The sequence below is a fragment of the Patagioenas fasciata genome, chromosome 6 (genome assembly GCF_037038585.1).
Source record: "Patagioenas fasciata isolate bPatFas1 chromosome 6, bPatFas1.hap1, whole genome shotgun sequence".
Classification (NCBI taxonomy): Eukaryota; Metazoa; Chordata; class Aves; order Columbiformes; family Columbidae; genus Patagioenas; species Patagioenas fasciata.
Window position 1 is genome coordinate 9,971,678 of NC_092525.1, and position 69,818 is coordinate 10,041,495.

Genomic DNA, 69,818 nt, shown 5'->3' on the forward strand with positions numbered 1-69,818 from the left:
GGTATCTTTGTAAGACATTGCATGCACTTAGGATCCGTGTTGAGCCTAAGAGCTGGTGACAATAACGCTGTTGCTGTGGGGAGAGAAGGTGGCTGTGAGACTTACAGCCGCTAGAGGGGAGGTTTGTTCTGAGCTACTAGCACACACAGCTTGTCCGAGCCTGTCTGCCCAGCTTTGTGAGCCTGGGCTGACTTTTGTGCTTAAAAACATCCATCTAGATGCCTAGGCTGCTCCTATGTGGTTAATATTGCAGTGAGCTGCACTGATTTAGACCGACAGTTCCCCTGGCCTGGTGTCCTAGATCCAAGATGAGCTGCCTGGGGAAGGCTAAACATCCCACAATAGTTTTCCAGGTCACTTTGCTGATTTTCAGTTGTTTATGGGCCAGGGTCTTCCTGAGCTGGATGTGTTGCTGTGTCTTTAGTAGCTCTCAAGTGGGCTCACTCATGGAGGAGAAGCCCAAGTCCCTCCATGTAGGCTTGAGCCCCTCCAGCATCCTGCGGCAAGGACTCCATGGCTGAACCAGGAGCCACCTCCTTCCCTCTGTCCTGCCTGTGGCTGGGAGAGCCCCGGGCCAGGGATGTGGCAGCAGTTCCTGCTGGGAGTGGTGGAGCAAGTTTTGCAGCCAGAGGCTCTTCATTACCAGCGTCTCCAACCCCGGGCTTGCCCACCCACCCCTGTACCCCGACATCAGCAGGAAACGCAGAGCCCATCCTGCTCCCTGGGGAGACACCCTGTGTGAAAGGCGGCTGTCGTAGCAATCAAGGAAGTGCAGATTGAAGGATGATGTTCTTATCCTCACTTAAAATGCTGACCCCCGTGCTTTTTATTTTATTTATTTATTTTATTTCCTTGTGCCTTAGAAAACAGCAAGAGTCCAGTCCCCTCTGATCCACAGCTGAGAGAGCTCCCACTCCCTGTCCCTGAGCTTGCACAGAGCTCGGTGGAGCAAGGAGGGCGAGCTGGCTTGTCCTGGCGCTGCATGGCCAAGGCAAACTCCGTTGGGCACGTCCTTTGCCTCTCTGGGAACAACTGGAGTGAACCCTCCGCTCCCTTTGGCTGGGTCTTGTGGTCTGCATGGGCACGCAGAGCCTTTGAGCCCTGCCTGGGAACAAGCATCTCCCTGGCTGCTGGGGTGCAGTGCTGATGGGGTGCATGCTGTGCAGGGCATTGTATGACCAGGGAGAGCCTGGCCTAGCATCACAGCTGTTGGGGGGCTCATGGCACCCCCTCCCCACCCCCTCCAAGCGCGTCTGTGTCCTGCTGAGCTGTGCGAAGCCACTTTGCTCTCGAGCCTCTCTCTATGAGTGCCTGTGAGGACTAATGGAGCCACCCAGCACTCCAGGCTTGTTTCCTTCCCTGCTTCCTTCCCCCTGGATAAATTCAGCTGTGCACCTGCCTGTGGGAGCAGGGCCAACCTCCCTCTTCCTTCCTCTGGGCAGACAATGCCCTCTTCACAATAACACATCCCTCCTGCCCCAAACCTGCCCCTTCGACCTTTTCCTCTCTCCTGCCTTCCCTCCCCACAGCTGGGACCCTGAGAGGCTCCGGAACCCCAGGGTCTCTGCTCTGCAGGGTTTCCAAAACTCAAAGCGTTGTGTGAGGGGGTAACTCCCTGGCCAGGAGCTGCTCCTCAGCCCTGTGCACTTGCAGGATGCAATTTCAGCCCTGGCGTTGTTTTCCTGACCCCTCCACTGAGGGTGGGAGGACCCCATCTCGCCTCTAAGTATTTTGGCTCCATCTTGCCTGGATGTAAATCCTGACTGTGAGTTCCCTCCAGGACCTTTGCTATACAGTCAAGCCTCCCCAATTTTGGATTTGTGCCTATTTTTTGCTGAGGTTTCAGCTGAAAGTTTCCTCCTGGCTTGGCATTAGCTGTCAGGGGTTACATCTGTTCTGCAGACCTCTGCTTCTCACCCACAAGGTCCGAGGCTGTTTCTTTGTTTCCTGCATCCCTCAGGGATGAGCGTGGACACTGGTGCTGGCCGTGTCCCTGAGGTGGGGGACAGCTGCCTGTGAACCTTGCAGTGACATCGTACAGCTCCTTCAGTATTTGTGGGTGCTCCTCCGTGGATCTGTATGTCCAATTTATTTTTGCCAGTGGCCAGGAGGAGCCTGTGGTTCTCCCTGGGCCAGATCCTGGTTTTAGGGGTGTTACTTCAGCCTGAGATGATCTGCAATGATGGTGAGAGATTTGCTCAGGAGTGGGGCCAGGCTGATGTGGAAAAGGCTTGGCCTCCATAAACCATCCTGTGGGTGCTGGGGAGGAGGATGCACACACATAGCTGAGCTTTTGGGGTTATGGCTGTTGGATGGAATTAGCTGACGATCATGGTGGGAAGAAGCTGGACAGACAAATCCATCAGCTTGTGCTTCACCCCTGCCCCAGGAGCTGAGCGTGCAGGCTGCTTTGCCTCCAGGTTTTACCTTTTCTGCAGAAATGTGCTGCAGGTGCGAGGCATCTCAGCCATCTCACATTGCAATGGGCGCCAAGCCCATGTGAATCCTGCGTGTCCTCAGTGCATCCTTCTCCCATCACCTGGCCCACCACCTGCCCTTCAGCCGTGTCCCAAAAGGGGACAGTAGGAACGCAAGGGGGCTGCTGGGCTGTGCAAGACCCTGTCCGCGAAAATTCAGTGCTGCCAGAGTCCTGATTCCCTCTGGCTCTGTCCAAAAGCAATCTGCTAGCGGCTGCTGCCAGGTGCTGTGGTTCTCCAAGCTCTTATTTGCTCTTAATAAGATGCTGCTGCAGGTGACAAATCATTTGTGTTGCATCTACACCAGCACAAGGAGAGCAGACACCTTGTGTGGCCCAGGCTGAGCTCCCTCGTGGCCACCTGCTCCGGGATGCTGCTGCATAATCGAGGATGTTTCGCATCACTGGGCAGGTAACTTTATTTTTAAGGACTGTCTCTGAACATTGTGGCTCAAGGACAAACCCTGGCATTACCTGGCGCCGAGAAGCTCCTTTACAGAGGAAGAAGTCCATGTCCTGCAGAGATCTGTCCCACTGGATGCACAATCTGCCTGTGGTCAGAAGGTAAACCCAGCAGCGGGGAAGCCAGTTGAGGTCCAGGGAGGCAAACCCTCACCCTAAACCCTCCTGCTTTGTGCAGACCTACCCGGCAGCCGGATCCTCCCGTTGTCTCAGCCTGCTGGCTTTGCGGTTTCCTTTCTCACACTATTGCTGCTCTTCACCCACCACCTCGCCCCATCACCTGCAAACGCTTGGCTGAACCTGAGTTTAACACACATTTAAGCAAAGCCTAGAAATGTTTCCCTCAGTAGAACTGTCCCAGTGCCAAACAATTTGCAGATGTTTCCAGCAACGCTTGCATCTCGCCATGGCTGCTCCCCTGGCAAAGGGATGCGACCGTGAGCACCAGGTCCGTGCTGCTGCGTCCCACCTTGCCACAGCACCCCTAAGCATCACACGTAGGGTGCAGCACCAATTCGACACCCCCACCCAGGGGATGCTGACCCCAAAACTGCATCCCAGGCTGTGCGGAGCCATCCCACGCTGGCTGGCGGCTCCTCTCGGCGCTGAGCGTGCTGGCACAGGCTTCCTTTCACCGAGCGGTATTTAAATACCGCAACGTGCTTCAGAACTCACCCCACCTACGAGAGCAGCAGACAGTAAGTCTGCTCTGCGCAGTGAAAGTTTTGGGTTGGTTGGTTGGGTTTTCTTTTTTCTCTTGTTTTCTTTTCCTTTTCTCTGGCTTTTCTGTTTTGGGTGGCGTCCGGCTTGGCCTGGCGCTGGAACCCCCGGCTGATTTTGGTGTGCATGCAGAGCGGGGAGGGGAGAGAGGCCGTGCAGAAGATAGGGCGGGGGAGATACTGCAGGGTTTCATGTCCTTTCCCCCAGCGCGCTGCTGTCCCGTGAAAGCCCGGACCCAGCCAGCAGCGTGGGATCCCATGCCAAAAAGCAGCTCAGCATCCAGGAATGGTGCGTGGGTGCCCACCCGTGGCCGCGGGGGCTGGTAGAACGGATTCCCGGCGGCTTTTCCCGGGACAGCCGGTGGGGTCAGGATGTGACATCACCGGCCGGAGAAAAACCCTCGGCCCCGGGTTTCTGTACGGAAAAGCCCGGCGAGCGCCGCAGCGCGGCCGCTGCCCCTGCGCTGCCGCCCCCGAGCTGCGGGCGGTCCCGGCGGGCGGCCCGGCTTGGGCTTTTTACTTCTTACTCGCTTTTACTTTTTTTTCCTCAGTAAGAGCATAAAGTGCAGCGAAGGAATTTGGGGCTGGAAGGCGGCTGTGCCGGGGGACGAGGTGAGTCCCGGGGGTGGAAAGAGCCAGTGTTGCACCCCCTAGGATGCTCTTGGGGTGCTTTTAAGTGCGGGTTGGGCAAGACCTGGCGGGGGTGAGCCTGGGAAGGAGCAATCCTTCACCCGGCCGGGCTATGGACGCTTGCACAAGGCTCTTCCCCTTCCTCCGGCGTGTGCCGGCTCTGCTACCAGTGTGTAAATACCGAGGGAGCCCGTTTTGGGGATGCAGGAGGGTCGGGGACTGTTGCTGGTGGGGCAGGGAATTAGTGCAGATGGCCGGGGGTGCGGAGGTGAAGGGAAAGGGGAACCGGCAGCCCCACGCAGTGTGGGCAGACACCCGTTTCCCGGGTGGGACGGTCCCGGCGGCGGCTTTGCCGGTGTCGGAGGGAGGGTGGAAAGTTGTGGGCGGGGGAACTGGGTGGGAGCAGCGGTGGAGATGGGTTTTCAGCAGCTGGTTTGGCTCCTCTCGTCTTCTTTGCCGAGCTTGCGGGCCCAGAGCGCTTGGTGTTTGGGATTACAGCTCTGATGGTGGAGTAATCACCCTTGGGACTGAACCCGAGGGGTTGGGTGCTGTGGAAGCCATTGGACAACTCTTTGCAGGGCTCCCAGCAAATCGCTGGCAGCAGCAGCAAGGTCTCAGCCTCCAGGAATGAGGTACCCTCAGCCCGACATGGGCATCACCCCTAAAATGAACTGGAGAATGAATCTGGAGAGATGGGGCTTTGCTTTTCTGCTTGGTGGCATCTTGGGTGACTTGGGGAAAACCTCAGAGCCTTTGGGCCAGGCTGTGGTCCCCAGGGAGCCGCTGCTTTGCTGGTGGCACGGCAGGGAGGCACAGCAAGCAGTGGGACAGAGACGGGACAGTGGGTCTGGGTTGGGGGGGCAAGCCAAGGTGTGTGCAGTCCAGTTCCTGGACCCCTGCTTGGTCCGTTTTGCATGAACTGGGGACTTCTGAGCACTGTGAGAGCCGGGGGAAGCACCAGGGTGCCTTCCTGGGCAGCTGCCCCCATAACTGGGGCATGGGGGGCTCCGTTCTGCTGCTGCTCTAGAGACGGGTGCTTGAGTGCTGCCTCGGAGGATGCTCCCATCTCTTGTGGGTTTGCGTGAGGAAGATTCGGCTGCAAGGAGATGTCACTGAGAGCCCAGGGCTTCTCCATAGCTCCCCCAGCCTGCGTGTTGGGCCTTGATCCCCCTCCCAGCATCTTGTCTTGGCTCGTTTCCTGGAATTTTCCATCGTTTGGGTTATATTTGGGATAGGCAGCCAATAACCCCGTTTCTCACGGACAGCCCAGCTGGGGCTTGGCTCCAGCAGGAAGCACAGAGGAAGCGGGGCCAGCGCCCCAAGACTGTGCTCCCCAGCATCCTCTGTCTGCAACCCCCCTTTCCTTAGATGATGAAAACCACACGTGGCTGTTGTGAAGGCTGGAAAAAAGGGGATCCATTCCCCTCTCTAGGACCCCCGTATGCCCACAGCCCCTGGCTAGATTGGGGCTGTGGTGGCAAGGGATGCTTGGGAAAGGCAGCTTTGGCCTTTGGGGCACTTGTGATGCACTTCCAAGTCCATCAAGAGCAAGCCTGGTTTGCGAAGATGTTCTTGGACAGGTTGAAGTCCAGACTTTGCAAGAGAATTTCTCTGGGATTTGAAGGGAAGATCAGAGACAGGGCTGTTGAGTCAGCAACCAGGCAATAACACTTCCTAGAGCCGTGAAAAGCCAGCCAAGCCCTGGGGCCAGCTGGTTGCTGCTCTGGCTGCCCATCTGGGGGCTGGCTGGCTGTTCTGGGGCTCTGGGAGACAGTGGCTGAGCTGGTACCTGCCCTGCTTCTCCGCTGAGGATGGGGCAGGACGCGATTTCTACCCTGCCTGTGGTGCGGAGAAGGGAATCCCCTAAAGCAAAGAAGCAGAAGTAGATATCTGGGTGGCCAAAGGCAAGATCCCCCTGGGGAAGCCCAAGGGGGATGTGCAGAATCGGTGGTGTTCGACCTCTGCTTTGCTCTGCGGAGCCTGGAGCAGCGTGGATCTGCGCTCTCCCCCCATGGACTCGTCCCAAAGCAGGAGTGTCCGTGCGGGTTGCCCGTGGTGTTGTAGCGCTGGTTCTGCTTCACGGCCGCTGCATGGCTGGCGAGGGCTGGAACCTGCTGCTAAAGCGGCTGCTTGTGGTTTCCAGTCGGATGCTTGTGCGAGTGTGTAACTGTCTCGGGCAGGATCCAGAGAGGATGTGCTCGGCACTGGAGCTGCTGGTGTCGGAGCTTTCCCCTCTCCTTACCCTCCACCATCATTAATGCTTCCCGGCAACACCTGTGAAGCACTTTTCTCCTTGAAGCCTTTGCTTTTGGAGTCCTAAATATTAATATAAATGCAGCCTGGGTATGGACGGGAGTTTTGAAGTTGGGGAAACTGAGGCAGGGAGCGTGGGACTGTCCCTGATGTCCATCACTCGGGAGACTGGCAATGTGTTTGGCTGATCCTTCCTGTTGGGTGATGACTGAAGTATATTTGGGGTCAGAACCAGTGGTTTCATTGGTGACGTTGCCTTGCGCCTGCAGGACCAGGGAAGGAAGCCCTCTCCTGCCTCTCCGCCTGCTTTCCCCTTCTGTTTTGCCAGTTTCTAAGCAGACCTTTCAGAGTTGTTTTGAATTTACGACAAAGCCTTCGCCTTGCTGTGTTCCGCTGTGGTTTCCAAATGATAAAAAAAGAAAGAAAAAAAAAAGTAAAAAAAAAAACCAAAACAACTCTCAAATCTGAAATTAGCGGCTTAGTTTGACCCTGAACCTACATCCCCCCCATCCAGTTCATTTCCTTTCATCTTTGGACCTGCCAGCAATCTAGGAAATCAGTTTTTCACGTGTCTCTGCCTGCTACATCCCCAACAGCGGCCCTGCCTTGCCCTTGCAAAGCTTAACTCTGCGCTCATTTAGCTCTTGCTAAACCCAACTGAGTTTCGCTTCTGCTGCCGCCAGCAAAAGCAGGAGCAGGACTGAAGCCAGCAGCCTTCGCAGCCCCGGACAGGGTTTTGTGGCCGTTCAGCTGGGTTTGAAGCCAGCCCTCTGCACAGCCGAGGCTATTTTGGGTGCGTGGATGGGGGTGAGCACCAAGCACACCATGGTGTGGATGTCCCATGGGAAGCAATGGCATCTTTCTACCCGGCAGCTTCACTCATCCTCCTCTGATCATCCTTGGTGGGGACACAGGGTGACAGTGGGGAGGGTCTCCAGCCCCACAGCCCCCCTGTCTGCTCCTGGGAGTAGGGCAAGGTTTGTTTTTGGGGTTTGCAGATGCTGCGGAAGGGGACGTGTGAGCCCCCGGGGTGCCGGTGCGGTGAAGGGGGGGTTGCAGCCCTTGCCAAGGCTCCTCTTGGGGAAGCTTTGATTTTGCACGTGGGAAGCGAAGGCAGAGACCTGCAGGCAGCGGGATGTGTACGGTCACGTCGTAGGAAGCTGCTGTCTAAGCTTGCTGAATGGCAGCTCGCCCTTCGGATTCCCTAAAATGGGCAGTGTGAGAGGCGATTTGGACTTGGACAGATCTCCTGTCCCACCCCAAGCCCCACTGGACCATGGTCTGATTTCCAGGAACATGACAGCCTCCAACATCGGGCGCTGTCGAACACCGAGCCACAGCTAAGCCTTGGAAGATCTCCCATTTTCTGTCTCTTTTCTTGGGCCTGTCCCAAATACCTGGCCGATGATGGAAGAGCACTGGCCGAGTTGGATGCATGAAAGTGAATATTGGGAAAATCTGGTCTTGCCTTTGCAGCTGATGCCACTTAAACTCAGGGTGCATCTGGGTCCATTCCCGAAGGACTCTGCCTTTCTTCCCTAAAAGTGCGGGTGGGTGCTGGGTCCCTGCCTGAGGGGAAACTGAGGCATGGGTGACTCTGCAGGGGCTGTTCACTCTGACCTGGTGTGTCCCATCTCAGTGCCCCAGCTGCAAGGGCTATAGCTGGTATTTAAAGCCACGGTCCTGGCCTCTGTGCAGCTCCCTCCCTATATCGCTCACGTAATTCCCTGCACATCCATCTCTCTGGGCAGTGGAAGCTTTGGAGCAAGTTGGAGAACAAATCTGTTTTTTGGCCTGATTCCTATCCCTGCTGCTTTGGGCCATAAATCCCAGGATATGTTTTTGGCTTTGTGTTAAATTTAATTTCTGGAGAACATTTTTCTCCAGTAAAGATTCACAAGGCCTTTTAATGACTCGGTGGCTTGGTTGTGATGCTGGTGAGGGCCGCTGATGTTACCTTGGTGTGTACCAGTGCCTGGGAGCAGAGAGGCTGCGGTGCTGTGTTGGCATCCCGTGGCTCCAAGGACATGTCTGCTCCCAGCACTTGCGCAGCAATGGGTTTTGCTCCCCGCCTTCCTGGGAATCTCATTAGAAACAGGTAGAAAATGCCTGGCAGATGTTTACCAGGTTTGTTGCTCCTTTTTCTTTTAAAAAACCTGCTGTTTTGTTTGGATGGTACTGAAGCAAGAAGCACATTCCCACCTGCCTGATGAGTGAGTGCAGCTTGCAGGGTAACACAGAAATGTGGATGATGCAGAGATGCAACTGTGGGATGCGTTATGGGGCAGTAGGATGGCTTCGCAAGGTGAGGTGCAGAGTTTATTTCCCAGTGAGTGGTTCAATATTTGCAGAGGACTTTCCACGTGAGGCACAGGAACACGGGAACCCCCTCAAGTTTGTGGAGAAAAGATTGTGAAATCAGCTGATGGCCTGCAAGTGATGTGTTGGAGGGGACATCATCTGCCAGGGTGGCTTCTCATCACTCTGGAACACAGCCTTTCCTCACACGGGAGATGCTCCACTCCCTTCAGCATCTCGGTGGCTGCGCTGGACTCTCTGCAGCAGTTCCCTGTCCTTCTGGAACTGAGGGGCCACAACTGGACACAATATTCCAGGTGTGGTCTCCCCAGGGCAGAGCAGAGGGGCAGGAGAACCTCTCTGACCTACTGACCACCCCCTTCTAACCCACCCCAGGCACCACTGGCCTTCCTGGCCACAAGGGCACAGTATATATGTGTGCGTGCATATTTTAGAAACTGTTATGCGTTAGCAAACTCCCTGCTTGGCTTTTTTTAGAGACAATATCAACAGGATGTGCCTTGCATACGTGACGCTCAGTGGGAAGCCCTGGAGAAGGGCTTTTCTTAGCAGCTTTGCTGTGCCCACAGTGCCCTGGTCTCCGTGGGGCTCCCTTGGGGCTGCTGTACCAGAGATGCTTCCCCTATCAGGTAAAGCCATGATACGATGCTGCTCCCTCCATCCACTGCCGCTTTGGAGAGCTTGTGATTTTATTTTTGAGGTGGGGAACGCACTTTTTGACACGGCCAGAGCTTGGGGCAGGGGAGGAAAAGCATCCAAAAGCATCCCCCAGTCATTGACCTTCGGCAATAAATGAGGACGCCAGGGCTGGTGGCATTAGAATTCCACCCAGCCATATGAGCTGGGGAAGGTTTACAGATGCCTGGTATTAAAGTCATACTGCATAACATTGTGCGGTGGCTGTGACCTCCTCCATGGGGCAAAAAGCACCTAAAAACTTGCAGTTTCACATCTGGTAGTACCTCAGTCAAGCAGAGCACAGCCAGCTTTGGTACCGCTATGCTGTGGGCTATGCAAAGGTGGCAAAGCAATGCTCCTGCCTTGGGAAAGGCTGTGGTTAGAGCACTAACACCACCCGTGCTGGGGTTTGCACCCACACCATGGGCTTTGCCCTTGCAGATACGTGCTGGCTGTGGTGTAAAAAGTCCCCGCAGGGCAGATCCTGTGGGTGTTTGGGGTGATCGCTGGGTCCTGCTGCCTCCTGGGGATGCTCCCAGGGATGCACAGGGATTCTCTTACAAGATGTTTAGCTGGTCTCTGCTGAGAAAAATAGGATCTGCTTGTGGCTCAGGACTAAGTTTAGAAAACAGAGTTTCTATAGCAAGCTTTTGGCTAAAAGCTGTCTTTTTAATGGTGAACATGCATCCAAGTTTTGCTTGGGCTCCATTCCCTCCTGCTCGTGACTTTGGGTAAGTCACTTCCCCTTCCCATAAAGCTCTTTCTTGTCATTCTTTTTTAACCCTTTCTGCAGCTCCTCTTGTCAGGGGGAGACTGTTGGAGGATTTTTTCTTCCCTACGCCATATCAAAGCATTTAGCACAAGGGGGACTTGATGTTTTGTTACCACCGCTGGTGATGAGCGCAGGTAACTAAATGCACAACTGCATTTCAGCCTGTCTGGGACAGCCATGGGATTCCCACTGGAGTTTCAGGGAGGAAAAGGAAAAGAAGGGAAGTACCACAGCCTTCAGCCCTCGTCTGTGCTGCTGAGCTGGGGCAGGAAGGGGTGAGCTCAGCATTTTGCAATGACTTCCAGACCGAGTCACCCGAGTCACCCGGAGCATTGAGTCACTCGGAGCATCGGCTGCCACCCGGCCGGCTCCTGTGTGCATTGTGTGCATCTGGCACTGTCACCTTGCCGTGCTGCTCTGCCGCTTCCCTTCTTCACGTGTGGGTTTTGTTCTTTTGAACAAACACACTGGGCAGAACAACAAAAATAATCCCCGCTTTTCCCATTGATCTGTGTGAACCAGCAGCCGGCTGTGGCCACAGCGTGGTCCCCAGGGCATCGCTCACCAGCCGGCACAGCAAGGTTGTGGGTTATTTGTGCTGAGAAATCCCTGGGAAAGAGGCAGTTCCCCTGTGTTGGGGGAGGAAAGGGTCACCAGGTTGGGACTGTCCAGGCTGCTGAGCTTCACTGATGTCTTGGCTCTCACTTTATTGCAGCGGTTACTGATAAAAGCCCTGCAGGTAGCAGGGTGGCTGGAGCCCGGTGGGTGCTCTGCCTGCCATTGAGCTCTGCATGGGACACGTGTGGCAGTGCCCACCCTCACCAGTGCCCGGAGCTGCTGTGGGAGGAGGCAGCAGCTGCTCCAGGTCACCTTGGTGGGTGTGGAGGGGCCAGAGCTCACCCCAAATCTCCATCCCCGTGTGCTGCCGCAGCAGCGGGGCCAGCTAGCATCCTGGTGCGAGTTCATCCCTGCAAGTGTGCCCATGTGTGCGGACCGAAATCTCTCTTCTTTCCTTCCAGAAACCTCCACCTCTGAAGACCCCACCCTTGGTTTTCACATTGTGCAGAACCTCTGTCCTCACCCTGGCTGGCCCTGCCCGTGATGGCGTTGTGTCTCAAGCAAGTCTTCAACAAAGACAAAACATTTCGTCCTCGAAAGAAGTTTGAGCCGGGCACCCAGCGCTTCGAGCTGTACAAGAAAGCCCAGGCCTCCCTCAAGTCCGGGCTGGACCTGAAAGCGGTGGTGCAGCTGCCTCCCGGCGAGAGCATCAACGACTGGATCGCCGTGCACGTGGTGGACTTCTTCAACCGCATCAACCTCATCTACGGCACCATGTCGGAGTATTGCACGGAGAAGAGCTGCCCCATCATGTCAGGAGGGCTCAAATACGAGTACAGGTGGCAGGACGATAGCAAGTATAAGAAGCCGACCAAGCTGTCGGCCCCGCAGTACATGTGTATGCTCATGGACTGGATCGAGATGCTCATTAACAACGAGGACATCTTCCCCACCAGGATAGGTGAGTGTGCTCTGGTTCTTCACTGGAAGGCTGGGATTGTAACCAGTTCATTTTCCCAAGCCACTGGTGTGCCTCAGGGTCGGTATTGCTGAACTTTGCAATTCCAAGGATAGCGGCCTTTCCTCCTCAGTGTCCATCCCGCACCCCCTTGCTGCAAATTGTTCTTGGGATTCCTCGTCCGGCTGCTCGAGGACATGGAAAACTATGTTCTCCTTTTCTGTGCTTGAATTTTTCACGGTATTCTGTGCTTGTGAGAAATGAGGGCTGGTAGGTTATCGGCTTCCTTGGCCCTTTGGCTGCAGGGCTGGTTGGAGGTGCCCATCACACATCCGCAGTGTGCTCTCCTCTCAAATAACCAATTCCATTTATTTCTAGTTCTCCAGCTGGGTTCATGCTCCCAAAGGTCCAACTCTTGTTCCACCCTGCTGCTCCACTTCTTAACTCTCCATCTCTGCTGATCCGTCGCAGCCCTAATTACACATCACATCTTGCTATTTAGCAGAGATGCCTGACCCAGGATCTGGCCTTTCCAGCTGCCAGCCCCCAGCGTGTACCTTGCATCCCTTCAAAAAGTTTGGCCTCAGGAGCTTGCAGCAGCTGCCAAAGGCAACACAGCTTGCAAACGAACCCCTCCGCTGCTGCCCTGCAGCACTTGGCAGCTGCTGGGGCTGATATCAGCCCTCTATTAGCTGTGTACTTGTAGTTTGGGGAGATGTGTTCAAGGGCTGGAGCTGAGTTCAAGGGCTGGCGGGGCTGCCGGAGCCCCAGGTCGTACCTCAGAGCTATTGCTTTTCAGATGAAACACAAAACTACTTGAAGGTAAAAGCAGATTTAAGGAGCTTTTGGGGCTTTGCAAGGCTGCCTGACCTTTTCTGTTTTCCCAAGCAGCACAGCTGACTGAGCCATATGAGATCAGTGCAGTTTAGGTGCAGTATTTTCATTAATACACTGGGACACATTGAAGAAATCGGTCTGTGTGGGATTACTGGCTGCCACTAATTGTTATAACCCCATTTTGCTGTGCTGCAATGTCTAGCTGTGTGTTTTTTTCATTCAAGTCTCCAGCCCTTGGAGGCTCAGAGGGGTCACAAGTCCGCAAGCAGGAGGATGAACTGGTTGTGCCAAACCCTTTAATTTCAGCTTTCTGGGGTGGGGTGATCCTGCTCATTGCTGGGGGCTTGAATGAGATGACCTCTGAAGGTCCTTTCCAACCTAGACTATCCTATGGTTCCCTACACCCCTCGGAGGTGCAAAAGCCAAGTACGGTCATGGCTCTGCTGGTTTTCACCTCATTTCATGCACTTCTCCCTCCAGACACAGGGAGGGATGCCTGGTGCCTCAGGTTTCCACTTCTCCTTTCATTCTGGTGTGGGGGCAGTTCTGGGTGAGACACTGCAGGCGGTCGTGGGGCAAACCCACTCTTTTCTCTTCCAAAGCCATTCCTGGGTCCCTCTTCCAAGCCCCTTTCTGGGTGGGGGGGACACCTTAATGTCCCCAAGTGACTTCAGTCCCCTTGTCCGTGTGTCTTGGTGCTTCTGGCCTCCCATAAGTAAAAGGGAACTTCGCCTGAGATCGCACTTCGAAGCGCATGAAAAGCTGTTGTGGGTGGCGGGGGAGGAGGGAGCCAGTGGTAGTTTGTCATCAGCGTGTCCCCAATTAACGGCCTTTCACTGGCCTGCCTTGTGCGCCGGGTAATTACTTGGCAGCTCTGGCATTTCAGAAGATGGAGGTGTTTGGTTGAAGGGAAATGTCACATCCGCCTGTTCCTGAGAGGCCCCGTCCTTGTCCCTGCGCTGGATGATGGGGGATGTGCAGTAGGGAGGGACATGGGGCTCGGGGACAGTGGCCAGGGTGAGCAGAGATGCTCAGCCTCCCTCCGAAAGAGCCATCCCCTTGGGGGAAGACCCAGAAAAAGGGGAATAAGGCACCGAGAGGACACAGGGGAGATGTGAGCTGTTCTAAGGAGGGGAAAGGAGCCTGATGACGTGATGGGGGGAAATTATAAATGTCATGTTTTGCAGTTGCAGTGAGGCTCTTCAATATTAGCAGCAGAGGTGGGGTTTAGTGTGAAGGTTTGTTTCACTCCTGTTGGTACCGGGGAGCCCCCCAGCACGGCTGACCTCTCTCAGCAGATGTTTCATGAGCTGTGTTGTGCATCTCAGCTTTCCCTCCTAACCCCTCTTTGCCATGTGCAATAAAACTGTCCCAACATAAAGATTTCCCTGGCTGAGGCCACCTGACCGCAGACAAAACAGGCCTTTTTCTCTTGGTTTGCTTTATTTTTAGAAACAGCAAGTGTTCCCCAAAGTTGCTAACGTTGCCTGAGGCTAACCTCAGCATCCTTCTCTATCCAAAAGCTACAAAGCCTGAAGCAGCACATGATTCAGCGGAGCTCACTCATGGCTGTCCTGACAGCTAAGGGAGAGTTATTTCATGGGTCAGAGAGGGAAAATCCTTTGCCCTGGGGTGAGAGGCACAGCTGGAAATGAGCAGAGATGGTTCACTGGCTTGTGAGCTCACCAGGTCCTTTTGCATCAGTCTTTGGCTGGGGTAGGTGGGCACAGCTCCAGTGACCGGAGCAGAGCTGGGCTGATTTGCGCCACTAAAGCATCTGGTCCTTCAGCAGAGATGTGAGAGGAGCAGAGTGACCTGGGTGACAAACACCCTTGGTTTGGCCAAGCTGTGTGATGCAGAGCGTGTGCTGGAGGGGCACCCGGCATCCGAAACAGCAGCAAGGGAGCCCAGTGGCTGCAGACAGCTTGTAATCTGGCAGAGTTACCCAGCAAGAGCACAGCCCTGGGATGGCACGCTTGCACCAGTATAAAATCCCTGCGGTGGTTTAATAGAGTTGTGGGGAGATGCTGTGTTTTCCCCATCCCCAGGGAAATCCACCCGCAGGGCTCAGTCCCACTTAAAGGCTTTGCTGTATAATCCTTCCTCTGGCATGCAAACCTGTTTTGATGCTGCTCAAGATGAGAATCCCTGCAAGGGGTGAGCTATGCCAGCCTGATCTCTATAAATCTACAGCAGCAGCAGCTTTCCCAGACGATCTGTATCAGTTTGCATGTGCTAGCGCCCTGTTTCCACTCTTCCAACCAATGTAGCTGTCCTGAAAAATACATTTAAATGGAGAATAAGCATTGTTCCCATGCAGGAAGAAGGATAAGTGATTCTACAGGTGTATTTTTACCAGCTGGTAAAACTATATCTGTAGATTACTTCAGTGAGGAGCCACGTGAACAAATGACCACCTGGAAGGTATCAGCTCCTCCTGGTGATCCTTCTGCCCCATACTGGCTGATTTTGGGGAGCTGCTGCTGGGCCAAGGGTTGGGTGGATGGGGTTTGCAGGGCCCTGGGCAGTCACTCGGCTTTGTCTGCACCAGTCAGCCCAGTATCAGGCTGCTGGTTGCACCAGGCTGGCTGTCCCGCACCAGCACCGCTGTGGATGTTGAAACGTCCCTGTTATTAAATGAATGTGGATGCAGGGCTTGGACCAGAGCCAGCGCCAGAAACGCCCCGTGCTCTCTGCCAAATGCGCCCGTGGCTCTAAAGAGCATCAGTCACGGGAGATTTTGGAACCGTTCTTGGAAAGCTTTCCAAACCTTGAGCTCTGCCATTCAAGCGTAGTCCCAAAACAATTATAAAACCCAGAGAAAACGTGGTGTGAAACCATCCAGTACTTTCTCCCCATAACAACAGGAGAAAAATGTTCAGAATTCAGCTAATTATTGCTGTTTTCTCAGCTGGCTATTTTTTACATGATTTGTATTTTATTTTTTCCCTGTTTTCTTCCAAAATGAACACCGTACCAGCTTGCAGCTGCCATCACGCCATTAGTTTTAAATGGGGCTTTAAAGACTTATTTTTAGGAAAAAATGAATCACCGAACAGTACTGTGGCCAAATTGGAATTGAGAAATAATAACAACAACAATAATTCATCACATAGTTCATTGAATTACTGCTTTCGCAGAGGAAAAAATGCAATTGCCAAGAAGCAATATAGCTTCCCAGTACTGATTCATCACGAAGAAATGAAATTGGCTGGAGCACGAGGGTTAGGGACGGGAGAGATGGCAGGAAAGATCCATTCGCAGTCCTTTACTGTAAGCGCAGGCACTTTGTTACCCCTCATTTTCATTTCCTTTTACACGTGGTCCCACATGGTTTCCTTATGTTTTGAAGCAATCAGAATAGAGTGGAGAAAACAGACTTCTCAGAGCATTAAATCACATCTCGGGGTTTTCAAGCAAAACATCCAAGATAAACTGAAGGTGCTAATTCATTGCAGGGCTGTGAGTCGCGTCGCTTGCGTTGCAGTGGGTGAAATTGTACCTGCTGTCCTTACAGCTTCTGCCCTGGCTTGGAGCGTGGGTGAGGGTCTCCCTTTCCTGCTGCTGGGGATGGTTGCTCCGCTCTGCTCCTCCTGGGATGGGGCTGCCTTTCTGCCCTGGGACAGGCGATGCCCCTGGCAACCAGCGATCTGGTCTGGGTAACGCACAGCTCAGATCGGGTGTGGAGGAGAACAGCTGACCCTATGTATAAATGTTGTTTCCGGCATCTGAGCGAGCTCACGTGGCATCTTGTGGTCCCCTCCTCATCTATCATGCAAAAAGAGTCAGAGGTGGGGTTGGATGATGGGTTCTCCTGCCCCTCTACTCTGCCCTGGGGAGACCACACCTGGAATATTGTGTCCAGTTGTGGCCCCTCAGTTCCAGAAGGACAGGGAACTGCTGGAGAGAGTCCAGCGCAGCCACCAAGATGCTGAAGGGAGTGGAGCATCTCCCGTGTGAGGAAAGGCTGAGGGAGCTGGGGCTCTGGAGCTGGAGAAGAGGAGACTGAGGGGGGACTCATTCATGTTTACAGATATATAAAGGGTGAGTGTCAGGAGGATGGAGCCAGGCTCTTCTCGGTGACAACCAATGGTAGGACAAGGGGTAACGGATTCAAACTGGAACACAAGGGGTTCCACTTAAATTTGAGAAGAAACTTCTTCATGGTGAGGGTGTCAGAGCCTGGCCCAGGCTGCCCAGGGAGGTTGTGGAGTCTCCTTCTCTGCAGACATTCAAACCCGCCTGGACACCTTCCTGTGGAACCTCAGCTGGGTGTTCCTGCTCCATGGGGGGATTGCACTGGATGAGCTTTCCAGGTCCCTCCCAACCCCTGACATTCTGGGATTCTGTGATTCTGTTTGCTGCTGCTTCCTCCAAGGTTGCTGGACGGTGAGCACCAGTGATTTAAATGCAAAGGTAACTTCCATGCCTTTAAATCAGCCCAGATGGGTTTTGTGGTGTTCTGCTGCTCCTTGGGGCAGCTGGGACCAGCATCAGTGGGACCTGCTGGGGTGGTGTTGCTGGGTTGCTGTCTATGTAGGGCTGCAGAGGGTGAAGCCAGCCCAAGGAGCCTCAGGCTGCCCGTGTGTTTTGTCAAAACTTGGGGCTCCATCCTGACTTTCTCCTGGCCTCCCACACTCCTGCTAATGGGTCATCTCAGCAGGGTCCATCCCACCATCTCATCCCCTCCTCTCACCAGGCTGCTGCTCCTGCTGGTTCCTGCCACTGTGTACCACCTCAGAGATGGAGAAGGTCCCCCAAACAAGCACCACCACTGCCCCGTTCCCAAGTGTCACTTATTGGCACATTGGCCACTAATGGGGTCTCTCTGCCACCAGCTGTGACACTGCTCTGCCTGGCCCAGCCTGGCAGGGAGCTGGGAGCCACGCTGGGAGCAGCCTCCTGCCCCACACACCTGGGGAATGGGCCCCATTGCTCCCCCCTTGCTGCCGCTGGGACCCCTCCCAGCAGCCAGGACAGGTCCAGTGGCAACAAATGGGGGCCTGTCTGCTCGGTTGAAAGCTAAATATCTGCAAGGGCAGGATGGATGCGTGGCCAGTGCTGAGATCCCTGTCCCAGGGCTGTGCCCAGCTGCAGGGAGGAGGCACAGGCTGCTCTTGCTGTGTCCCCTTGTGTGCTGGAGAGGACGTCACATGTGTTATCTGCTGGACATCTGCTGTGCCAGCAGCCATTGACCCAGGGCAAGCTGTATTTATGACACATCTTTCTGCTCTTCTCCCTGGGTAGGTCAGATCAGCTTTTACTGGAGAGCCCTTTCCTTCCAGCTCTGGGCGAGGGGATGGGGAATTTCTCCAGTTCCTCACTGGTGTGGCCAGTGCCTGCTGGGGCTGCTGTGCTTGCTTTCCAAGTCACTTGAGATCAGCAGCGAGGCACAGCTGCTGCTGCTGCTGCTTATCAGATATCCGCCCCGCTTCCTTCCCACGAGGAAACACTTTGATCGCTGGCACAGGTCCCCATGCCAGATGCATGGTCCGGTTGGGCATCCGTAGCCAGCATGGGGGGGTCCTGGCACAGGAGGTGCAGACATGGCTGCAGCACCGGGAGGGGACACAGGACCCGATGGCGCAGGGTTGTGTCCTCGTCTTCTGGGGCTGCCCATCCCTCCCTGGGCATGTGTGTGAGTGAGAGGAGTGATGCGGTGAGAAGGATCCAGAGCCAAACCCCAGTGATCTCTGGACCCAAAGGACCACGGTGGGTGGTTGGCATGGTGAGATGGCAGGCTGAGGGGTGACCTGTAGAAGTCCAGTTGTGGCTACCAGCCTCCACTACAGCTTGGCCATGTCTGGAGGGGGTGGCCACACACTGACACCTTGTGATGGACACAAAGAAGAGCAGCCCAGGAGCTGCTGCTGGGTTCACATGAAAGCACAGTGGTGGGGCAGCCCAGAAGGGTGCTTGTAGGTCCTGGCGGCTTGGTGATATCTTTCCAGGCAACATTAGGTATAGGATAGCTCAGCAGCCCCTGTAATTTCCAAGAGCTGCAAGATTTACTCTAGATCTCTGTTCCTTGGTGCAATAGGTGCTTTTGGAAAACCCAGGTCATAGCTGGAGGTGTCTGTCCCTCTAAGTCTTTCAGCTGCCAGCATGTCCATGAAGACTTGCTGGCAACTGATTTACAGGGCAAGACCATTTCTGGCTAACATTGGGGAAAAAAAGTGATGGAGAGCCATTTGTCACCATCTGCCAGTTCTGGAGGTGGCTCATCTGACAGCTGTATGTGGACCACAGATGCTATCAGCCCTGGCATTCTGACATGCTTTTGGTCTGCTGTTCACTGCCTGATCTTGTTTCTCTCTCAGCTCAGGACCAGGCTGAGATTTGCTGTTTTCCTTCACTATCAATCTTTTCATCTTGGCGATAAACTCCTGGGGGCTGGTGAGGTCTGATTTCTCCCTGGCTGCCTGCTTTGACCCAAGGAGACCCTAGGCAAGCGGGATGGGTGACAAACCGGAGGAACAAATGCATCGCTGGCTGCCTGCTGGCACCTCGCTGGGTTTCTGGCAGCGATGGCTCTTCTCTGCTTCCAGGCAGCCAGGCTGTTCAGAACAGCATGTATTCCCCAGCCAGGGCCCTGCAATGTGCACTCATCAGAAATTACTCGCCAACATGAATTTTTCTTTATTAAAAGAAACATTTCTTGACTCATTCTTCAAAGCTGGTCTGCAGGGGCTACCCTAACAGCATGTCTGAATCCTCAGCTGGGTGATTAGGGCTTTTATTTGCTCAACAAATTCTCACTTAGTGCGAAAAGTTCAAATGAAGCTGTTGATAAAGGAGCGTGTCCCTCCTGGCTTGCAGGGAAACCTGGAGGTCTCTCTGATTCCTCCCCTGATCAGACCGGCAGGCAAGGGCAGAAGCAGAACTCCAGTGCTATCTCTAAGCTGCTGGTTCGGGGAGAGCCTGGTCGTACTTTGCCGGATACGAACACCTGTCCCAGAAAGTCCTGATGGGATCTGTTAGAGCTGACAGTGACGTGGGTCGTGCGAAGGTCCCTGCTGCGGGATCAGCCCTGGGGCTGCAGCGTGATCCTGGTGGTGCTGAGCAGCAGCCACAAATCGGTCTCAAAACCACCTCTCTGTGTTCACAGAATCCCAGAATGTGAGGGGTTAGAAGGGACCTGGAAAGCTCATCCAGTGCAATCCCCCCATGGAGCAGGAACACCCAGCTGAGGTTCCACAGGAAGGTGTCCAGGCGGGTTTGAATGTCTGCAGAGAAGGAGACTCCACAACCTCCCTGGGTAGCCTGGGCCAGGCTCACTGGGAAGAAGTTTATTCTCAAATTTAAGTGGAACCTTCTGTGTTCCAGTTTGAACCCATTACCCCTTGTCCTACCATTGGTTGTCACCGAGAAGAGCCTGGCTCCATCCTCCTGACACTCACCCTTTCCGTATTGATCCCCAGGAATGAGTCCCCCCTCAGTCTCCTCTTCTCCAGCTCCAGAGCCCCAGCTCCCTCAGCCTTTCCTCACACGGGAGATGCTCCACTCCCTTCAGCATCTTGGTGGCTGCGCTGGACTCTCTCCAGCAGTTCCCTGTCCTTCTGGAACTGAGGGGCCACAACTGGACACAATATTCCAGGTGTGGTCTCCCCAGGGCAGAGCAGAGGGGCAGGAGAACCTCTCTGACCTACTGACCACCCCCTTCTAACCCACCCCAGGTACCATTGGCCTTCCTGGCCATAAGGGCCCAGTGCTGGCTCATGCTCACCCTGCTGGTGTGTGATGCTGAGCTGAGACACGTGTCCTCCTCCACGTGGTGGCTGGGACGTCAACCTGTGCCACGGGCACACACAGCTCTGCCCTGCCCGCTGCACCCACAGCTGTGGCGGATGCACAAAGCAAAGCGGGACTGGGCTGGGATGAGGGTGACACTGGTTTAGAACAAAGATCATTTTCTGTTATGAGTTCTGTGATACCGAACCCAGCACCTGCCAAAGCCTGACCATGGAAAACAGGCTCCACAAATGATGCTGGAGGGATAGATCCTCTGCGTTTGCCACCCACGGAGGAGAGGAGCACGGCACTGCTGCTGGGAGACAAAACTGCCAGGAGCCTTTGGGAAAAACAGTTTAATTGCCTAGCAAGGCTGATGAGAAAGATTCAAAGATAAAATTACCATTTTTAATTGTTTTTAGCTGAGAGATTTGCTGATGCTTTCCACAGTACTAAATGTGTGAGCTGGCCACGGATGAGCAGAGATTGTTTGGAAAGATTTTGAAGAGGTTAAGAAGCTAAGGGAGGAGGCTGGTACAACCGTGGGAAGAGAGGGTTTTATTTTGTTCTTTGCAAATTTGCATTGAATAGCTCAGGGGAGAGGAAGAAACCTCGGGAAAACAAATTCCAGTTGTTTCATTTTCCTCCTTCCAAAAAACACGTTCAGGGTTTCAAAGCCATGTTTCCTGTAGAGATTTACCCCAAGCTTGCTGACACTGTGTTCACACCTCTGAGATTTTCACTGGCATAGCAGTACGTATAGACAAGGATGGAAATGTAGAGTATGAAATCGCATCCTTGTGTGGGACGAGGCTAAAAGTACAGAGCGATGTGGGGTGAGTCCCATTAATGAACAAGCTGGGAGGACATTGCAGGAGGGAGCATCATACGGGCGCAATGAAATTACAAACTGAGAGTCATTAAGATGGGAAGTTTTCCTCCTGTTTTCATTTGTTTGAAACGAGGATCAGGAAAAAATAGGTAGAAACCCCGCCTGTTTCTGTTGGTGCATCAGAAGGGAGGATCAGGAAAAAATAGGTAGAAACCCCGCCTGTTTCTGTTGGTGCATCAGAAGGGAAGCGTGAGGGTGTGTGGAGGAAGAAACACAGTATGAAGCATGGTTTTGATTCAGAGGACTAGGGAAGGTATCTTTTCTGCTGGGAGGAGGTTCGGTTTTGTTCACAGACCTGGGTAAATACAATTTGACCTACACTGTGCCTGCACAGGCTTGTAGGGAAGAGACAGGGCGAGGGGGCAGAAGGATCCTCTGCCAGGTTGCTCTGGATGGAGACAGATGTGGAGAGATGTGGCCTCCTCCGCTGGATGAGAACTTTTCTCTCCTCGGGCAACTCCCCAAATCCTCAGATTGTGTCTGTGGGAAATTGCTGGTTGTGCAATGAGGAAATACGTGGGGAGAGCTAGATGGCACATTGCCCAGCATAGCTGTCACTCTTGACATGAGCTAAGGGAGTCCTTCCTCATCATCCACGGCTGCCTGTTCAGCCTGACAGTGACATTTAAACGCCATCTGTTGTTTTTGTTTTGGTTTTGATTTCTTTTTTGGGGGTGGGAAATGCTCAAATGGCTTCCAACTTGCTTTTGCTTTGCAGGTATTCCCTTCCCCAAGCAGTTCCAGCAAGTTTGCACTAAGATCCTCACCCGCCTCTTCCGCGTCTTTGTCCACGTCTACATCCACCACTTCGACAGCATCATCAACATGGGCGCTGAGGCTCACGTCAACACATGCTACAAGCACTTTTACTACTTCATCAAGGAGTTCAGCCTCGTTGACCACCGGGAGCTGGAGCCTTTGGTAAGGATGCCCTGGGAACGAGAGGGTGAAGGGGTGAGAGTGGTGTGGGCTGAACGCAGCAACCATACATTCAGGTGGGGGCTGGAACTCGGAGCAGTGCGGCTCTCTGGGCTCTTTCAGCCACCTCACCTGTCCTGTAACCACCAGCCTTAGTGCTCTGAGACAGAACTTCCCAGCAACACTGGGGAAACCCTTTACGCTTTGAAAACCCTCCTTAAGCTTTGTGTCTGCTGCCATGTCTATGAATTGCTCTTCAGTATCCTTAGGACCACCGTAACACCGAGTCTCGGTAGCTCTCATGCAATTTATACATCAAAGTGTTTCCAGCCAGTTGTGTCCACATGGTTTTCGGGGGCTCAGATTTTAGCCCGAGTCTCATCTCTACAGTCTTGAGTTTTCCTATGAGGGGACTAAGGTCTCTGCTTGAACTCCTGGTGTGAATTACGACGAGACTGCAGGAAGGGAAGCCCCAAAAGGACACGCAGCTCTAGACAACAGCTGGAGGGGCCTCGCTAGAGCTCCAGGTTTGTCTGCAGCCTCCCTTGGGGAGCAATTAGCCAGGCAGAGAATGAGAGTCCTTGAAAACAGCAGGACTGGGGGGAAGCAGAGGCCAGACAGCCCAGGCACATCAACTAGAAAATGCACATAGTTTTGTAAGAGAAGCAGGAGTGTCACAAGGCAAGGTTGAGTTTGGTCTGACCTAGGAAGAACATGTTGTAATGGGGAGAAGGCTTAATAGGGAACCCAGTCGTTAGCATACTGGGGGTGCAGAAAAGGCCATATCCAGCAGTCAAGAGACAGGAGAGACCGAGAGGGTCTAATCCTAGAGAGAGAAATTGCTGCCTGTTTAGCACTTTACTCCTCCTCTGCTTTCATTTATCTCAGTTTGTTGCCTGTCTACCCTGATCATGATTTGGGGGGATGGAAAGATTATGATCTAATCAGGGGAGATTTGAATGACAACAGCATTTACATTAATTATATCACAGAGAGTTCGATTGTGACCTATGTTGTCACAGTGGCCCTCAGCTCCAGAAAAATGGCAGCTCAGTGTCATTCTGTCCTCTGTTAGTCTTCCTCACCATCGTTCCTCATGACAAACTTCTTTAGCATCGATATACAGCCCATAATGGTGTCGTCTCCTTTGACTGATGCTTGCTAATGTAAATTATTAGCACCTAATAGCCAAAGCAGAGGCTGGCATTGCCAAGTAGGCTTTCAATGCCAGTGACTCACATGCAACAGGAGATGATTTATGGGTCTGGATGAATCTAAGGTGAACAGATTTCCCTGTGTGATGCAACCAGGGTTAAACTACAAGGAAGCTGTGTCTCATTTGTTGGTGTGCCCATCGCCTGGCATTCAAGCCCTAAAGCAGACCTAAGAACCCAGGAGACCTTCCCCCAGGTGGTGACTTGCTGTAGGTGTGTAGGAGAGTGTCCTGCAACTAGAGGACAGCTTGTCCTGGATGCAATGCCGAGTTGGGGAGGGTGGGACAAGTTACTGCAGCTTATGAATGACTTCTGAATGCTGAAAGTGGTCCTTCTGGCCATTCTGTTACCCCAGGGAAGTTTCATGGGTTAGGACTGACCCAGGAGCTTCCAACAGCATCGCTCTCTGCTGCAGGCAAGGAAAGCAACAATGGGAAGTTTCTTCACGTGTATCCCAGAGGCTTTCCAATGAGCCCCAGGACCTGGTGTGGCTCCGCTTCATGGTGCTGTGTGGCGTGCAGTGTTCACATTGTTCTGGCTTTGCTTCAGCAGCAGTTGTGAGAATCCGCAAATAGTAACATCCAACCTCTGCAGCACTTTGCACTTGACCTCAGTCCGTTTTCCTGTGGTTGATTACTCTCTGCAGCCCAGGGCAGAGCACCAGTGATGTGCTCTGCTCATTCTTGTTCTCCCTGGGCTGCACCGCAGCTGTTGCCCTGCTCCGACGTGGTTTTAAGTCTTGAAGGATTTCCCAACTGGTTTGACACGTAAGCAAGGAAAGATGGTGCATTGCATCTGCCTTTATTTTAGGCAGTCCAAGACTTCAGAGTAAAGTTTTTGCAAGCACTCAATGTTTGTAGAAATGCAACAATCTCTCAGTAGGGATGAGATGAAGTTTCCTTGACAGGTTCAGTCTCTCTTTACTGCCTCATGAACCCAGACAATGGTCCTAACCTTGCATGTAGATGGCCAGGGTTAGTCCACATGAATCCCATGGCAGAGGAGACTCCTGCATGCAGAGGTGCCTGTTCCCTGTATGTGACTATGGGAAGCCACCAAGCATCTGGAGGGAGCACATCTGGAGCAGGACAGCAGGTTCGAATGCTATATTATGGTTGGAGATTTCCAGATGTGGACTTTCTACTGAGGAGCCCTAGTTGTGGGATTTAGGAGTAGGAAGAAAGGAAAAAACCCAGCACCTCCCCAGCCAGAAAACGTCCTGTTAGGCCCATATAGCTTAGAAAAATTACAGGAGTTGTGGGATGAAGAAGTTCTTGGTTTTTAAGCCTGCTACTGGCCGAATCTCCCTTTGCTGCCTCAGTTTCCCTTTTGTCAGACGTATTTGGGAAGTGATTTCTTAGCAGCAAATCTTGAGCTGAGGATGAGGCAGCTCCTCTGTACAGGCAGAACTAGTGACAGGCAGTGATTCACTCTCTTAACAAATCAAGAAACGCGGGGGCAGAGAGAAGCCGTGCTCTTGTTTCCTTGCCAAGGGCAGGTCATGGTCCTGGGCAGCAGGGCTGGCAGAGATCCAGCTGGTTCCCTACCAAGGCAGAGCTGTGGGGATTTCCAGGGTATGATGAATATCTTGGACACTTGAGGCCAGCCCGAGGAGCTTGCAGGCAGCTTGGCAATCCATTGACCGCCTCAACCCACCCTCTACAAAGCTGCTTTTGTGCGTGGTGCTGTGCTAGTGGGGTGGGCTGGATGCTGTTGCAAGAGGATGTTCATAGTCTTCTCACTCCCCTCTTCTCTCTGCTTCCAAGATGTTTGCAAGTGCTTCCCGTTTGCAACGTAATTTTGTGGCAGAGCACCAGCTTTTCATTTGCTGGCTGTATTCTGCACTCAAGTGATTCTGCGTGTCACTCCCACGGAGAAACCTTCTCTTTGCCACTGTCCCCTTGGTGGATTTTAAAACCAAAGCTTTCAGCACCAAGCTGCAGCTTCTGTGCCCCTTGGTTATATCACTAAAGGGGCTTTTATAGGGTTACTCAAGGGTCATCCTGCTTTCCTAGTCCTCCTTTTTTCAGTTACTTCCTTCCTTCTCTGCAGACCAGTCCCACTTCAGATCTATTCTGGGAGTACATTTTAATGTGCAGATCTTTCTCTGGGGTGCGTGGGGGGGTCTGCAGGCACACACAGATTCACAAGCCATGAACCTGAGAAGCCAGCGAGAATCACAGACTTTCCTCACTGCAGCAACGTACACCATTTGCAAGTTATTAGTTGAGCTCCTTAAGACAAGGACAAATACCACCCTCCACTGCTAAAAGCCGGGTGCGTTCCTAATGCCAAAATAACCTCGTGCTGCAGAGCCTGTGGAGGGTGCCAGGAAGGAGCTGCTGAGGCCGAGCAGTTCCCATTGGGGCTGCCATGGGAAATCGAGAAGCGCTCCCTGAGACTCCCACGATCGCTTCCTCGGGTTGTTTTTGGACACCTACCAACCTGCCCGACATGCCCCTCTATTGAAACCTGCCTTTTGCTCTTACTGTTTCTTTCTTTTCTCTCCCCTTCCAATGCAGAAAGAAATGACAGAACGGATTTGCCACTGAAGCAAATTTTGGGAGGTGAACTCAGCTGGCTCATTCGGAGCCCAGCGGGACAAGACACCCTGTGGTGGGAAACCTCTTCCCAAGGAGTCCCTCTGGGCATTTCAACTCAATGAACTATGAACACTGCAGAAGAGCCTCTTCAGGCCAGGGACAAATCCCAAGCTTGCCAAGCGTCTCTGCACAGATCTGTTTTTGTCTTAGAAAGCCACTGACTTATTGACGAGGCAAGTTTGGTTGACTTTTGCACAGTCTGGTTTCTAAGACTCAACCCCATGCCTGAGAACATCCCTTCAGCTGCCTTTCCTCTTGTTTTGTCCTCAGCTACACCAATGCCCAAATGTTTTACCAGCGATTTCTGCCCTGTGAGCGGGTCTGACCCCGGCTACCGAGTTATGGCTGTTACCGTTCCCACGTGCAGCGGGTTTGTGGTAACATCTGCGATCAGCTCTGCAAAGCTGGTGACGATGGATCCCAGCTGCCTTCATGTGTTTGGGTGCTAATGTATCATTTTAACCATGAGCTATGAGTGTCCCTTCTGCCCTGATTCGTGCTTTACCAAAGGGACTATTTTTTCCCCCGAGGGATTGGCAGAAGGGACTTTGTGATGTTCTAAGGTGCATCCAATGCTGCTTGGACTAATGACAAAGTGGCCCCGTGACAGAGGAAATGAAACAAGCCACTTTCGTGACCAGCACAGTCTACCTGAGAAACGCTCAGTGCTGGAAAGAAACTGTTGCGAGAAAACAACATTTTTTAACATGTTGATATTTCCTGATATATTGTCTTGGCTCAAGATCAGCAGATTCTGGCTGTAGAAGCTGTTCATTTTCCACTATCCAACCCTACAGCACAGTAAATCAGGTGGAGAAGGCCTTTAAGAGACATCTAATCTGCCCTGTTCTTCCAAAAAGGCAAGATCGGTCCTTCTCAAACCTTTTGCAAACATACTCTTGCTACCTGGTCTGTACCATTATTCCCTGAAAGGCATCACATCTCATCATTTCTCCCCCTTCTGTTTGCAATGCCCCATAGCTAGTGTTGAGTTCCCTGAGCCATTTTTCTTTACTGTCTTTGGGGAGTCAAAATCAGATTGTCTGAGCCACAGAAGTGTTACGTTTGTGTTTCCTGCCCTTTTTTGCTGGGAAAGTTTTGTATGCCAGACACAGCTGGTATTTATAATCTGGGGTTTGCCCATTTTTGGGGAAGGGAGGGGATGTGGCTGGAAAACATAAATATTTAGGCCAACATGAAAGTGCACAAGTGAATTTTTAGTCCTCAAAGCACTTATTTTGTTGTGAAAATCTATTTTTTTTTTAATCTTGTGTACCAGATGTATATTTTTCCATGGAAATAAAACAGAGCAAAATGGACACAAAACCACCTCACACATCATTCCAATATTTTCTGTGTAAAATAATCAGTCGAGTCCAAACATTTTTGTTCTGTTATTAATGAAATAAATGTGAATAAGCCTGAATGATCTTTCCATGATTTGTCTGTAGTAAGACAGGCATCATGAAAAGGCACCCAGGATAACCTGAAGAGCGGATTTCCCTCCAGAGTTGCAGCACTGATGGATCTCAGTGCCACGTTGAGACCTCAACTTGCATCTCAAAAAGCAGCTTGACAGAGGCTGACATTGCTGCTCCGCATCCCCCCCTTTCAGACTTTCCACCAGCATCCCACGGTGGTGAGTTTTACTCACTACTTTTTGCGAAGGTGTGTGGTTCCTGGGGTCCGTGTCCCAGCCTATTCACTTAAATCAGAACCACAGGCACAAATTGCTGCGTGGTGCAGAGGCAGGAGATGACGACAGCTCTATCAGGAGCCTCCTGCCTTCCTGAGGAGTGGAAAGGCTGAGGGAACTGGGGCTCTTTAGCTTGGAGAAGAGGAGACTGAGGGGTGACCTCATTAATATTTACAGATATATAAAGGGTGAGTGCCACGAGGATGGAGCCAGGCTCTTCTGGGTGACAACCAATGGTAGGACAAGGGGTAATGGGTTCAAAGTAGAATACAAGAGGTTCCACTTAAATTTGAGAAGCAACTTGTTCCTGGTGAGGGTGTCAGAGCCTGGCCCAGGCTGCCCAGGGGGGTTGTGGAGTCTCCTTCTGTGCAGACATTCAAACCCGCCTGGACACCTTCCTGTGGAACCTCAGCTGGGTGTTCCTGCTCCATGGGGGGATTGCACTGGATGAGCTTTCCAGGTCCCTTCCAACCCCTGACATTCTGGGATTCTGTGATTCTGTGAAGCCTGCTTGGACTCAACGCACAGGACCCTCTGGACTGGTAAGGCTGGGGCGCTGTCTCAACAGTGGGGTCTAAAGGATGAAGAGACATCATCCTACAGCTACTTCAAGGTGAGATGCAAAGATAACAGAGTCAACCTCTTCTCAACAGTGGAAGATGGTGAGACGGTGACCAACAGCCACAATTTGTGGCTTGGGAGGTTCAAATTAGACAACTGAAGGAAAAGAAATCCAAGAGGGTGGTGTGGCCAGCGAACAGCTACCACAGAGGAAGCGTTAATCATCCTCAGTTTAGCAAGACCGGGTGTAAATAATGCCCATGCACAGAGGCTTGCTTATATTTTTACCTCCGCGTTGTCCTGCAGCACTGAGCTCCACCAGGTAATTATGGACTATGTTTATTTTCTAAACCCATGCCTGAGGATTCCAAGATTCCCGTAGAACAGAACACGCTGGTTTTGAAAGATCAACCCACAGGCTCATCTCAAGCAGCACTTTAAAAAAGAATTTCAAAGGTTTGTTGGTTTGTTCTTTTTCCTTCTTTTCAATCTGGTTTACCCATGGAAACAAAGCCCATGGTTGTGCTGTGACAACTGCACCTTCAGTAACTCTGGGCGCAATATAGGAAGGGGAGACAGGGAGATCATTCACTGCCAGAAAAGCCTTTCTGTCTCTCTCCAAGACACTGAGCTTTTCCCCTGGTCGTCATCCATCTGACCACTTCCCAGCGTGGAGCGTTTAATGCCTGAGCACAGCAGAGATGTATACGAAGCAGAAAGCACTCAGCTAAGCATGTAAGTCCAACTTCTCCTCTCCTCAGGAGGCTGAAGTGTGTCTGTGAGGCTCCAGCACCCCCAGAGCTTCAACAAACATCCCCACGCAATTTGGAAGCAGGCAGGAACGCTGGGACACATTGAATATGCACGTAGCTCGTGTTAGCCCCAGCTCCCCAAATGACTCATCTGCTGGGCTGGCTGCCAGCTGCCTGGGACTCATTTGTCTCGTTGCAAAAATCCCTGGGTTCTCCTGATGAAGGGGAGATGTGCTACTGCTGGGGTTTTGTGTTCCTTCTCTGCAGCCACCCTGTCCTTTAGGACCGAATAAAAGGCCGTGGTGCCGGTCAGCAGCTCACATAGGGGCCGGCAAAAGAGGCTGTGCTATGCAATGTGAACATGCCCTGCCCTCTGCAGATGCTGCAGAATTTAGAAATAGCCTTGAATGGGGGAAAAATGTTTATAAATATGTAAAGGGTGAGTGTCAGGAGGATGGAGCCAGGCTCTTCTCAGTGACAACCAATGGTAGGACAAGGGGTAATGGGTTCAAACTGGAACACAAGAGGTTCCAGTTAAATTGGAGAAGAAACTTCTTCCTGGTAAGGGTGTCAGAGCCCGGCCCAGGCTGCCCAGGGGGGTTGTGGAGTCTCCTTCTGTGCAGACATTCAAACCCGCCTGGACACCTTCCTGTGGAACCTCAGCTGGGTGTTCCTGCTCCATGGGGGGATTGCACTGGGTGAGCTTTCCAGGTCCCTTCCAATCCTGGACATTCTGAGATTCTGTGGAAAAAAGAGTTTTGTGGAGCATAATGTCTCCTGTTGCAGTGCTACAGGGATGGGACATGGAAAGGTTCTGGGCTTGGCCAGTGAAGTGTCCTTGCCTGCCGCTGTGCACACGCAGGGCTCCAGGCTGACCTGTCCTGGCAGCAGCCCCCCCAGAGGGGTTCGCTGGTCTGGGTGGGGGGTCCTGAGTTTCAGCCTGCTCATACTAAAGCTGGACGGTCCTGGGTGAATGGTCACAATAACCATGACATGATCTGGCCTGAGATATTCCTCCTCTCTTAGTAAAAGCTCATAAGACGCAAGAGAAGACTTGGAAAGAGAGGAAAGGGAGCCAAGGAGAAGCTGTTTTTCCAGGGGTTAAAAAAGTGCCCGTGCTGGGAGATTATCATGAAGCCACTCGGGATCAGAAAGGGATGAGATGGGTTAATAACACCAAATCCATTCCTTGATTGCTTTTTTGGAGGTGGGGGAAGATGCTGATTCTAGCAGAGAGTTTCACCAACTAGAGGCAAGAGAGTGTCTCTTGGACGTGTGCAGCTTTTACTTTCCGGAGGCTGACGGCTTTGCTAGCGCAGCCTGGCCAGCCGGATTCATGCCGATGAGGAAGGACAAATATCTCCTAAGTGTGAAGAAAACCTTGAAGATTGAGTGTAGTGTTCAGCCCCCTGCAGAAAAGAGACCCTGAGTCAGAGCTCAAATGCCAGCGGTGCGTGGGGGACTACTGCATGTCAGCCTGGATGTAGAACATAGCAACAGCAAATGAGGTCGCTTACATGACAGAGTCTCCTTCTATAGGGGTGTCTGGGGGGGTGGGGAAAGGATGGTCTACCTGTGAATTTCTTGAAGGTCTCAGTGGAACACAATCCCTTCAGCTCCAATGAGGCACCTACTTTGAGATACCAGGTGGTGGTGTCTGCTACCGACACCCCCAGGGCAGGACTCACAGCCTGTGGCTGGCCACACTGTGACTGCCCCAGGGTCTCTGGTCTCTTCCAGCATCTGAGCTCACCCGACCTTTCCCCCATGCAGCTGGCCCACCGATGGAACCAGCCACAGCTTCATTGGCAGCCACAGGACAACTGGGACAGCAGTGTTTAGATGACACCCACCGGATCCTAAGCGAGCCCAGCAGCTCCACCACTGCTGCTTCTTATAAGTGTTTGGTACTTGTTCTCCCAAATCACGTGTTTTGGTCAAACACTTGAAGTTCGGGACTTTGCAGGAATCCTGGATTGTAGGGCTTCTCTTACAGAACAGTTGGGTCCAGACGCTGGCTATTGGGGTACAGGGTTGCTCCATAGCCAGCAAGTGGTGGTATGCATTCAATGTCCTCCTGCAGGGAACAATAATCACGAGGGGGAGGAAGAGGATCTGTATTTTCAGGATTCTTCAACTTGTATGACTCTTAAGCCTGCATTAGGAGAAGCTTCACTGCCATTTGATTTACCATTTGAGTTACCAACTGCTTTGGGCTATGCCCTAATGACGAAGTGAGGTAAGCAGTTTGCCATCCGTTTATGTGGCTGTCAGGTGAGCATATGTGAGAGCTGGCAGCCCCAGGACAACTTGCTGTCGGCATCCTGGGCTGGAGGCCAGGACCAGCACTGCTTTCATGGTCTCCCTCCCTTGGGTCTTACTCATCGTGCAGTTTTCCAGCAGTCCCAAGATCCTCCATGCTTATGTGTGCTGGAGGCAATAAGAGCTGAGATGTACACAAGGTCTCAGTCCCAGCCCAAACTAGCAGGGTGGATGTGCTGGTTTGGGTAGCTAGGTATAGGTGGAAAGCCTCATTTTCTAATGCCGTGGCAAATGTTCTGCTGTCTTGGTGACTGTGCTTGTTTCTGAGGACCTGTTTTCTTTCAGTCCGTGGGTTGCTTCTGTAGCCCACAACTGGTTCATTAGGAACACAGCTAATGTCTCCTCTGTGCAGGCGGCAGCAGCCCCAGCATTGCATCCAAGTCCTTCTCGCTCGACTTTGCAATCTGCTCGATATTACTGCTCTCTGATGCAAAAATAAATACCTACATAGAACAGGAACGCGCTAAAATGAAACCAGGATGCTGCATTTGAAAACGCTGCTACTCAGAAGGAAAATCACCTTCTCACTTCTTTTCCTAGCACTTACAAGAATTCCCTCCCTAAGACACTCCTTTTGTGCTGTGACTTCCAAATTCATTATAAGTCACAGACACATTAGGTGAGGTTATGAGGGACGTGGTTCAGTGCCAGTGTTGGTTTAACGGTTGGACTCGATGATCTTGAGGGTCTTGTGCAGCCGAAATGATTCTGCGATTCTGTGATTTTGTGATTCTATGATTTTATGATTCATTCTACGATGCTACGATTTCACGATTCCCCGTCCCAGCCCCATCTCCCAGCCGTGCCCTGCCCACAGTTGCGCATGCGCACAGCGGGTAGCGCCGCTACCGGGCGCGCATGCGCGCTCCCGCTTCTCCCCCCACACAAGCCGGGACGGCGGTTCGGGGCCCCGTAGCGCCGCCCCGCCGAGGTGGCCGCCATGCAGGTGAGGGCGGGCTGGGGGACACGGGGCTGCGGCGCTCCCTCGGGGCCGGGCGGAGGGCTGGGATGGGACCGGTCCGTGACGCTGGGCTCCCCCGGCTGCGTGTCTCCTCGGTGGGGCTCGCCCGGGCTCCCCCGCGGGGTGTGTGGAGGAGCGAACCCCCGGGAGCGGCGCCGGTGTCCGGGCACAGCCGGGGGGCGGTAAGCTGCCTCCGGCCGGCAGTTGCGGGTTCGGGGCTCTCTCCGAAGAACGTGGGGGTTTCCTATAGCTGGTTGTTCTGTGGAGGCTTAAACTGCTGTATTGCATGCATAGTGCGTTTTTTAATAAAGAGTGGTAAGTCTGAACTCCTCTGACGGCTGCTTTCTGTTAAACGTGTTGTTCGAACAGAAGGAGCTCTGGCAAAGGTGAATGAACCCGCTCCTCGCTTCGGCCACGGGTGATGTGTTAGTTCTTGTATGTTTCATCTGTTGTAAAACAGTGAGACCCCTGGACCTGGGGGAACAGTGAAAATCCGTCTAGATTTAGTTTATAGTTCGCAGGATGTGAGCAGGGTGACCTTGTGAGGTGGTTCGGAGGGAGGAGAAGCCAACACAGGGCAGTGGCTCAGCCCCGCTGACAGCTCGGCTCTGGCTTCAGCCCATTCCCCTGGCACTTCACCAAGTGTCAGATTTGTTAAGAAATTAACCAACCCTTCGTTTGTTTTCTTTTTCCTTATTATGAGTTCGCTCCTTGTAAAAGCCTCTTCTGGTGCAAATTTATGCCCCACAATTAGCTTGAGATGATTGCCGTGTCCTCTGATAACTTTGAACTGCAATTTGGTGTTTTTTTTCAAAACACAACTTCTTTTCATGCCTTCCAGGTGCTGGATGGAAGCAAGGCAAAGCACGCTTGTGGAGCTGAACCTCTTCTGCTGCAGTTGTGAAGGTAATTGGGTTTGGTATTGGCAGCCTTCCAGTTAAAATGGATTTGGGTTCATTGGACAGTTGACAGAGTCTTGACATTGAATGTTGTCCATCATTACATTATTTCCTGGTCTGAATGCTGTATCAGTACTCCCTAATGTTTTCAAAAAGGTATTTACTACTGTGAGTAATTTCCTCACGCCTTCCAGGTGGCAAACATCAAAACACTGGTACAAATTCCATGTCATGTGAAATGTGAAAACGCAATGGAGTTTAACAATTACTACTTTTAGAGTTGAAAGTACTGAGAGGAAAAAGAAGACAAATCAGTCTTGCTTCAGACTTTAACAACACATTTAGGTTAACTTCGTCAAACAATTCTGCTTGCTAATATGGGAGTATGATGTGTAGCTTTCTTTCCAGTGACAAATGTCATTATCTGATCATTTGTGGGGTGTGGACTAAGAACAGGAAATGCTTATCTTGTATCTGTATGAAATTAAAAGTTGTCTTCTAAAAAGTCTTTTTCTCTTTGGTTTACGCTTGAAAATTAACAAAGTAGCTGAGCGGGGTCAGGGGAGCTGCGTGGTGATGCAGAGACAGCCTTGTGAGAGTTGTTGATGCCATCAGACGGAGGAGAGAGTAAGCAGCGTACTGTTTAGTAAGTGGCCCTCAGAACTCACTTGTTCCGTATATCTCCTTGATTTGAAGTTCTCTAGGGCTTAGAGAAGCTTTGAATAGTTGAGCCAAAGTACTATTGCAAGGACTTTTCTCATTTAGAATATGTGTGATCTGGAGTTTAAAGTAATTTCGCAGCTAAATTCCTGCTGCGCTGTGATGGAAGCTCGTAAATACGCATTGTCTGCTGGTGGTTGGTAGCATTAAATACCTTGTTCGGCTGGACTGCTGTGTGTGGTAGGAGGAGATGTCCTTAGTGCAATAGCCAGTGTGTGTGCCATATTGTTCCCGACAAGGCGTACCATTTGTGGTTTTTTTGTTAGCTCTGTGAAATATTACACTTTATTATGTCCTCTTATACATGCGGATGCCTCAGATGCACGTTGTCCTAGAAAAAGAAATTAGAAATATTACTGTATGTTTTTAAGCCATCTTCAGTCTCTCTTGTTACCCTTACTTGTTAACTCACAACGGGGTCAGCACACTTGTCTTGTTTGCCTTTGTGTCTTTCCAGTGGGGATGATAACAGTGCTTTCCCTATTATTCTGAACAATAACTAATGCTTTTAAAGCAATGCATGCGTGTCTACGTAAGTACAGGCAGACTTCAACAGAACATCTCATGTCTACAGCATGTGTGCTAAAATATGCTATTTTCTCCCGACAGGAGAGGAAAAGGAATGCTGTGTGCTTTCCTCTCCACTAAGATTCTCCCTGCTTCCTCAGTAGTAATCGTGGTGGAGTAATAAATTGGGGTGGGTGGAATCGGTTTGAAATCACTTTATGTGGTATCCTGCACAGTGAGATCCACCCATTGCTGGAGGGTTTGACTCAGAACCTCAGAAACCCCATGCTTAGTTTGCAAGGGAAGTGGCTACCTGGGAGTACAAAAAGTTAAGACTCTGCAACTTGCATAGACAGAAGATAAAGTGGCTCTGGTCTTGTAAAAGCGAGACAGAAGGGAATCGCGAAGAGAAGTACAGAGGTAAAGAAAAAGATTGCTGTAACCTTTTCTACAGAGTGAAGGGTTTTAGAAGGATGGTGTCTCTGCGTAGCTGTTACAGTCATGCCTGTGATATGGCAAAATTGATATTTTTTTTCTCAGACTTGCTCTTTTATGAAATCTTTGGTCTTTTGGGCGTTCACTTTGAAATGTTAATGCTCATGTGTCTTACTGGGAAGATGTTGGAATGTTTTTAGGTCCTTCTTCCTTCATGGATAATTTAGATTAAAGAATTAAATGATAGTAAAGGTTGTCTTGTAGATGGGACAAGAAGCTAACTCTGACAGCTAAGAGTGAATTATGGCAAGATGGTAAACATGAATGGCCTGTAAGAATAACCACTTCTTACAATTTGAAATGAATATTCTTGCTTGATGGAATACAGAGTGCGTATTAAAATAATCTGCCTCTGGATTTGACACAGGGCTGTCATAAAGAATTGGGCATCCTTCCTCTTCAAATTGTGTTTCTCTTGATCTGTAAGGTTCCAAGCACAATTAATCACCATGTAGTCACTTTATGAAGATAGTGTTGGTTATTCTGAACTTCCTGCAACTAGCAGGTGTTGGCAAAGTCAGCACCTGCTGAGTGAGTCCTGTTTCATTATGAGCCACATCTACAGGAACTAAAGTATTACTGGAGAAGGGAGGGTCCAAAATGATGTGAGCAACAGAACTGGGTGGAAAATGAGGCTGAAGTCCGTTTCTGTTTTGTTTGTCCAAAGCTCCTGCTCTCTGAAACTTTAAAGTGGCATATATATAATTTTTGGGGGGGAAGGGGTAAGCACACACTTTTACATTTGAAGTCTGAGAGTCGCAGGTATGTCATGCTTGTGGAATCAAGGGACTTATTCATGCCTCACTGTTCTACTGAATCTGTCACTCGCTGTTTGAACAAGTAAACAGTGGTTTTGAAAATAAGTGTAAATCAACAGAGACGTTGGATACTGTTCAGAAGGTGCAGACTGCTCTGCCTGTTGGTGTTCAATTAGTCAAAATAGAAAACAGTATTTCAAAATCTTAAGTAGAGAAACCTCATCAGAAATCTTGGTGTTCTTTTATTTGAGCTGAATAAAAAGCCTTTGCTTTTGTAGTATCTGTAATATTTTTGTAATTGCAGCTGTTTAGGTACCACCTCAGTGGTCTGAAAACATCCTGTGCCACCACATCAACTTGGAGTTGGTTTCATCTATTGAATTCTGGGTTGTGGCTGTCCTCTCTGAATCCACAGAAGGCTTTATTTGAGGCTCCTGATTCTTCTCTTCTTCAGACGGTGTTACCTGACCATCACTGCCTTGTTTGCCACTTGCTAGGAGTGAATTCAGTACTAGTGGTACCTGTTCTCAGGAGAAGGTTTTCAGCTGTGGAAGATGCTTTCTCCTGCTCGTGTTGTGTTGGAACCTGTTTGGCTGCCTTCAAGATTGATTTCAAGATAGGCTTTAGCGTGGTGCTGTTACGGCGTAGTTGTGGTGCTCTGTCTTGCAGAGTCTTGCTCTAGGTTAGGAGTATGATCATTCTTGTCCTTCAAGAGTAATTCTGTGTTTTATATCTAAACTTGTTATCGTCCTCCAGTGGTATAACAGCAAGAGCTCTGGGTGCTACCTGAATGTACGTAGCAATGTTTATGTGATTTCTGAATGTCAATGTGATTGCGTTCCTTTTCAGCTCCAGAACAACCTGGCTCCAGCAAGACCCAGTTCTGAAGCGGATGGTCGTGCCCAGACTCTCTGCTTAAACTGCTTTCTTCTGTTGAATTTAAACGCACAAACAAGGTATCTCTGTAGTAGAAAAAGGCGTCTGTGCTATGTTCTCCGAGTGCTTCCTGTACGCGTATATGCTTGTTTTCTAAATATACCCTTCCTTCCTTTGGGAAGCAGATTAGAATGAGAGGGGAGTTACGTCTGGGTGGTAGATTTTGACATGTTCGTATATAGAGTGTCAGGAAGCAAGATGAAAGGTGACTTAAGGTCTGGGTGAAAGAAAACTTGTAGTAATTGTTCCTTTTCTTCTTCCCTTGGCATTGTTTGCAAGTCTTCTTTATTATAAGTGCTTTTGTTCATCCTTTTGAAGATAGTCACAGAGGCGACAATAGCAAAAGGTAAAGGCTGTAACTATACCTTCCCACACAGGCTCTGAATAATGTATATGTTAAATATTACCTGAACACTGAACTATAACGATGATAATAAAATGCAGGACTTCCAACAAAACTGCAGCTAAGACAGAAAGTTGCTCTCTTTTTGGTGTCAGTATGGATTTTGCTGGTTTACATTATCCTGTGAGCAATAATCCTGACCTGACAGGAGGAGGAGGGCAGATCAGAATTTGAACTGTTCCCTATTTCTTCAGCTTTTGTCACACTGCTAATCAGACAGCAGTCTCTTAGAGAACAGTCTGAGTGTTATGGTCGAGCGGGATGTGAGAAATGCCCTTTATGAAAGGTTTGCCGTGTCTACTCTGAACACCAAAGTGCTGTTCTACTCCTACCTCCCTGCACTCAGCTGGAATAGATTATAAAGTGGGTGGACAAGTTGCTTTGGTGGAAGCAGAGGTTCAGCGCTTCGGGGTGCCTTGTAAAATGACCTTAAAATGCCAACAGTTAAACATTAGTCTTGGACCTTATGTGTCCACGGGCCATTTTCCTGCAGTCTCTGAGCTTTTTGTCTGGCAGGCTGAGCTTCCTTAGAGCCCACAGTGTCCTTGTCCCACACCTCAGCGTTGCTTGCATGGTTCAGGCACACCGTCTTGCAGTGTCATCAAAGCCTCTCAATATACAGTAATAGAAAAACAAGCATTTATTTGAAAAAAGACCTCTAAAGCACTTGGCTGGGCTAAAGGCATTTTCTTGTCATAGCAGCTGTTATTCAGTAGCAGTTCATTATAACAAAGTGAATAATGAGAATGAAGCTGTAATACCTTTAAAGGAAAAGCTGTGTTGACAGAAGTGTGCTACATGGTGATGTGAAATAACAGACCAGAAGGATAATAAGAATCTAATACAGCAAACATTTCATGCCTGTCTGATAGCAAATGTGGTTGAGACCATAAGTTGAAAACATCAGCTTTTCAGTAATTTGATTTCTGTATACATGACTAATGAACTTCCTACTTTCAAGGAAGCAGTTCTCTGTAATTTAGGAATTGAGTCAGACTGAAGGGAATTGAAATAATGTGGTGAGTTATTAAACACTAGACTGTAAATATCATAGCTAATTGGTAGAGTACAGGAGAGGGTTGTGAAGAAACAACATCAGCTGTGCTGAGATGCAAGTTTCCCCTGTCTTTTTGCATAATTTTTAGTCTCTGTAGAGGTTGAAATAGAATAGAACCTGTCTAGGTATGACTTGTTTACCTGAAGAAGGTCAAGTTATTAAAATGACTTATCACCTTTGGAAATCAAACTCCTCCTTCAAGCAGACCAACTCAATCTCTGAGCAGCTTCGTATGTGTCATTTCCATCCCAATTCTGAAAAATTTCTCACTGAATTGAAACTGGGGAAAACTGGAACTTGCTGTCAAAGGCTGGTCTTCTATTTATGTTAAAATTCAAACTGTATGGGTGTCAGTTTGAGTTACAAAGAAGCAGTTGCTTCAGAAGTTGGTAAAATGCACGCTTTTGTATTTCTCATTGTATTTACGAACTCACATACGCCATCCATTGTGATGATTTCTTCATTCTGGTTAAGACTTGAAAATGAGGATTTGCTATTGTCTTGAGGCTTTGCGTGATGTGTTTTAAGTGTTTCAGTAAGTTGTTAAAGGGCTTTCAAAACATCACTTGTCTGAAGTTTTCAGACAAGATGTGAATTCTAAATGCTATTCAGAAAGGTTCTCTGTTAAAGGGGAATTGCCAGAAAACTTTGTTTTTAGGGCTTGCTCTTCTTTCATTACCAATGTTCTTATAATTACGCTGTTTCGAGGGATTTAGTTTTTCCTGTAGTCCAAGATATTTAGTTGCGAATTTACTTGGAAATCCTCCTGGCTGTCAAAAGTCTTGGAAGTGCTTTGCTTAGAAGTTTGCGCCATGATTTTTAAGTGTTAGGACCAACCTGGCAGGATGTGACTGATGTTCTGCAGAAGTACTCATGGGAGTATAATGTGTAATCATTTCACCTTTTTGGAGCTCTGTTAGCTGTGTGAAGCAGCCTCTGGCAGAGCAAGTGTGATGTTTTTATTTAGGCCTTCCATAAGAATATGCAAGTGTTCTTCTTTCTTTTTCTGCCATTTTATCTTGCATCTGTGAATTGTTCTCTCTGACTAAGCTCTGGTAATAGCTGCAGCTAGTAATGCAGGGAAAAAATATCTAAATGCCATAAGCACTGCTTGTTTTGGAGCATAAGTTGTCTGCTGATCTGTGATTTAGAAAGGCACATCATGGTTCTGTGAGAAATGTGATTTTATTTTTCTGGCCTTTTGGCAGCATAAAGTGACTTAGATTGCTCCTTTGACCTATTAACTCCTGTGGCTGCTTTGTTTCACTGGGTTTGAAACTTCTCCACGCCTTCCTCCTGTTTTGGAAGCTCTTTTTATTAAGCTGACTTCAAAAAATCTACCTGTAAACCAGTAGAATAGCTCAAAAAATAGTGCCATTGTGAGGGCTGTAAATCCTGGCTTGCATCAGGGTCTGTGTTGTTGACAAGGTTATTCCCATACTTTGCCTTACTGTGCTGGGAGAGCAGCGTAGGTGCATAGTTATTTTCTTCTGTTTTTACCATTTTTACCTCCCCAGACTTATTAATTAACACTCAAATTGTCTTTTTAGGTTTCCTCTCGTATTTGAGTGAGAGATGGCAGCCTGTGAGGAAGACAGAGAAACTTTTGGCTAGCTTAAGAACACGAGCACGCAAAAGCACGTTCATTTTCTCCTAAAGTAACTGATTGTGTGTTAAAGGCACCTTTGTATCCTGCCGTGCAGAGATGGTCAGCAGTCAGCTTCTCCCCATAGCAGACAGTGGCAAAAGGAAGAAGAAAAAAAGAACCAGAGCCACAGATCACGTCCCTGGGAAGTTTGAAGGTTGGTGGCAACTTCTAAGCTCTGAATTGTAATGATGTGTTTTCCCTCTGCTGGTCTTGGTTTCCTTAGCTAAACATTGCTCTTTGGCAAAAGTCATAAGTTAACATTTCTGTTATTCTGTATCCTCGTGGGTCCCTTCCAACCAAGGACGTTCTGTGATTCTTAAGACACTATCTCTGCAAGTAGATTGGTTCTGAGTTTTACATGAAGGTGGGGAAGGTGGATGAGGTCCTAGCAATTGCTGAGCTATAATAACATGTTTCTTGTAATTTTGATGCTGGAATGAAGTCTTTAGATTTTCCTTTAACTTGAAGGGGAGGAAGTGAAAAATGAGACCTAATTAAGGCTGGCACATGTACTGTAATACTGTCTATTTTCTGCCTTCATTACCAAGGGGATTTTTTCAGTTGCTGTCGTATGAGGGATGCTCATCAGATAAATAGCTTGTCTTGATGTTATTCACTGAAATGGCTAATGGGTCCTTTCTGCTGGATTTCTTTGGCAGACCTGTACAAGTTGACTGCTGAGCTGCTTGGTGAGGGAGCATATGCCAAAGTTCAGGGTGCTGTCAGCCTCCAAACCGGGAAAGAATATGCAGTAAAAGTAAGTATAGAATAAAAGCGACATAACTTCTGTCTATAACATGTCTTTTCCCTTCTAGTATCGGTGAAAATCTGTGATAGAGTGGGTAATAGGAGAAGCTTTTTGAGAATTTTCAATGCTTGAAATGAGCTTGATAACCGCTGAGATATGTCATCTAAAGTATTGTGCCTCTGGAGTGAACTGGTACATCAGCCACAGACAGAATTCACAAACAATAAATGACTGTGTGATGATTACATCTCAGAGCAAACTTTCCTCTTATGTCCTGGTTTGACTGTAGTCCTACCAGTTTTTACCCTGTTGTGTGAAAGAGGCAGAGTCATTATCTAGCATGGCTTACCAAATAGTGGAAGCTTATGAGAATGCTGCTCTGAGTTCAGAAAGCATCATGTAAAGCTGTCTCTTATTTTTTGATAGAGGTGAACCTTCTGCAATACCATTATATTAAACGTTAGGGCCCATTTACAGACTTGTGGTTGTCCTGAGTCCCCTGTTTAATTACAAACACATATAATAACAATAGGAAAGCGTTATGCTTGATTCATTTGCAAAAACTGTAGGCACAAAATTTTAAGCCCCTTTAAAAATCCAGCCCGTAGATGCTGTAATTTGTGTGTACTTTGTAGACTTGTTGAAGTTGAAAGTCTGTAATAAACAACTCACTGCATTATGAATAAGACATAATCAGACACCAAGTCCCATGTAGTACTGTTGAATAGCTGCCCATTCTGCGCTGGAGAACTCGGGCTGTGAAAACGAGAAACTGATACTGGATACAGATGGTGGTGTTTGTGGTAATGTCATGAGCTTTCAGTTCACATGGCGAACATTCAGTCTCGGCCTCTGTGAAAAGCCCTTGTCCTCGTCCTCTTCCAGCCTGAGGAGTGTGTGAAGGAAGGTGACTTCTGATGGCAGTACAGGAGGGCTCCGAGATTGAATGTATGTTTTTATTAATACATTAGGTCTTGTTATGTGATCTCCATGATGTTTGCACTATGAACAAAACTCTCATTTTGTAGTGAATTTAGTACTTTAATGCCTGTAATGACAAATCTGTTTGACTGTTCGGTGTCTGACCTGACTCAAATCTATTTTGGTTAGAACTCAAAAGGATATCCTTTCCTACACGTTGCAGAGTTAAAATGATGCAAGAAAAAGCTCGTGGTAACTGATCAGTGACTGTGTAACATGTGGAGTTTATTTCCTTTCCTCTCTTCCTGTCCTCATTTCTCTTGTCCTTTTGAGTACCTTCCAGAGCTCTGCTGACACCGTACCTAAGTGACAGATGAGAAATTAAACAAGCAAATAGGCTGGGTTTCTCTCTGGTGGGTGTGCCCGGGATTCAAGCTTTAGGTCGGTTAACTAATTGCAGAGCATATGTACAGTTCCTGCAGTAATTTTCTGAATGTGAGGTCTAACTCTTTCCACAGATTATTGAAAAAAACGCTGGGCATAGTCGGAGTCGGGTTTTTCGTGAGATAGAAACGCTGTACCAGTGTCAGGGTAACAAGTAAGTATGGAGTTTTGTGTGTGTGTTTATTTATCTGAAGTATCCTAATTTATTTTTCAAAATTTAAGCCTCTTATGTGTGACTAGGTTAGGAGCTTTGCAATAGTCTTCTTAAAACCAGTTGAAATTCAGACTTGACCTATTAAAATATGAATTTCCCCTTCTCTTACCTAGGAAATATAGGGAAATATTTACAAATTAAAAGTCGCACAACTCAATTAGCAACTAGGTCAGTGTAGCTTGAATATGCTTCAGCGATACACGGCTTTTGTCCGAATGAGGAATTAACAATTTGACACTCTTTCCTGTGATTGCACCATCAGCAAAAGCTGACCTGATACCAGCTGCTCTTGCTGTTCCTTTCCTTCATGTGTGGTTTGTCCTCCTTGTGTCAGCCTTCCTGCTTTTGCACTGGGCCTCTTAGGTCAGCCAAAAGCTAATGTAGTTTTCATTTGGCTGCGTGCTGACTTGGCGGAGCCACGGGATGAAGCAACTTTAAAGCTGCTACTCATGTTTGAAGAAGAGAGGAAGGCGATGCAGCCCGTGGCAGCGTGCTCTGCGACGAGTTTAAGCCAATTCTGGAACTACTCCTTTACATTCTAGGTTAACAGAGACATCTGTACAACAGCTGTTATCTATACTACACTTGTGTAGCTCATATAGAACCTTCTTGTTAAATTTTTAGTACAACACTTAAAGATAGCTTAAAAATAGAGGTGTTGACTGAACTCATAGGCTTGAACTGTACTATAGAAGAGCAGATTATATCTTTGTTCTGTGTGTGGTTAAGAGCATATGGTCATCTAGTACATAACTGATGGAAAAACTCAAGGTCTTGTGACCACATGCAGAATTTGGATTTTGCATGTACTTTAAATATATTAAAAAAAGCCTGACTTGCACGTTTGGTGTTCTCAAAGCGTCCTGTGGTGTTTGTTACACTGCAAAGGCTGTGCACTAAACAGGAGTTAGTCTAAAAATGGTAACTAATGCACTGGGTTTAATGCCGTGCTGACAGGTGCCTGTCTGCGCTGAGCCCGGTGTGTTCTGCCTTGTGATTTGTACAGAGAAAGAATGCCAGCTGAATTTTTCTTTTCGTTCTTGCCTTCAACACAAATGCAATGTTCTAAATTCTTAAATACAACCGATTACCAGTTATCTTCTTGTCAATTGAACAGTAGCAGAACTGTTTCACAGCCCTGAGTTTGATGTTCGGCCTCTTTCCCCTACTTAAATTTCAGTGTGATTTGGAATGGTGCTTTTAACACCACAGGCAACCAAAGCAACAAGAAAGAAGAGCGCTAATTAAACAGGTTACTTCTGGCACTTCCTAATTATCCATGCAGAAACTCTTCATTGTTTTGTGTATAATTAATGCTTAGTTCTTTTACTTCCTCTATTTTTTTTCTTTTTAAAGGAACATTTTGGAGTTAATAGAATTTTTCGAGGATGACACAAGATACTACCTTGTCTTTGAGAAGCTGCGAGGAGGTACCATGCACCAGCTGTGCCTTTGTTCACCCAGTTGTCTTGGTCCTGTTTGTCTCAGTGTTTTATAGCAGAAAATTAAGAACTTATTTTAAATGCTTGAGAATTTTAAGACGAAGTAGTAGAGGAAGTAATACACAAAGCTTGAAGTGTGGTTATTCTTGGATATTGATGGATGTTGTTATACGTTTGCAATCCCTTTCTGTAGCTGAGCGATGGAAATGCCTGTTCGAGTGGAAGCTTTGGAATGTAGTTAGTAGGTCACAGCATCTTCAGGCAAGGGCAGGCACACAGTATGTCAGGTTATTATGCATGATCTTAGTACAGCATCTATACGCTCTGGTAGCATTTTCCCTTGGTGTAGGATTGACTTTGTTTCCTGAAGCTCGTGGAGCGCTGTTGCAAAAAACCATCTTGCTTCTGGTGGCTGTTTGAGGGCAAATGCAGCGAGCATCTGCGGTCACTCATCTCCAGCAGGTAACGCTCCCCTGGGGAATGAGAAAGCTACATCAAACACTCTGTGGGCTTTTTTACATTTGTCTGCATTGAGCATAATCATAGTATGCGTTAATTTGCAGGGCTGTGCAAAACCACGAGTTGAAAGTGTCGTCCACCCTTTAAAGAAAAACTGAGTTTCTGAAGGAGTACACTGCTGCCCGTAGGGCATCATCTGTTGTCACTGGTCAAGGTGGTTTTCAGTAGGAAACCGTATGTGCAAGAAATAAAAATTCTTTTATTATAGATGCAGAGCAAAAAGAGGATATGGTTTTTCCTTGAGTAAAAGCTCGTGTTTGCCTTCCCTTAAAATTACCACATCATTTCATTGTGCTTTCCTCTAATGCTGTTCTTCTTAATGCACAGACTTCACTGACAAATTAGCTATAATAGGGCTCCATTGGGATGAATCTACATTTGCCTCTGTCTCATCTGTACATCCTCCCGGTGCTTAACCCTCTTCTTTGACTGTGAGCCTGTGGTTGTCAGTGTGCCTGCATGGCTGCTGAGAGGATAACAGTGCTGCTTCTTCCCTCTCTGAGCTGTGGGTTTGAATGGTCACCAAAGAAATAATGGGAATTAGGGGTCAGACCAGCTTCGGATGCACTGCAAATTCTGTAATGAGCAACGTGGTTGACAAGAATGAGAACGTTAATCTTCTCTTGCTTTAGTAACTCCAGTCTCGGGGACCAATGTTGCCTACAGTGTTGGGGTATGACTTGGGCTTTCTGTTTGCAGCTTTGTCTTCCTGTATCTATGGTAGCTGAAGGAGCTCTGTTCCTCTTTTAGCTGGGTTCAGATCACCACGATATGCAAAAGCTGTTTAATATCCTTGCCTGACTGCATTTTATAATTGAAAGTGTTAAAATCCAGCTTATTATGCTGAACTTGCGTGATTTGAGAGTCCTTTCCTCCTCTTTTTTTTTGCCTGTGAAATGCATTTTAGGAGGTGCTATATGATGCTTTCTCCCTGAATACTGAAGAGGTGGTAACAACTGTGGCAGGAGTGCCCTGCTGTTCTTTCTCTTTGTGGGATTTCTCCACATGGGCTGAATGTAAAGTCCGTAGAGTATGTTTTCATTGATATGGTTATAATTCTTATGTGAGAGAGTTTAGAACATCAGCTCTATTCAGAAGGGTAATGTGAAATAAACCTGCTGAATGGAATGAGCACTTCAGGTGGCTCAGTATTGTTTCCTGTGAAGTCTGGGGTCTTTTCCATAGGGATGGTAACATTCAAGAACTATTATTACTTCCTAAAGGTGTAAATAACTATAGGAGGAAAACCTATTGGCAAGCTAGGAAGTGTTGTTTTTGGCAAGGGAAACCTGTATTTGAAATCTGATAAACTGTTCCACTGTGGCCTCCCTTCACCCATCTGACACAGCGTATCTCTGCATATCTGAAGAATCGTTTGTCATATCTCTGCATATCTGAAGAGTCTTTTGTCTGTCTGTCTTCTTTTTGAGTGCTTTCCTGCTTCCTTTCTGCATCCTTGCTGTGGAGGAGTGACAGCAGCACTGATTGTGTAAGAGTAGGAATTACCACAATAGAGAATGAGAGGTTTCCTTCCACTTCTAGAACTGAAGAATGAAAATTAAATCGCCTGAGATATGAAATATTTACTGCATTGGGGGCTAATAACAAGTGGCAGTTACTTCTTGAATTTTCTCTGCCTAATTGCTTTTGTAAATAGACCTGTCTGGGTTAGAAAATGTGAGGCTGTGTAGTGGACTTGAGTCTCTGCTGACAAGAATTAGAGTTTTTTAAAAGACATTTTTAATCTTTTGAGGAGATTGAGGGAATTCACTTAGAGGAGGTGAGGAATCAAACCTCCCTTTATCCTTTGTTAAAAGGACACCAGTGGAGCTGCAAGCTCCTTCAGTATGTTCATATTTGAGAGGTCTTTTGTCAGATTTCGTGTCCCTGGGGAAATTTTCTCTCAAATCAGTGTATGAGCCTTACCTTGATGTCAGTGGGAATTTTACTGTGTATTTAAAGGTAGAATGACTTTTTATTTGATGGTACTGAGACAAAGCATATGCTTGACTTTCAGTGCAGGGCTTCAATTGCCACATCACACAAAACAAAGAGGGTTAATTAGAGCATGGCCACCCGTGACCTGGGACTGGGTGGGTTTTACTGAAGTGTTGCATACCCCCTTAGCCGATATTTGAGTTTTACTGGTGCTATTACCAAGTCTCTACTGCTCACAGTGTGTGGAAAATAGACCAGTCGTGCTGGGACAGTAAAAAGTGATTGCCTTTCATGCTGTGCCCAAATGAGAGGACTGCAGAGTTGGGGAACTATAATACATTCTAGCATGCTTAAGTATTGAAGCTGCTCAGCTGAACCTTTTTCTTCTTAGTCGTCCCCCTCTTTGGTCCGTGGAAGTTGCCCACTGTGAAAGGCTGTTGTAAAACATGATAAATTAGGTTATGGATTCATGATACTTGGCACTACTTTGTCATTATTTTCCGAGGCTAATTTCCTATAAAAACATGGGGTTATGACACTTGAGTTTCTGCCGTGTAAACATACTAGGACAGAGTGTTAGTTGCAAATAACTTTTTCTCAATGACTTCTGGCCCTGTTCACGCTGAGATCAGTTCTCCCTTGACGTCAGACTGGTAGTGGCTATTGCATTTTTATCCTTGTATCGACAAAGCCTTTTCTGAGCCCAGGCAGCATTCGTACTGAGGTTTTCCCTTTGACTGGTTACTCTTACAGGTTCAATCCTGGCCCATATACAAAAGCGGAAGCACTTCAATGAACGAGAAGCCAGCAAAGTGGTGAGAGACATTGCCTCTGCTCTGGATTTTCTTCATACAAAAGGTGAGGGAAAGCTGTCTCCATCTTTACTAGTTGATATGTTACACTTAGATTATGGAGCACATTTTAGCTGTAAGCAGTCAGCCTTTGCTAGCATTTCTGTTTGTAGCAAAACCAGATGATTTATGCTGTTTTCCTCTATAATATTATTTTCATAATGTGGTAGTTTAAGTAGTCAGCTGTGTTAGGATGGTATGGCCTTTTGGAGAAGAAAAGTTAAATTGGCATCCAGGGAGAATTAACATTAGGGTTGAATCTGTTTGCTTGTTACCTAAGCCACCATGTAAAGGTTACTTAAAAGGGTCCTAATATCATAGAATGTTAGGAATTGGAAGGGACCTGGAAAGCTCATCCAGTGCAATCCCCCTATGGAGCAGGAACACCCAGCTGAGGTTCCACAGGAAGGTGTCCAGGCGGGTTTGAATGTCTGCAGAGAAGGAGACTCCACAACCTCCCTGGGCAGCCTGGGCCAGGCTCTGCCACCCTCACCAGGAAGAAGTTTCTTCTCAAATTCAAGTGGAACCTCCTGTGTTTGAGTTTGTACCAAATACCCGTTGTCCTACCATTGGTTGTCACCGAGAAGAGCCTGGCTCCATCCTCCTGACACTCACCCTTTCCATATTGATCCCCATGAATGAGTCCCCCCTCAGTCTCCTCCAGCTCCAGAGCCCCAGCTCCCTCAGCCTTTCCTCACACGGGAGATGCTCCACTCCCTTCAGCATCTTGGTGGCTGCGCTGGACTCTCTCCAGCAGTTCCCTGTCCTTCTGGAACTGAGGGGCCACAACTGGACACAATATTCCAGGTGTGGTCTCCCCAGGGCAGAGCAGAGGGGCAGGAGAACCTCTCTTGACCTAACGTAAGCTGAATGTGTGGAGAAATATGTATTTGATGTGTTAGGGCTGTAGTAGGTTGCTTAACAGCTGAAAGTCTTGGGATGCTGTTCAAGGAAGTTTAACATTGACTCAGCTGATATCTTTCTGTAGTTTTCTCACAGCTTTTAGTTTTAATTCCCTTTTCCCCAAACAAGAGGGGAGTGATTCATTAAAATGCCTTTGGAGCAGCAGTCCACTTTCTTTCTTGTTAGCTGTGAATTGGTACAGCAGGGACATGGCTTGCAGAATCGACTACAACAACCTCCCCTTGCATTTTATTGTTCTCTTTATGGTTCTTCTGTGTGAAATTAAAATAATTAGTAAGTAGCATACAGAACACTCCAGTAAACAGGAAATTAAAGCCATTTTATTGCACAGCTTAATGGTGAAGTGCTATAGCTAGATACCTTAAAAATTTGAATGGTGATAACTAATTCTTTTTTCCAGGAGTAGTTTAAAACTCAGCTGGATGATAATACTGCCTTACACCCACTTGGGATATGTGTGCTTTATTGCTGATAATCCACTGGAGGAGTGTTTAAAGGCAGTTATTTTCTTTTCTCAGTGTTGTGTGCAACTGCAAAATGTTATATAATCAGACATTTGAATTCAAACTATAATACAAAAGTGCTGTTTTGCATTGCGAGCCAAGCCAACTGTTGGGAGTTTTGTCAGCCTTGCTGTGCACATCAGCATGGGCCATCTTCATTTGTCATGTTTCCCATCTTCCAAGAGTGAGCGATGTGAACTGCATCGTTATGGAAGCTCTGATTCCTTTGGATCAGTGCTCTGCTGTGCTATTAGTGTTATATTGTCAGTCATGTCTTGTGGCGTGTGCTGAAGAGGAGACATTTGAAACTTCCTTACCTAGAATTTGGTGGGATATTTTCCTTCTTGTACTCCGAAGTAGTATCAAGTGTGCTTGGAGTGTTAATTTTTTTAAGCAAAGCTTAAATTATAGCAAAGCAATTTGGTTTTTCCATTCTCATTTTCTGCCTTCCCTTTAAGTTTGATCGTATTAAATAGAGAACTTCCAAATATTGTGTGTTTAGGTATTTCAAGAACTGCTTGGACAACATCTTTGCATGTGTATTTAATGGGTAGATAACGTTGTTTCCCTGTTGGTTTTACCTATTCTGATAGCAGCTGAATGAATGCAGAAGCCATGTGGTTGTTCTCCTTTAGCTTTATATTCTGCAGCTCCAACCAAACCCTTTAATTTTTACTTTATTTCAGGAATGGGTATTTACCTCATTTTTAAAGGGGTGATATTTTCACCTGGGAACTTGGTCTTTTTTGGGGGAGAGTGTTTTGGGTATTGCCTGTGCTGGTAGGAGTTCAGCAAACCACCAGTTGATCTCCCTGGAAAAAAAGACCTTACCTTAGAAGGCATCTTAATAAGCCGACTTTAATTAACATAATTAATTTGGCCTAAGCCAAAAAGTTCCAGTGCTAGCAGGTTCTTACTTGTTTGCCTGACTCTCATGTACATTTAAAGATGATAAAGGCGTAGCAGGATGCAACAGTGACTTTTAACAAATACACTTTGAAATTCAATTATTTGCAGCCTCATTAAGAGGGGGTTGTGTAGCAAACTCAGACCTAGAATATTTCCCAGGCCAGCTTGTAATAAAGAGAGCTAATGAGAAATAAAACAGGAGAGTATCTTCTCTAATGGACATTTGTACTCTTGTTTAGGTATTGCTCACAGGGACCTGAAGCCTGAAAACATCCTGTGCGAATCTCCAGAAAAGGTGCCTCTCTGCAGTGTGTTTTTTAGCTTGGTTTCCAAAGACAGCCCTCACATTTTGTCTTTCTCTTCTTGAAGACTTTTTGAACCCATTAGTGACCTTCAACTATATTTAATAGAACTGTAGCCTAAAAGAGACTAAATTCTTCTGCGAGCTGTAAAAATGTTGAGCGTCTGGCTAGGAGATAAAAACCAACTGGCAATTGCAGCTTAGCATCTCATCTGCTCTGAAGCAGCACCCAGATGGACAAGTGATGTTTACAGGCCAACTGGTCATGACATGGAGTTCCCAAAGTGCCCCAGTGTGTACTGGCACTTGCCTTGTCAAATAACAAAATTAATGTAATAGGGTCAGGTGCTGGGGATGTGGGAGCAACTGGGGTAGAGGAGACAAATACAAGTGGAATATACATGTAAGAGACTGGGTGTTACTGGTCCTTCTGCTAGAACAATTTGTGTGTTCTCCTGGGGTTTTCCACATAGTGCTGTATTTGTATATATTGCATTAGTCCCAGCCTTCTGGACCTCTTACTGTTTTGTCTTTGTTTTTAGGTATCACCAGTTAAAATATGTGACTTTGATCTTGGTAGCGGGGTGAAGCTGAACAGCGCATGTACTCCAATAACTACTCCTGAATTAACAACGCCGGTAAGACACCTTCTTATCTTCTTCTTATCTGCAGAGGAGAGCTTCCAAAGGGCTTACTGCAACTGCACCAGGAGTCAATAGTTCATTTGAAGTGGTTTTATGTGTAGTAAGTGCTGTCTTGGTTTCCCAGTCATAAGACAAATACACAAAAGCACAGGAGGTCATAGTGTTAATTCTCCTGTTGGCCAGAAAGTAACACATTGGCTTTTACCCCATTAAATGAAGAAGCTTTTCGTGAAGCTTTTTTGGGCTGAGTTTGAACCTTAGTTCTGTATTCATTTCCCCATATTTGGGTTCTGTAGCTGAGACCCATGTGCTAAGGGCAATGCAAGCTCTGTAATCAGTCTGTGGCTTTATAAAAGACACGAGTTTGAAAAAGTACAGTGCTATGCTAATCTCACGGTTTTGGAGGAGTCTGTTACAGAAATCACCTCCCATAATATACCTGTTTACTTTCTGAAAAGCCTGATAACTAATGGGTAAGATTTAAAAACCTGAAATATGTAAATTAATACTTTGACCCTGTATGAAGGATCACAGATTCATATGGAACAGCTTATGATTCTGCTAAGGAACAGTAGGAACTCTTTTGCCTTCTATTAGGTCTCTGTAGTCCTTATACCTGCAATGTGCTATTTATTTCCTATGCAGCACACTCACAAAATGTTTCAGAGCTCTTGGCAATTCCATTTAACCTTTGAGGGATGCTGCCTGCTATAAAGAGAGTGAAATGATGAACTTGAGTCTTGCTTTGATTTGACCCTCCCTTTGAAAACTTGTCTGAATTCGATTTCCCAGTGTGGCTCTGCAGAATACATGGCACCTGAGGTGGTCGAAGTCTTCATGGAGGAGGCCACGTTCTACGATAAGCGGTGTGATCTTTGGAGCCTGGGAGTGATCCTGTACATCATGCTCAGCGGTTACCCCCCTTTTGTGGGCAACTGTGGTGCAGACTGTGGCTGGGACAGAGGAGAGGTCTGCAGAGTTTGCCAGGTGAACGCGCCTGCCCTGGGCATTTGTGAGAGTGTAGTTTGCCCCGTGAATTTAGGGTGTGAGGCTTGCCATAATTCCAGCAGCGAAGAGCTGTGTCTGTAACCCAACCAGTTATCTGGGAGGGCAGGCTGTCACTGAGAAGTGATGGTGGTGATATAGAAGCTGAGTGATGATACCCCTTTCTAAGGTAAGATTTGGCAACTGCCTCTTTGTCCTCTTGATGTGAGACCTCAGAGCTTCTTGGTGTCCTCTCCCTCACCCTGCAATCCTCCTGTATCCTGCAATTCTCCATGTAGTTTATGGTAATCACCACAATTCCTCAGATAAAAGCTGAGCCCCAGGGGAGCCTCCACACAGGGCCTGAATTTATTCTTCTTGAAAACAGAGTACGTTGGCTGCACTGTTATGGGGAGGGTGAGGGGAAGCTGTTTTCAGCAGACAATGTGTCGTATCCATCTTAGGATGTGCTGAATGATCTGTGGAGCTGCCCATCACTCTGCTGACTCCATAAGGTGACGGGATGATTTCAGTTGTCACCGCCACATTAGGCGGATAAAACTGAGTGAGAAGTCTTCTGGTTGCACTCTAGTTGCTATTTAAATTAAAGAAATTTTCCTCTACTAGAACAAGCTTTTTGAGAGCATTCAAGAAGGCAAGTACGAATTTCCTGACAAGGACTGGTCACATATATCCTCCGAGGCCAAGGATCTCATCTCAAAGCTGCTGGTTCGTGACGCCAAAGAACGACTTAGTGCCGCTCAAGTTTTGCAACATTCATGGGTTCAAGGAGTACGTATCCCCTTTATATTTAAGGGTTATTCTTATTCCACAGCGATAAACAAGCTGTTAGTTGTCTCTAAACTTTTAATAGAGACATTGTGTGTTTTAGGGCTATTATCTTGATTAATTTAAACAATATGCCGTGGGTTTATTCTTTCTGGAGCTGTGTGTGGTAAATATTTGGATGCAGTTGTCAAGCTTTAAGTGTTTGTTTGTGTGGTTTGTCGGTTTGTTTTTGGTTTTGTTTTTTTTTTTTAATTAATGCTTTATGCATTTTAAATGGCTTTCTTGTGACTACCAAGCGCTGCAGTACACGAATTATGATGTTACTCTTTAATACAGTAATGTAGGATGCTGGTAGAGTTTTACAAGAACAGCAGTGACTCCTTTTGCTTTAATTCTTAGTTCAAGAAGGAAGGGATAGACCCTCTGGAGAGTTTTCAAAGCTTTAGTCCTATACCTGCAAACCGTGGTATCTTCTTGTGAGGGGAGATGGGCTATGAAATATGTCAACAGTGACTTGTAAACCAACAGTGATTTGTAAACTCACAGTGAATTAGTTTATGTGCAATATCAATTAACTGTAAAGATTTAGGAGAGTCACCCATTTTTAATCACTCTTTAGGAAAAGCTTGGTTCCCAGCTGCTAATATGTAACTAAATTTTCTTATCTGCTTCTTCTAGCAGGCTCCTGAAAGGGGATTACCTACTCCTCAAGTTCTTCAAAGGTAATTCTTCTTTTGGTAATGTCTGTAAACGTGGCCAAGAATCATCACTGAAAGAATGTGGAGAGATAGGAGGTGACAAATCAGGGGGGAAGATCCCTGGCTGAGAGTGGAACTTGAGAAATGTGCAGCACTAATTTCATTAAGAACATCAGAAATATTAAAGCTCTGACTTATCTTTGTGATCTAATCGTGTTTGTTTGTGGGAAAGGCGTTGGGGAGGATTCCTGTGGTGCGCTGCTCATCTCAGACAGGAAACAATGATGGGTTTGGCAATTTGCTACCCAGGAGGGGGGAAAAAGACACGAAGGCGTGTGTTATCCAAAGAGACTGCATTCTGATGGGTGAATAATCACCGTATCCACAGGCTCGGATCTGACTTCCATTGTAGGTGGTGGTAATCACAATATCAATTTAAGTGTGAGCAGGACAAAGCTCATTTAAAGCAGTTTGATGGTAGATTCTGGATGCCATAGAGCCCGAGTCACACATCTGTGCTTATTTCCGTGTTTGCCACTGGTGATTTCAGGTGGTTCATCCCATCAGAAATGCATTTCCTTAAGCCAGATGTGCAATTGTAGTGGGATTGCAGTGCTCCAAAGCAAAGGTGTTGCCTCATATGCCCATCCTTTTTTTAACGTGTAGGAATTAAGCGTGGCATCTCAGGTGCCTTCCTGGGTTTACATGGAGAGTTCTTGGCAGAATGAGGACTAGAGCTGTGGCTATTTCCAAAAACCTGGAGTGGTCCTTATGTATTGCTGGCCCTTGCAATGAGGAGAGATGCGTATATCAACTGGCCATTTTGCCTGCTGAGTTGATGTTTTGATAGGAGAAATAAAACTACCTGAAAGCAGATATTCTTCTGTGAGGGCAAACAGGTGAGGCGACTGTGTGTGTTGTAACTGTGTTCTCCTTTTCCCCTGAAAGGAACAGCAGCACAAAAGACCTGACGCTCTTTGCTGCCGAGGCCATAGCCCTCAACCGCCAGTTGTCTCAGCACGAGAACGAGCTCAGCGCGGAGCAGGAGAGCTTGGCCCACGCCGTGTGTTCCATGAAGCTTTCTCCTCCGTCCAAGTCCCGCCTCGCCAAGCGCAGAGCGATGACGCACGCCACCAAAACCAGTGACTTTCAGCCAGTTCCCCATAAAGCCTTTTAAATGTCTTTCTTGCTATGGATTGGCAAGAACAGCCTATGCTCTTATTTGGATTTTCAGTGCTGATAAAAGCTTCTCTGCTTCTGACTCTTTGATTAGAAGCTTGCTCTTGTGATGTGACTTGTAACTTTAAGGGGACGGCTTTTTATGGGAAAGGATTTTGCCTGTCAGATTTGGTGCATTAAGATAATTTAGCTGATCTTTTTAAACTGGAGAAGATGGGTTTGCTGCTGTATCATCTGAGGTGATAAATCACCAAGCTTTCCTTATTTTCTTCTTAGAAGAGCATGCTTTAAATGCAAACTTGAAAACATCGGAAAGAATAATAGGCTTTCTTGCTTTGGCTGGCAGAGCCTCATGTCTGTCCCTGCCTGTGGTTTAGCGGCAGGGGCTGTTTTCAGCCAACGGTGCCCTTCTCTCTGTAGTCTCAGGACACAAAGATCATGACTGGGTGAATTTCTGTCTCCATTACCTTCATTGGGCTTAAATATACGAGGATAATACTGTAAAGGTGCGAAGATAGCTCAGGCTTGTAGAGATGAAAAGGACCGGGGTGCTTTCTCTTCCCGTTGATAGTTTGTGTGTGGATGAAGCTGGGGGTGTGTTATTTCTTTACCTGACATCTCTTTGTTCTTAACTAAAATGTTCTCCATACCATCTTTTTTGTGTGTGTCCCCTCCCCTGGCATTTAGTCCTAAGTCTGATAACCATGGTATAACATGCTGTTCATATAATAGTTTATATTTAGTATCTGTTGTTCTTTTCCTATTCTAATGCTATCCTCAGTCACACCTTTTTGTAAACTCCTGTTTCCCCAGGTCCTTTTGTGTGTGTTACCTGGAGTTCTTAATGTGAACAAACAGTCTTCAGTGAATTTTGGCATGTGAATAATGTGGGATTATGGAATGCAGAGGTACATCTGTACAAAATGGGTGCTGCAGCTGTTGCGTTTCAGCCCCGCAGTGACCTCAGGCTGGGTGTCTTCCAGTTGTAGTACTGTGGTGCACAAGGGGTCACAGTCATTTGGAAGGGTACCAGCTAAAAAGCTGAAGATTGTAAGTGACCAAGGTGACGTGTCCGTGGACAAGGACGCAGATGTTGAGCACTTTCTGACACATAAGCTGTGAAAATTGGGCTGCTAAGATGCCCGACATGATGCACCTTAAACTTGCCAGCTCTTTCTGAAACCCTTTGCCAGGGCATTGTGTGGAGAGGGGGAGGAGGAGGCCCCCAAGCGCCAGCACAAAACCCTCCCAAACAGAATGAGAAGGAATGAAGTAGCAGATCCAGCAAGCGCTTGGAAATGGAAAGGTCAAAGCTGAATGTCTTTGCATTCAGCGTGGTTTTACATTATCTTTTAGCAGTGTGCATACAGCTATTTTTGTACTACATGCTTTATTTTATGACTAATACTAAAGCTGTTATTTAAGAGATTTTATATGTTGTGCCAGTGGACAGATTATGAAACGTATTTTGCTTTGTTTTTATTAAAATGCTTTAAGTTATGAATTTATCACTTTTGGCAGTTCCGTGTGGCTTCTTTCTCTTGATTTTTGGTGACAGAGAAAAATAGAGTTACTTCCTTCTCCGTGTGACATTGCATTAAGACAATTTAAGTCTCTGAAGACTAAGCCTAGCTCCCTCTTCTATGGCTGCATTGCTTTATCAGTCTCTGGGGTCTCCTGTAATCTCAGCTTTCCTGAGGTTAAATTAAGATACGACTGCACAGAGAGGGCTGGAAGGGATCCTGTGATCTTTTTGACTTTGATAAGAGATCAGGTAACTAAGGGCCAGTGGATTCAGGAACTTACCTGCACTGTCACATTTCATGTTCTTCCCTTTGATTTGTGTATAAAGCAAAAATCCTGAAGTCTGGCCGGGAGTGGTGGCACGATGCAAAATACTTCTTGGATGGAGCCCTGAAGCCTTTCAAACTCCGGAAGCCTGAGCAGCAGCATTAGCGCGGAAGTGTGAAAAGGGGATGTGAATGGTGCTGCTTGCCCAGAGACGATGGGATCTGGTTGGTTTGTTCCAGCGCTGGTAAGTGGTCCTGTGCAGGCTTTGCTCTGCACTCGCTGCTCCTCACTGCTGGTAGAGGCAGCCCTAGAGAGCGAGTTTGGGGAGCCAGAGTGATTAAGAGGGGGTAATTTCAAGCAGACAGCAACCAAGCAAAACAAGTCTCAAAGCACCTTCCTTCTGTCCGTTGGGAGCTGGGGGCACAGGATGCTCTGCAGGACTCTGCTGCCCTTTAGGTGCAATATTAAATAAAGCACATTCAGCCTTGTGCTTCCCAGTTTCTGCATTGTTGAGTCCATGAAAGGAAAGTCCTGTTATTCATTGTGTGGCATTTTCTTCTGCTCTCTCTTCCTTCCCCACGTGTTAATTGAATCCTTAATCAAGGACGGCAAGATGCAGGTTTTGGGTTTGTATTTTTGAGGGCTGTGGGTGGGTTGGCTTTCAAGGTAGAGAGCAGCTTGGTTGATTTTCAAAACTAATAATCTCCTTTGGGCCACTCTGGTGGCAGCAACAGGCTTCAAATTTGGCTTCCATGGAAACATACTGCCATGGTAACTGAAAGGTCTGACAATCCTCAAGAAATATTTGCTCGTATGCTTCCTTGCCTCCTTCATTCTGTTTCCCATGTGATGTGTGTGTTTGGTTACCCCTACCAGACTCAGCTGGTGCATTGAAAAATCTCGAAGCACAGAAATGGGAAGAAAACAAAAAAAAAAGTTGTAAAAGCAATGGCATTGTTTGCAAAAAAATCTATTGTAAGTCTGGAGGGAGATGTCACTGAGCCACAAACTCCCTTCCAATGGGAAAAGAACGCTAGAAGAAATGTTTCATACTTTGATTAATTAGTGGGGACCGGCTGGCATGGACTGGTTCAGGGAATCAGACCCTGCACCCAGTCCAGCATCTGTAATATTGAGGATGGTGAGAACTGACTGATCCAGGGGTTACAGAATCCCAGAATGTGAGGGGTTGGAAGGGACCTGGAAAGCCCATCCAGTGCAATCCCCCCATGGAGCAGGAACACCCAGCTGAGGTTCCACAGGAAGGTGTCCAGGCGGGTTTGAATGTCTGCAGAGAAGGAGACTCCACAACCTCCCTGGGCAGCCTGGGCCAGGCTCTGACACCCTCACCAGGAAGAAGTTTCTTCTCAAATTTAAGTGGAACCTCTTGTGTTCCAGTTTGTACCCATTACCCCTTGTCCTACCATTGGTTGTCACCCAGAAGAGCCTGGCTCCATCCTCCTGACACTCTCCCTTTCCATATTGATCCCCATGAATGAGTCCCCCCTCAGTCTCCTCTTGTCCAGCTCCAGAGCCCCAGCTCCCTCAGCCTTTCCTCACACGGGAGATGCTCCACTCCCTTCAGCATCTTGGTGGCTGCGCTGGACTCTCTCCAGCAGTTCCCTGTCCTTCTGGAACTGAGGGGCCACAACTGGACACAATATTCCAGGTGTGGTCTCCCCAGGGCAGAGCAGAGGGGCAGGAGAACCTTTCTGACCTACTGACCACCACCTTCTAATCCAGCCCAGGATGGTGAGGCAGTACTGGTGATCTGCTGGGTCCCTTCCAGCTGATTAATTTGATGCTGGAGTTTCTGGAGCTGCCTGTCACAGCTGCTTTCACACCAAGATCAGTTAGCGAAGTTTGGCAGGGTGATGAGCAGCCCCAGCTCAGCATCTTTGCTGTGGTTCAGTCTGGAGGTGGAGGGAAGGGGGAACGGAGCCTCCTGAGATGCTTTGCTAAGTGAGAAGCAGGTGAGGACACGGGCTCTGTGTGGCAGAGTGTGCAGAGGAGTTTGGTGCTGTTGGTTTGAGCTCATGGTCTAACCTGGCATCACATCTGATCAAACTCCGACAGCCAGTTATTAGGCATCACTAAGTATGTGTATAGGTGTGAATCTTCCCCACAGCTCCCTCTGGCCAGCTGCCTTGAGACTCACAACCCCTGCACACCCAGCACCAGGCAGCTCATGGGGAATTAAGAGTTGCCTCATTTATTTCCTGATTTTTCTTTTTAATATTCTCCATTTTCACCCTATTCTTCCCCTTGCATCAGCTCTAGATCATTCGCTTAGCCCAGGGGTGCTCCTGCAGACTGACGTGGCCTCAGCAGGCTGCCCTGGAATGGAATGGAATGGAATGGAATGGAATGGAATGGAATGGAATGGAGAAACAACTCATTGAGCTGCGTGTAGATGGAGAGCAGACCCAGGTTGGTGAATTGGGAACATGGGAAGGGTCAGGTCCTGTCCCCTTCAGCCAGAGAGCTGGGTTATAGAAATAATCCCAATACAAGCTTTTCCAGCTTTAGAAGAGTTCCTGGGGGCTATGAAAGGTTATGTTTCTCTGTACTAGTGTCTTGTGTGGCTTAACTGCAGCTGGTTAGACCAGTACACCAGCTTGTTTTGTGGTTGCTATGCCTGCTGGTTTATATTAGAGACTAGAATTACTTTTGGGGATACTACCTGCTAACTTTGGGGGTGCAAGAGCTGCAACGTCCTATTGTTACAAGCAGAAATAGCTGTTTGCTGGAGAGCTGTGCGGATGGTCACGCTTGTCGTGAAGCTTTGCCAGCTTTTTGCTGGCGATGCCAACAATGCGGTTGCTTGTGGTGATGGTGGATGAAGCAGGTTGGATTTTCTTCTCTAGCAGAGGGGAGCAGAATGAAAGAGGGAGGTTGCACTGGGCTGGAACAACAAGTGATGCTGGAGAGGGATGGGCAGGAACAGCGGCACTCAGCACTGTGGGGTGATCCGGGGTGGCATACGCCTGTGGCTGTGTCACTGAATTTCAGGGCCAGCAATTGCTATGTTGTTGTAAAATTCATTAATGTAACAGCCTGCAACTTTAGGAAGCAGTGAACAGCATAATAAAGGAACCCTTCAGAGTGGGGAAAAATTGAAGAAAAGGGTATGAAGTCATTTGTAAACCTCCCATATCCAGAATGGAGGGACACCTTGCTGAAACTCCTTCTTATTTTCTATCCTATCCCCCTGCCTCTGCTGCCATTTTTAATCACTGCCGTTTTCCTCTTGCTGTCTTTGGCAGATTTAATTTCTTAGTGATTTCTTCCCTCTCTGACACTGTTTCTCTTTCTCTCCTCCTTCCTCTTGTGGAACCGAGTGGCTTTTTGTGCAGGGGGTGGGTAAAGGAGGCAGCTTTGCTAAGTACTTTGTTTTACAACCAGCTTCGCTCTGTCCCAGCAAGTCTTTCAGAACGGGAAACCTCTCTGGCATATAAATAAGGTTCTGCTGCAGTCACAGGTTGCAATTATGAATTTATAAGGGAAGTGATCAGATTAATTGAGCAGCAGTGGGAGTGATCAATTACACTGGCTTCTGATTAATTACCCTTTGATGGAGCATGTCAGCGCACTTCGTAATGGCAAAAGCATTGCCTGAGGTCTGTGGAGCAGAAAGGCCTTTGCTTTAAGCAATGGAAAAGCCAAATGTGTCTCAAGACTAATAGATGGTTTCTCCCCTGCCCTCTTGGTACAGTGGGAAAAAATTGACGAAGTGTCATCCAAGTATTTGAAGCCATTTTTGGGATTATTTGCTTTTGATTAGTAAAGAAATGGTGTGATGGAGGGGACTTTTATGAAATCAGATGGCAGTTCCTCTCGACACGGATGTATCTGCTGTCCTCAGTGCGGAACTGTGAATGTACAGCAAAATGCTCATCTGGAAGCGATCGTGTTAGATTTTGGCTTTGTGCTTTTCCTCCACACACGTTATCCCAAAGGATGGTGAATCTGGGGGTCTCTAGGGAAGATGCTAAGCTGGCGCTGGAGCTGCTGCGTGAAATGTTGCTCTATCTGCTCAGCCTGTGTCTCATGGCTTCCCCGGAGCTCGTCACGGGGCTGGAAGTGATGTGAGCCCCCCAGCTTGATTTGTCAGCCCTAAGTCAGGGCTGCTTACCTTTCCCACCTTTACAGCCACATACAGATGCCGTGAGAGGTTTGGGCTGTTGCGAAAGCTGGAGGAGAACGTGAGGGGAACATCTGAACACATCTGTAGCCGCTCTCTGCCCCTTCGTTCATGCAATGACCTCGTCTTCCAGTGTAAATATCTCTACTTTTCTAAATGTTATTCCTTGTATTCACATTCCTTCTCAGCCTTTACGTGTCCCGGTAAATACACGGAGCCTGCTGGGTGGGAAAAGCCCCCAGTCTGACTCCGGCTGTGTGCACTAAGGTCTTGCACACCAGCACTGATGCTTCCCTGCTCCCCAGAAATCTCTCGCCCAATTATGTCAAGATTTCTCTTGCATCTTGGTATTTGCAGCCACTAACTCGCTTCTGCATACCCAGTGCTTTCCTCTCCTCTGAGAACGAGAGACCAGAGGTTGAGTCTTTACTCTTACAGCAAAAATTCTAATTGCTCCCTAATGGCATTGCTGTCTGCCGTTGGATTTCAGCCCTCTTACATTACTGAGGTGCTCAGCATCATGCTTGTGATATTCTGGTGTTCTTCTAAGTGACAGCTCAGTGGTATCAGCAGATCTCACCGCCTGGCTTCTCTCTCTGTCTGGGTCATCAAGAGAAAATCACTGAATTGCTTGGTAAATGCTACTGTTGCTGCTTTCTCCTCATTTGTCAGATCATCTGTAAGCACAACTGTGGCAGAAAGATTCTGGCTTCTATGCAGATCCCTCTCAGGGGCTAACATTGCTGAAGTCACTTTTGCACAAGATGTATGTATAACCAATCTCTTCCTATCTCTTCACAAAGATGTACAAAATCGACTTGCGCGGTGTTTCTGGGTGAAAGAGCGAGCCTGCCTGGGATAAGGAATGGGTGGTAGCGCTGCACAAGCAGCAGCAGCTGAAGGACGAGCTTCCCAGATCTCCACATTCAGGTTTTACCTTCCTAACGTTACATGCTAATTAAAATAAGAAGAACCCTATAGCTTATGAAGTTTCATAGAACTCATTGCCTTTTGCTTTAGCACGGGAAAGATGCAGCTGCAAGAAAAAGTAGAGATCTCGTGGAGGCATTCAAGACCTGACTGGACCCCTTCCTGTGGAACCTCAGCTGGGTGTTCCTGCTCCATGGGGGGATTGCACTGGATGAGCTTTCCAGGTCCCTTCCAACCCCTGACATTCTGGGATTCTGTGGTTCATGTGCATGTTTTTTCTGTTTTCTTCCCCATGTCTGAGTCTGACAAGGCCAATTTTTCATTTTCTACCTTGGATTACCAGTTGTAATCTAAATCCCACAGTCCCTGTTTCTGAACCCTTCAAATAACACCTTTCTCCTCCTGTTCCCACTCTGCTTCTGGAGCATGGACGCTTCCCTTTGCTCTCCTCCGCAGTCCATTCTGCTCACTGACTTCTTCAATTGAGGACTCTGTTCTATAATCTTGCTTCATCTCCAAGATGCCAACTCTGTCTTACCTCTCAGGTGGATGAAATCTCTCACCAGAGGCTGTGTCCTCAGTCACCTCCCTTGAGTTTATACCGAGATTCTGGGCTTGCCTGCTCACATGCAGGTACCCAGCAATATGAGGATCCTCAAGGTTTTGACCAGCACCTGCTGGAGTGAGTTCAGAAAATGGCATTGAAGCTGGTGAAGTGTGTGGAGAACAAGTCTCACGAGGAGCAGCTGAGGGAACTGGGGCTGTTTAGCCTGGAGAAAAGGAGACTTTAGCACCCTCTACAACCACCTGTTTGTAGCTGTAGCATGGAGGGTGTTGGTCTCTTCTCCCAAGTAACAAGTGATAGGATGAGGGACAGTAGCCTCAAGTTGCACCAGGGGAGGTTTAGATTGGATATTAGGAAAAATTTCTTCACGGAAAGGGTTGTGAAGCGTTGGAACAGGCTGCTTGGAGAAGTGGTTCAGCCCCCATCCCTGCAGGTGTTTAAAAGACGCGTAGATGTGGTGCTTAATAACATGGTTTAATGCCAGTGTTGGGTTAATGGTTGGGCTCAACGATCTTGAAGGTCTTTTCTAACCAAAATGATTCCATGATTCTATTCTATGATTAATTTTGTGCCTGAATCAAGTGCTTTTCCTTTTCGGGTTCCATGAGAACGGAAACAAGGCAATTGTGACTTTCCCATCAGAGTTTTTGGTGCAGCTCGTAGCTGTGAGAGCACGGGCTGCCAGATGTCAGCTCCTCTTGCCTTTGGCACATGGAGGGCACCACACTACTCTCTCATGGGTGGTTAAGCTCTTCTGAAATACACGGTATTTATGACACAGTATCTATTACACAATAAGAACACACACAGACTATTACTGTGGTGAATTGTTTCAATGCCTAAAGCCTGTGGCTGGGTATGGCAGATCTCCAACACCACTAGTTACTCACAAACTGCACATAAATAGATCCCTTACATTATGGTGTTGGAAAGATTTCCCCCTTGGGCTTCTTCATTGTCGGTCCAAGACAGCAACAATTCAGTCCAATATCTGAATTGTGAATGCCTGCTTCTGCACAGCCATTCAGCCTTGCCGGGGTTCCTTACATGGCTTTCATCCCAAACTGAGTTTCGAGGAATGCTGCCAACTTTTCCAATAGCACCAAAGTCAATAAGCTTCCCTTCCCACTCCAGTAGCTTTTTTCCGCCTTTCTTTTCTTTCTTGTTGTGTGTTTTTTTTTCTGTTGAATAATTCAGCTAATAGCCTGGCACTCGAGCACTGGAGAGCTGTGTTCCCTAATGAGGGAAGCAGCTTGCCAACTTTTTATCTTTCCAGTCCTTTGACTGCAAACCCAACATCATTAACAAATCACTGTGGAATAGCCGTGGAAATACACAACAAAATGTTGTTGTCTTAACTTAAGTGGGCAAGAAAGGAAAAAATAAACAGAACGAAAGAAACCCAAGCCCTGCACGGGAAAACGAGTTATGGAAGTGAAGTGTGCGTGAAAGGAAATGGTGATAATACAAATCTCTCTGCAACCTCATTTTGTCTCGATATCTGCAAGCAGGAAAGCTGTATTGGAGAAAGGTTGTTAACTCATTGAAGAGACAGAGTTGCACTAATTCAAAGGATGGGTGTAGGTGTATCTGTTGGCAGATCTACTTTTTTCCATGTTTAGAGAGAGTGGGTTTTTTCTGAATGTTCTACGGTCCATGTGACACAGATGGGATTTAAACAAAATAAATGTGATGCCTTTTTGAACAATGCATAATGCCCTTTAAAATAGCATTGAGATGATACTGGCTTGTGTTCATTCAGATCAAGATTCACACTCATGTGTTGCAGATGAATGTTTAGTCTTTGGTGCTCTCTGCATTTGTTCTGTCCTGGATCTCTACCTCTGCTTACCAAGGTGGGGTTCAGCAGCTTGGGGTGCCTGAGGAGTCCTGCTTGGCCTCCAACCAAGTGAGGATATTTGGAATGATGTCCCTTATCTCCTTTGCAGGACAATAACAGCCATAATTTGGGAATCGGGCAGGAATGTGAACTGGATGAGAAGCAGGAACCTGAAGTAATGTGTCCCCACATGCATAAGGTAAGGATGGTCACATCATGTTCTGGGTCCACTTTATGATGCTCTGGGAGCAGGTCCCTAAACTTGATATGAATCTCATTTTGATGGTAGATGCTAAATATGCAGCTGAAATACTCCCAAAAAATAGTACCTGAATGTCATGTCAGTAGCAAATACTCTTTGGTTTTGAGTTAAATTGGTGCTGAAAGCTTTTATCACCCTAGGCACAAGTTGAAGCATTAGCATTGTGTTGTGTTGCAATAGAACGCAGGAGCTGGCAAAGCACAAACAGACACAAGGGCTTGGGAATAAACTGATGTCTCCCACCAAAGACGCACATCTACCAAGATGCTGGTCAGAATGTCCAACATGCTTCTGTCCCTTGAGGATTTGACAGTGAATCCCATTGAGAACCGGCTGGATGTCTAATAATGGTTTGGTTCTCAATAATTGTCCTCAAGGAATAGCTACTTTCTCGTTAAGCATCAGTTTAGCAGTAAGGAAAGGGCAGGCGATGTCAACACATTAGTTTTCGAAGCAAAGATTTGTGTTCATGAAGGGAGCAGCCAGGAAATGAGAAAATGTAATAAATAGAGCTTTTCATCCACAGATATCAGTGTTATTCATGGTTCAGGGATGAGGAAATGAAGACTTGAGAAGCTGATGTGGCTCAGACAAGTCCTCCCACCAACCGGCAGCTCACCCAAGACCAGAACTCTCATCTTGAATCCCTGCCCAGGGAAATTCTGCTGCTGAACTAAAACTACAGCAAGTGCCGCATCTGAGTTCAACATCGCTATCTTAACTGTGTGATGTTTGCTGTGATGCAGGGAAGATACTCATCTCAGGTCTTGGGGCCAAATTCTCAGCAGGTGATGTGGGCTGGGATGCTTAATGGGATAGAGACTCTTATCTCAAATATTGACTTAAAAAAATGTACATCCAAAAACCTCACATATGGCGAAGGTCACTGAACTGTACGAACGTGGCTCCAAGAGATTGTCCTGATCCCAGGAAGCATATTTTCTAATTTCTTTCCTGCTTTATTGTCAGCATTTACACAAAATGCAGAACACTGAGCTGAATGGCAGAGCCGGGCAAAATTTGGCACTTCTGAATTGAGGTAAGCTGGTTTAATTGGAAGTTAATATCCCACTTGTCTGGCCTGTAATTGCTATTAAAGGGTCCTTTAAAGACACAAGGCTGAATTAAATTAACCTTGCTATATGGACATCCAGAGAACTGCACCAAATTAGAGCAATTAAAGATCTGATGTGTGTTTGTTTGCACTCAAAGCCTGGAGAAGGGAAATCGAGATGAACAAAAATAGTGACAATAGAAAAAGAAAGGGAAGCAGACAAAATGAATGACTGAGATCTCATGGGGCATTGCTCAAAATGGGTCCTCAGGGAATGCAAATTGTTGCTCCTGAAAGGCGGCTCACCTTTCATTTGCATGGACGTATCGCTGAGCACCCTCCTGCTGGTTTATGATCTATCTTCTGTTTCATATCAGTCTTAGCTGTTTCTTAGTCCATTCTTCAGTTGCTGTTGGCAGGAGAGAAGACACCCCTTTGTTTTGCATAGCAGGGATAGATGCGATATGAAGCCAGATGGTTGCCAAGATGAGCAATTGAGAGTGTCTGCACGTTATTAATTGCAGCTGCTTTCTCGCAGTCAGAGGTGATGGGAGGGTTCCCAGCAGCAGCCCTGAGCAGAGGGACAAAGAGGGAGATATCTTGATGGCGTGTGATTACAATCCACTGGTATGGGGTGTTCTCAGCCCCACTCTGGGCTCAGGCTTTCATTGAACAGCGGGATAATAGGAATGAATTTATCCTCACCTGCCCATACAGGTGATGGCCAGGAGCTTGCTTTGATGCACTAGCGTGATCCTGTTGTATTTGGTTGAAGCTGAACTGATTTTTGTTGTTTCTTGCTCTTCATTCTTCGTTTTCCTCTAACTGCTGAATTGCATTACTAAAAATACCTAAAACCATATCATTTACTGAGCAGCTTCCTCTGCTTGTTCTTGTTCCAGGCACAAACATCCATCTCTCTCTAAACACCTCTCTCATCTGCCCAAATTAAATCCCCACTTCAAAGCAGAGCTTCACCTTTAGGGAACCTGTTATTCTGTAATCCTGCCATGTCTCCTCCTGTGCTAACAAGGTAGGGGTCTAGTTTAGGAATGACTGAAGGGAAGGGTTGGTAATCCTGCCATCCTCAAAATAGAAGGTTGGAACATCTTGGCTTCTTGCTGATGATTAGAAGCGCTGTTTTGACTCAAGCTAAATCCTGTGTAACTCTGCATCCTGTTTCTGGTGGTGGCCAGGAGGAGATGCCGACGGAAGACATGTAATTACTATACTTTCCCTGACTGTAATCCCCAGCCTTCTGCAATCAGCACCTTAAGGGCTTCATGAACTGGAGGTGTGCTGTGCAGTCAGCAAAAGGCAGAGGTGGTGGTTGTCTTTCTGAAGCTTGAAGAAGACTTGCTATTCCATGTTTCCTTCCTGTCTGATTCACCCGTGACACAACACTCCTACAGTCTCATGGCTCAGAAGACGGGGCGAATTTTAGCTGAAGTTGTTCATCTTGATTCAGGATGCTTCAGGGTAGTCCTGTAGGTAATGGGTTTTGTTATGTGTTATCTCCTTCAGCTGCAAATTTGCGAATTCTCTTCTGGGTTTGCATTGGTAGCAGCAATGTCAGAGTTTATTATTTTGCCTGTGACCTCTTAATGGAAAATCCTGCTCTTCAGGCAGAAGGAAAAAGCAACAACAACAACTTGAAAAGAGTTCCTTGGAAAGAACCCTTTGATGAAGCAAAGTTGGCTTTTCATATTTGGAAGCCTGTGGTGATGACAGTGAACCAAGATGGCATCGGACTGGTGACCACCCAGTGTCTGAATGCCTGGGAATGTGCTTTTTCTTCCGTCCATCTCTGCTGTTTGGCACACGGGTCTGTCCATGAGGGTTATTGTGCCTCGGGCACCGCACACCCGCCTGCTCCGAACTTCAGGCATTTTGACATCTGGAATTTGAGGGTTTTCACGCTTGGGGTACCTGATTTTGACCTTTTTGCACTTCCCTTCCTGAGATGTATGACTTACGGATGATGATGTTACTGTGTTGAAGGCATATTGTTGCCTGGACTGTGTTTTTTGGGATGATACCAGGGCTTTTGTATTAGGACACGTTCAAGAGGTCCCTGTGTTTTTTCTCCAGAAGAAGCCTTCATGGGAGGGAGAATGAGCTGACAGGCAGTTTGGGATGGGATAAGGTGCTTCTCCAAATGCAAATGCAGGAGTTGTACGCTGTCCTTTCCCTAGGACAGTGATGGGCTCAGTTACACTCAGCGTGATGGCTGGGCATAGAGCTATCTCTGTTCTGTGTGTCTAGGAGATCAAGTCCAATTTGGCTCTATTTCCTTAAAAAGTGTATTCCCCACATAATATATATATATATTTAATATATATCTTTAGTTACAGCCACGTATGCAATTACGTATGTTTTCTGTGCATGTGTTCGCACATACAATTGCTCTTATTCTGAGCATGGCTATTTCCTATCTGTTGTGATCTGACTACAGCAAAAATTAAAATAAAGATTAGATTAGTTGCCACGGTAACAGCTACCCCTGCCTCATATGACGCACAGGTTCTGTGAAGCGAAGGAGCACATATCAATTTACACTCTTAATTTTTGGGACACTCAGGGCTCAGCTCTTCCCAGGAGGTCCTCAGATGACACCAAGTGCTATCTCCCTGTTGCCACTCAGCAGGCTCATCCTCTTCGACTTTTTGTGATTCATAAGAGCTTCGGAGCTGCTGCCACCATCTCTTGGTAGAAACAATCTGCATTTCAGTTTCTTTCTTAAATAAACAAGAAAAACCTGGGAGGGTGATGAAAATTGTCTGGTCTGGGGGACAGTGAGGCTGTGAGAGGTGTATTTGCCCCCTTGGGAAAGGGAACAGGACCTCACAGAGCATCCGTGCAGCAGCTGTGCATGGACCAGAGTTATATGGCTAATAAGTAACTGCTAATGAGGGAGGGAGAGTTGTCACATAATATCAGCAGTCATGAATTAGCAGAAGAGGGTGACTGTCAGGTTTGCTAGGCTCTACGTTCATTTGTTCTCATGACTGCACATCAAACATCAAGCTTTTAAGCGTTTCTACTTCGTATTAGAGAAAAATAAACAGCCTTGAGTAGATGTAGTCAGACTAATCACGTCTTGTGGTGCGAGGTCTCACTTGTTACATCTCCCAGCTATTGGACCTTTTAAGGTGTAGGATGAGATGAATGATCAGATCTGGAGGAGAAGAGCACATGAAGAGATAATACACTTGCCTGCAGTTAATGATTGCTGTTCTGTGTCTGTGCATTTCACAAGGATAACAGATCTTTTTGATTCTTACCCCATTTGGTGCATATCCATGCTGTCTTTCAACCTGCATGGTTGGTTCCTCGTCAGAATTTATTCCAGAGTTATCACCAATCCCAAAGACATATCCTGAAAGGAGGTTGTAGCATGAAGGGTGTTGGTCTCTTCTCGCAAGTAGCAAGTGATAGGATGAGAGGAAATGGCCTCAAGTTTCACCAGGGGAGGTTCAGATTGGATATTAGGAAAACATTCTTCATGGAAAGGGTTGTCAGGCATTGGAACAGGCTGCCCAGGGAACTGCTGGAATCACCATCCTGGAGGGGTTTAAAAGGTGTGTAGATAAGGTTCTTAGGGACATGGTTTAGTGCTAGAGTGAGGTTACGGTTGGACTCATTGATCTTGAGGGTCTCTTCCAACCAAAATGCTTCTATGATCTTACAACACACAGGACACGGCTGTGAGCCCAGTGGTAAGAAAGGGGTGAGAAGGGAAGGTCTGGGGAATGTCTCCCTGCCCTGCTTTTCCCACATCATTTCTTATCCATTGTTCCCTGTCACTGTTTGTCTCCCAAACAAAGGTATTTAAAGCCCTCACCTCCAGAGAAACCTGTTAACCTCAGGTGCATTAGGTATCTGGTTCATCCACAGACTAAACAAGCCACAAACCTTGGCAAGGCATTTTGCCAAGGGAAGGTGGAAAATGAGTTTAATACCACCTTGTCCCTCTGTGTCCAGCTTCCTCGTAAAAATCAATTTCTCTCCTCCACAATTGACGGACATCCCTCCCCGCTGATCTATCTAGGATCTATCTAGCAATTCATGAACCTGCCCGATATGTGAACCTCAGTGTTCCCAGTTGGAAGCCCAGCTCAGGGTTCCTTGCTGCCTTCCCCAGGGACACAGACTGTGGCACCTGCTTGTCCAGTTCAGGGAGCTGGAAAGCTGCTCAGCAGCCTGATCAGGACTGGATCTAACTAAACTGTTTCTAAAGCTGGGATGGGAAACTATAGGTTCTTCTGAAACATCAAATCATTCGTTCTCCTGAGTTTCCTATGGAAAACCCATTAGGAAGAAGTTTGTGAGTGTGGTTTAACATGCTGAAAGAGGACAAAATGTCCCAGCTCATACTGGAGAGGCAGCAGTACACTTTGAGATGTCTGCGTAACCACAGCTGTAAGAATAGAAATTTATTATGAATGCTAATTATATTAATTAAAGTTGTACCGCTGTTTGTGTGAATGTTTCCAGTGAGGAATACAGATTTTCCTCATTGTTTTATTTCTGGACAGAAGCTGGAGGACTGACAGGGGCCAAGTCTGTACAATGCAAGAGCATACGTGCTATGAGTCCTGAAATACAATAACATATGTGATGTATTTTAACAATGCAGTCACTGAAAGCAATATTCCTCTTCTTCAGACTGATTCCCTATGGATTTTGAGGCATGCAACACATGTTGGCTTTCTGCAGCATCCCTGACTTGAGCTGTGCACACAGATGCCTATACTGGGAATTGCTCTGTGCCTCAGGTTACCTCCAATTTCAAGAAAGGAAATGGGATAATTGTTTTTCCTCTGTCTCCTTGCTTTATGTGGGATGTCCAATCTTCAGAACCTTACTCTGTGTCTTCACATAGTGTAATGCTATGCGACTGTAGCTTTTTCACTCTGATTGCAACAAAGCAATGTCAGTACTAAAAATGTGCTCCTCTATGTGGTCCAGGAGGAGCCCTGGACTGTGGAGAAACCCCTGGGGCTTCAGGGATGAGCTGGGCTTTTATTGAGTTATTTCTCCTCCTTCCAGCCCCCACTACTTGACTTCAACACCAAGTGCATTTCTTGGGAAGTATTGCCCTAAGTTTCCTGGCGCTTTGTTTTCTGGTACCTTCATAAACCTCCCACTGCTATTTTGTTCTCTATTTCCTCCTTTCCCATCTCCAGGGCCTTACCGCTAATAGCTAAAATAAGGCACCAGCTCTTGAAGGGCCAAGGTCCTTTATTCTGCGTGGTGAGGAGAGGGCAGCTGCTGGTGGCGTAAGTGGGAGGAATGGGCTACCTCTTAACACAAGTGCTCTATTTATGGGCCGTGAAGGACTCCTATAATAATGCAGAGTTCTGGACGTCTCCTTATGGGGGCTGCAGAAAACCTTCTCTCTTCTGCTTGTGGCTTATTACCAAAGCAAACTATTGTGGGATGGAGGTACCTGTGCCAGCTTGTGTCTTGCTCTGATGTGGTCGCCT

At 47.8% G+C, this 69,818-nt stretch overlaps 2 protein-coding genes across 4 annotated transcripts; both read left to right on the top strand.

Annotated features, from left to right (window-relative positions):
* The first annotated feature begins 3,895 nt into the window (after positions 1–3,895).
* MOB3C (MOB kinase activator 3C) lies at positions 3,896–27,446 on the top strand. 2 transcript variants are annotated; one of them, XM_065842111.2, is made up of 4 exons: positions 3,896–4,269; positions 11,329–11,828; positions 22,004–22,206; positions 25,940–27,446. In XM_065842111.2, the coding sequence occupies exons 2-4, from the start codon at positions 11,411–11,413 to the stop codon at positions 25,967–25,969; spliced, it is 651 nt and encodes a 216-aa protein (XP_065698183.1). In that variant the 5' UTR covers positions 3,896–4,269; positions 11,329–11,410; the 3' UTR covers positions 25,970–27,446. The 2 variants fall into 2 exon arrangements, with proteins under 2 accessions (XP_065698183.1, XP_065698184.1); XM_065842112.2 differs by lacking the exon at positions 3,896–4,269 and adding an exon at positions 4,701–4,919.
* Positions 27,447–32,184: 4,738 nt separating this feature from the next.
* Positions 32,185–55,254, top strand: MKNK1 (MAPK interacting serine/threonine kinase 1). Of its 2 annotated transcripts, none has more exons than XM_065842264.2 (14): positions 32,185–32,297; positions 33,154–33,218; positions 36,541–36,647; positions 39,767–39,889; positions 40,395–40,492; positions 41,923–42,002; positions 43,419–43,492; positions 46,715–46,819; positions 49,388–49,443; positions 49,992–50,087; positions 50,886–51,080; positions 51,705–51,869; positions 52,545–52,588; positions 53,513–55,254. In XM_065842264.2, the coding sequence occupies exons 4-14, from the start codon at positions 39,793–39,795 to the stop codon at positions 53,739–53,741; spliced, it is 1,239 nt and encodes a 412-aa protein (XP_065698336.2). In that variant the 5' UTR covers positions 32,185–32,297; positions 33,154–33,218; positions 36,541–36,647; positions 39,767–39,792; the 3' UTR covers positions 53,742–55,254. The 2 variants fall into 2 exon arrangements, with proteins under 2 accessions (XP_065698336.2, XP_065698337.2); XM_065842265.2 differs by having other exon boundaries at positions 52,548–52,588.
* The last annotated feature ends 14,564 nt before the right edge of the window (positions 55,255–69,818 follow it).

Excerpts from the sequence above, each read along its gene's own strand:
- MOB3C (XM_065842111.2), top strand. The coding sequence starts at position 11,411 with ATGGCGTTGTGTCTCAAGCAAGTCTTCAACAAAGACAAAACATTTCGT. Across the intron at positions 11,829-22,003 it reads CATCTTCCCCACCAGGATAG|GTATTCCCTTCCCCAAGCAG; the intron begins GTGAGTGTGCTC and ends TTTGCTTTGCAG. Across the intron at positions 22,207-25,939 it reads ACCGGGAGCTGGAGCCTTTG|AAAGAAATGACAGAACGGAT; the intron begins GTAAGGATGCCC and ends CTTCCAATGCAG.
- MKNK1 (XM_065842264.2), top strand. The coding sequence starts at position 39,793 with ATGGTCAGCAGTCAGCTTCTCCCCATAGCAGACAGTGGCAAAAGGAAG. Across the intron at positions 39,890-40,394 it reads CGTCCCTGGGAAGTTTGAAG|ACCTGTACAAGTTGACTGCT; the intron begins GTTGGTGGCAAC and ends TTTCTTTGGCAG. Across the intron at positions 51,081-51,704 it reads AGGTCTGCAGAGTTTGCCAG|AACAAGCTTTTTGAGAGCAT; the intron begins GTGAACGCGCCT and ends TTCCTCTACTAG.